Source organism: Lepidochelys kempii, chromosome 2 (assembly GCF_965140265.1).
Source record: "Lepidochelys kempii isolate rLepKem1 chromosome 2, rLepKem1.hap2, whole genome shotgun sequence".
Taxonomy (NCBI): Eukaryota; Metazoa; Chordata; order Testudines; family Cheloniidae; genus Lepidochelys; species Lepidochelys kempii.
In genome coordinates this window covers 1580931-1643667 of record NC_133257.1, presented here as the reverse complement: position 1 = coordinate 1643667, position 62737 = coordinate 1580931, and the positions used below count along the sequence as shown (strand labels likewise).

General features: G+C 59.7%; 2 protein-coding genes across 4 annotated transcripts in view; both read left to right on the top strand.

The window, feature by feature from the left end:
• The window catches only part of LOC140907954 (5-oxoprolinase-like), an 11460-nt gene extending 10752 nt beyond the window's left edge, over window positions 1-708 (top strand). Inside the window, exon 8 of the mRNA XM_073335042.1 lies at window positions 669-708. Within this exon, the coding sequence (XP_073191143.1) occupies window positions 669-708 (40 nt within the window). The remainder of the gene's footprint in view (window positions 1-668) is intronic.
• A 1324-nt stretch (window positions 709-2032) lies between these two features.
• Window positions 2033-54897, top strand: OPLAH (5-oxoprolinase, ATP-hydrolysing). Of its 3 annotated transcripts, XM_073329809.1 has the most exons (26): window positions 2033-5775; window positions 6716-6907; window positions 10192-10306; window positions 10587-10710; window positions 11040-11235; window positions 11644-11809; window positions 12076-12214; window positions 13826-13893; window positions 13974-14242; window positions 14839-14951; window positions 18692-18862; window positions 19546-19683; window positions 26700-26838; window positions 27379-27491; window positions 28575-28726; window positions 38496-38656; window positions 38796-38897; window positions 39997-40171; window positions 40580-40764; window positions 40928-41074; window positions 41490-41624; window positions 43332-43481; window positions 48792-48949; window positions 49343-49503; window positions 49916-50013; window positions 50655-54897. In XM_073329809.1, the coding sequence occupies exons 1-26, from the start codon at window positions 4660-4662 to the stop codon at window positions 50805-50807; spliced, it is 4836 nt and encodes a 1611-aa protein (XP_073185910.1). In that variant the 5' UTR covers window positions 2033-4659; the 3' UTR covers window positions 50808-54897. The 3 variants fall into 3 exon arrangements, with proteins under 3 accessions (XP_073185910.1, XP_073185912.1, XP_073185911.1); XM_073329811.1 differs by lacking the exons at window positions 40580-40764; window positions 48792-48949; window positions 49343-49503; window positions 49916-50013; window positions 50655-54897 and having other exon boundaries at window positions 41495-41624; window positions 43332-43420; XM_073329810.1 differs by lacking the exons at window positions 43332-43481; window positions 48792-48949; window positions 49343-49503; window positions 49916-50013; window positions 50655-54897 and having other exon boundaries at window positions 41495-41588.
• Window positions 54898-62737: the final 7840 nt, after the last annotated feature.

Sequence of the window (62737 nt, the reverse complement as noted above, 5' to 3'; positions counted from 1 at the left end):
ACACCCGTCTCTTTGTCTGCCTGGAGAGCGAACAGCCCTTTTCCCCCTCCACCTGGCCGTGCAGCACGTGGGGGAAACTGAGGCACACGCGGGGAAACTGAAGCGCACGCGGGCTTCATAAAAATATTGCAAAATACTCCCCCCTTCGACCGTCGCCCCTTTTCCTCCTGCAAGACCAGACTTAGCAGGGTCGCTATAACGCGTGACCTGGGGAAGTTCAGGGACCTCTGTGACAAGGCCTCAGCTATAACATTTGCACTCCCCTTAACATGGGCCACTTCCATATCATAATCTTGGAAGGCCACGCTCCATCTCAGTAGCTCGGCATTTGCCCCTTTCATTTGATGCAGCCACTTCAGAGGAGAGCGGACCATACACAGGAAAGTGCAGCCCAGCCAGATACGGCTGCAGCTTTAAGAGCCCACACAATGGGCAGGCATGCCGCCTCTAGTTTAGCATAGTTTCTGCTCTGTGGGGAGCAGTTTCTTGCTCAGGTACACAGTTGGGTGGCTCTCCCCCTTAGCATCGGCTTGCATCAGCACCATGCCCAGCCTGTGAACACCAGGAAGGGCTTGTTGAAGTCTGGATTTAGAACCTCCTTCAGTGCACAGAGCCCTCTGGCACTGCTCGGTCCAGACCATCCTGTCTAACTTACCCTTCTTGCACAGTTCGGTGATGGAAGTTGCCAAGGAGCTACAGTGGGTGTGACAAAGTGGGAATGTTCTTAATATTTTCTCTGAATACTGTGTGTGCGCCTTGGTTCCCCTGTCATGAACCCCCTCCTAAAATTAGTATTTCCAGGGATTTAAGTTTAAATTTTCTCAGTGTGATGGATGTGCTGGCTTTGCTCTGCATAGCTCTTGGAAGTCCGGAACCACTGGAGAAAGTTTAAAGTCTCAGGTCTGGTTCGGCATCAAGTCTGTTTCTGTATTTCATTTTCAAATGTGCATATGAGGAAAGCGCTTTTTTGCATAAGTATGTTGTTGAAAATTGTAACAAAACTGTAGTAGCTTTTTCTGCCAGAAGGGGGTATTTGTTTCTTAAACTCAGCCAAAAGTTCATCACTGACATATATCTGAAACTCCTTTTCAGTTCGCAAAAAGAAAAGGAGGACTTGTGGCACCTTAGAGACTAACCAATTTATTTGAGCATAAGCTTTCGTGAGCTACAGCTCACTTCATCGGATGCATACTGTGGAAACTGCAGAAGACATTATATACACAGAGACCATGAAACAATACCTCCTCCCACCCCACTCTCCTGCTGGTAATAGCTTATCTAAAGTGATCACTCTCCTTACAATGTGTATGATAATCAAGTTGGGCCATTTCCAGCACAAATCTAGGTTTTCTCACACCCCCCCCCCACTTTTCCAAAAACCACACACACAGACTCACTCTCCTACTGGTAATAGCTTATCCAAAGTGATCACTCTCCTTACAATGTGTATGATAATCAAGTTGGGCCATTTCTAGCACAAATCCAGGTTTTCTCACCCCCCCTTCCCCCCCAAAACACACACACACAAACTCACTCTCCTGCTGGTAACAGCTTATCCAAAGTGACCACTCTTCCTACAAACCCAACCCCCCCGCCACACACAAACTCACTCTCCTGCTGGTTGGGTGAGAAAACCTGGATTTGTGCTGGAAATGGCCCACCTTGATTATCATGCACATTGTAGGGAGAAAGAAAAGGAGTACTTGTGGCACCTTAGAGACTAACCAATTTATTTGAGCATGAGCTTTTGTGAGCTACAGCTCACTTCATCAGATGCATCAGATGCAGAAGGATGAAGTGAGCTGTAGCTCACGAAAGCTCATGCTCAAATAAATTGGTTAGTCTCTAAGGTGCCACAAGTACTCCTTTTCTTTTTGCAAAGACAGACTAACAGGGCTGTTACTCTGAAAACTGTAAGGAGAGCGATCACTTAAGATGAGCTATTCCCAGCAGGAGAGCGGGGGGGGGGGGGGGGGGAGAGGAGAAAACCTTTTGTAGTGATAAGGTGGGCCGTTTCCAGCAGTTAACAGGAACGTCCGAGGAGCCGGACGGGGGGGGGGAGGGAATAAACATGGGATAAATAAACAATAAAGATGTCAAGAATTATAACATTCATAAACCAGTCAGAGAACACTTCAATCTCTTTGGTCACTTGATTACAGACCTAAAAGTGACAATTCTTCAACAAAAAAACTTCAAAAACAGACTCCAACGAGAGACTGCTGAATTGGAATTAATTTGCAAACTGGATACAATTAATTTAGGCTTGAATAGAGACTGGGAGTGGATGGATCATTACACAAAGTAAAACTATCACTCCTAAAGTCAGCATGTCCCTGACCTCTCTCTCCAGGGTTACAGCAACGTTCAGCTGGGTCAGTCCAGAGCCCAGAGCTCTCCAACCCTTCTCTAGTCCCAGTCCAGAAGCCCAGCACTTAACCCCACCTGGCCCCTGCTCTGTCCTTTGTCCTTGTTCCCCAGGAAACCTGGTCACCTGGCCTCCTCCTCAGCCCTTTGTTCTCCAGCTCATCACAGCTGGCTGGCATCCTGCGGAGCATTGGTCATCCATTGTCGTCAGTTGCTAGGTACCAAATGTCCAGGCAATTGGAGTGGCCATTGTCTTTTCCTGGCTCTCCATAGGGCCAGGCCTCAGACAGCCTGGCGTCAGTCACACCTGGATCTCTGCAAAGAGTAAACAACCTTTCCCCCCCACCCAGTTAATCATGCAGCACATAGGGGAAACTGAGGCACACACAATACTCATCCAAAATATTATGAAAAATTCCCACTCTGTCACAAGAGGATTGAAGGTTAGAGCATAGTCCATTCTGCTTGGCCCAGAGACCAGCCAAGCTGCAGTGAACCCTTGGTTCAAGTTCTGACTGCCCCCCTGTCTGACCTCCGCTGGCAGACTCCTGATGAGAGCCCAGACTGTTTCCTGCAGGCATTGGCCATTATCTTTGAAAACTCATGTCGATCGGAGGAAGTCCTAGATGACTGGTAAAAGGCTAATGTAGTGCCCATCTTTAAAAAAGGGAAGGAGGAGGATCCGGGGAACTACAGGCCAGTCAGCCTCACCTCAGTCCCTGGAAAAATCATGGAGTAGGTCCTCTAGGAATCAATTCTGAAGCACTTACACGAGAGGAAAGTGATCAGGAACAGTCAGCATGGATTCACCAAGGGCAAATCATGCCTGACTAATCTAATTGCCTTCTATGATGAGATAACTGGCTCTGTGGATGAGGGGAAAGCGGTGGACGTGTTGTTCCTTGACTTTAGCAAAGCTTTTGACACGGTCTCCCACAGTATTCTTGCCAGCAAGTTAAAGAAGTATGGGCTGGATGAATGGACTATAAGGTGGATAGAAAGCTGGCTAGATTGTCGGGCTCAACGGGTAGTGATCAATGGCTCCATGTCTAGTTGGCAGCCGGTATCAAGTGGAGTGCCCTAAGGGTTGTTCCTGGGGCCGGTTTTGTTCAATATCTTCATAAATGATCTGGAGGATGGTGTGGATTGCACCCTCAGCAAGTTTGCAGATGACACTAAACTGGGAGGAGAGGTAAATACGCTGGAGGGTAGGGATAGGATACAGAGGGACCTAGACAAATTGGAGGATTGGGCCAAAAGAAATCTGATGAGGTTCAACAAGGACAAGTGCAGAGTCTTGCACTTAGGACGGAAGAATCCCATGCACCGCTACAGACTAGGGACCGTTCTGCAGAAAAGGACCTAGGGGTTACAGTGCATGAGAAGCTAGATAGGAGTCAACAGTGTGCCCTTGTTGCCAAGAAGGCCAATGGCATTTTGGGATGTATAAGTAGGGGCATTGCCAGCAGATTGAGGGACATGATCGTTCCCCTCTATTCGGCATTGGTGAGGCCTCATCTGGAGTACTGTGTCCAGTTTTGGGCCCCACACTACAAGAAGGATGTGGAAAAATTGGAAAGAGTCCACCAGAGGGCAACAAAAATGATTAGGGGTCTGGAACACATGAGTTATGAGGAGAGGCTGAGGGAACTGGGGATGTTTAGTCTGCGGAAGAGAAGAATGAGGGGGGATTTGATAGCTGCTTTCAACTACCTGAAAGGGGGTTCCAAAGAGGATGGCTCTAGACTGTTCTCAGTGGTAGCAGATGACAGAACGAGGAGTAATGGTCTCAAGTTCCAGTGGGGAAGATTTAGGTTGGATATTAGGAAAAACTTTTTCATATGAGGGTGGTGAAAGACTAGGGAGGTTACTTAGGGAGGTTGTAGAATCTCCTTCCTTAGAAGATTTTGAGGTCAGGCTTGACAAAGCCCTGGCTGGGATGATTTAATTGAGGATCGGTCCTGTTTTGAGCAGGGGGTTGGACTAGATGACCTCCTGAGGTCCCTTCCAACCCTGATATTCTATGATTCTATGACTTGCCCCCCACCTCCCCAGTCCTTAGATCTTGAGCTGGGAGATTATTGTTCAGCTTCCCAAAGGAGAGGCTGGGAAGTCCATGTTGCTCTGGGGCATTGGTGGCTGGTATCAATGTCCTGGCAGTTGGATTTGCCACTGGCTTTTCAGAAGGTCCAGTGATATAGGGAACAAGACCCAGACAGCTGGGTGCCACCCACATCTGTGACTCCTCGCCTGCCTGGAGAGCAAACAGCTGTTTCCCACCCCCAGGTAACAATGCAGCACACAGGGGAAACTGAGGCACACACAAGCCTCAAAATTATTACCAAAAAAACCCACTTCATCGCACATCCTCAGCCATCCCTCCCCCTCCAATGCACCCCCACCCCAATCACCAGTGCTCCATTTCCACCCACTGCCTCAATGTCCCTCCAAACCCCTCCGCTCCTGCCCCTTTCCCCCTCCCAAACACGGATCACCGCGGCCCCCATTGGCACACGGGCTGCACGGGCTCAGTTTCCTGCAGCGCATTGCACCGACCGGGCCGCTCCCGCAGCTGCCCTGGCTCCCGGTAACCCGCTCCGGGCGCCGGCTGGCCTCAGGCAGGGGACCCGGGCCGGGGCCAGGCGAGCCCCCTGCGCTCGGCGCTGCACTCGCGAATCGGTCGCGCAGCGGAGCCCAGCCCGTGCGGGCAGCGAGGGGCGAATTCTGGCCGGGACGCAGCGCCCCCTCGCGGCGTGGGCAGTCTCTCCAGGCCGGGCGGAGAAGCTCGCGTGGGCTGGAGCCGGCAGCGGGGCTCGGCAGCCGCAGCGGTCGAAGCGCAGACAAGCCCCAGGGAGAGCCCCGGGCGCTCCCGGGTCCGCCGGAGGGCGCAGCGCAGCCGCCCCCGCTGGTTCCCCCCATCCAGCCTCGCCCCCTTCCCATCCAGCCCCGCCGCCTGGGCTCCCCGGCCAGGCCACAGCCCAGCCCCCCGGGAGCCCAGCCCTCGGCCCCGCGCCGCGGCTCTCTGGTGCCAGGCGGCGCAGGGGCGGACCAGGGGGCGGGGAGCGGCGCTGGGCCGGGCTAAGCCGGGGACCGGGAGCCGGACCCGGCCGCTCACCCCAGGGCTCGTGCGGTGCCCCCGCGGCTCCTTCTCCTCTGCCCGGCCCTCTGGCTCCGGGGCTACCCCGGCACTTCCCCTGCGGCTGCCCCCGGGCCGTGCCCCGCAGGGACCCAGCCATGGCCGTGCCAAGCCCCAGCAAGTTCCAGTTCGCCATCGACCGCGGTGGCACCTTCACCGACATCTTTGCCCGCTGCCCCGGGGGGCGCGTCCGCGTGATGAAGCTGCTGTCCGAGGACCCGGCCAACTACCGCGATGCGCCCACGGAAGGCATCCGCCGCATCCTGCAGGAGGTGAGGGGCCGGGCACGGGGCGGCTGGCAGTGCCGGGGGGAGCCGTTCACAGCCCTAGGATGGTCTTGGCTAGGAGCGGGCACTGACCCCAGGGGCTCCGGAGGCAGAGATGCCCAGCCCCCTGGCTGGCAGCTGCATGCGCTGGCCCGGGCGCCGGGGGGCATGGTGGGGCGCAGACGCTGCGCTGGAGCACCCCAGTGGGCCCGTTCACTCCCCGCGGTCCGTTTGGCTCCTTTCCCCCCCGAGGCCCCGGTCAGCCCAGCGCACCGCCCAGGCCAGGAATGCACCTCAGCAGATCGGAGCGGGCGCCGTCTGACCAGCATCCTGCCCCCGGCGGCAGCCAAATTGGCCCCAATAGCCCGGAGCAGACTGGGCAGCCTCTCGCCCTGTCTGTCTCTTGCACGTCCCGCTGCCAGGATCGCAGCAGCATCCAGGCAGCCCGCATCCTGCCTGTGGCTCTGGCCCCGCAGAGTGAGCCTGGCCCATCTGGGAGGGGGTGGCCGTTTCTCCCTGGCCCAGCTGGGTTTGATGCAGGAAGGGGGCGCGGTGTGTGACACCCTGCGGGAGGCGCTCTCCTGACAGATCTGTCATGGTGGGGCCCCAGCACCCCCTGTTCTCCCTAAGGGGGTGCTGCCTGGCCTGGCTTTGCCTGAGGGAGGGGAGACCTTGGTTGTGCTGGGTCATGGCTCATGAAGGGCCCCCAAGGTTAGAGCCCTGGGCTGGGAAGCCAGGCTCCTGGGGTGTTTCCAGCTCTTCCACTGGCTCGCTGGATCACCTTGAACCAGTTCCTTCCCCTCTTAGCCTCAATTTCCCCATCAGCACTCTGGGGACAGTGACTCCCTTCTCCTGGGCTCATGGGCATGAGATGATCTGAGCTCCATGGAGGGGTGTTACTGGCTGTGGGAGGAGAGTGCCCCACAGTGACAGGAGCTTCCCCCAGGAATGCGGCATTCCCTTTCCCTGCGACCGCCCCCTGGACACATCGCAGATAGAGTGGATCCGCATGGGGACCACGGTGGCCACCAACGCCCTGCTGGAGCGCAAGGGGGAGCGGATTGCCCTGCTGATCACCAAGGGCTTCCGGGATCTCCTGCACATCGGCAACCAGGCTCGGCCCAGAATCTTTGATCTGGTGAGTCCCCAGCCCTGCCTCCTGTCTGTGTGCCTCTCCTGGGCCAGGCTGCTACTGCTGACATGACTTTGTATGGCCTTGGGTGCCAAGTGTGGCCAGGGCAAGGAGCTCCTGGGTCCAGGAGCATCTGGAATCTGGGCAGGATTCTCCTGCATGCTCTGTCTCTGAGTAAACCAGCCCCCCACTGCCCTCAGGGCCCCTTTCCCACATGCCAGGGGCAGCCGGGCAGGGCGGGGTATGTGCTGCACCTGAATCCAGCACGTGAGGCCCTGGGGGAGTCGCCCTTCGGGAGGGCCCTGTCCACTGACCCAGAGGATGTCCTTGGGAACCCAGTGCAAGGGGCCCATTGTTTGGAAGAAGCCTGGACTGGATTCCTTAGCTAATCTCTGGCTGCAGTACCCGCCCCCCTTTCTCTGCACTTGGCTGGCTGTGGGGCCACGTGGCAGCTGCGGCTGCTCCATCCCTCCCCACAGACCCTCCCAACTCTTGCTGGCAGTGGCTTTCCCCTGAGGCTCCCCTGCACTTTGTACATGGCCTGGATTGAGCCTTTAATCCCTGGAAAAAGAAGAGGAGGACTTGTGGCACCTTAGAGACTAACCAATTTATCTGAGCATCAGCTTTTATGAGCTACAGCTCACTGCATCCGATGCATCCCAGAGAGCCCCAGTCCAGGCGCCTCCCTCACTGAGCACCCAGGGGTGGGGGTGGGGGTGGGGGGGCAGGGCGGGTGTGTCCTGGCTGTCGGCTCTGGTGTCTGTTCTAGATGGGAGGGTCTAGACTAAGCCACTGACTTCCTCCTGATGTGCCTCCCTTTGGGTACGTCCACACAGCAAACACAGCCAACAGCAAACACAGCCGCGGCAGCAAGCCTTGGTGCTGGTCAGCTGACTCGGGCCCCCGGGCTCCCCACACAGTGTAGACGTTTGGCCTTGGGCTGAAGGCTAGGAATCGAGACCCCCCTGTCCCACCTCTGCTGGGTCTCAGGGCCTGGCTGCAGCCCGAGCAGGCATAGTGCGGCCCAAGGCAGCTGCCCCAGGTCCTGAGATGGTGCCGCGGGTGTTTTGCTGTGTAGATGTGCCTTTAGCCTCTCTGGGGCAAGAGGGGTTAAACCAGGGGTGGGCAAACTTTTTGGCCTGAGGGCCGCATCGGGTTTCAAGAAATTGTATGGAGGGCCAGATAGGGGAGACTGTGCCTCCCCAAACAGCCAGGCGTGGCCCGGCTCCTGCCACCTATCCAACCCCCCTTGCTTCTCGCCCCCTGATGGCCCCCCCCAGGACTCCTGCCCCATCCAACCCCCGCATTCTCTGTCCCCTGACGCCCACCCCTCCGGGACCCCTGCCCCATCCACCCCTCCCTGTCCCCTGACTGCCCCCAGAACCCCCGCCCCTGAATGCCCCCGCCGCCCGTTCAACCCCCCCTCTCCTTCCTGACTGCCTACCCCTGGGACCCCTGCCCCCATTCAACCCCTCTGTTCCCTGCCCTCTGACTGTTCTGACCCCTATCACACCCCTGCCCACCACCCCGACCTCCCCTGCCCTCTATTCAACCCCCCGCTCTCTGCCCCCTCACCGCGCCGCCCAGAGCACTAGGACAGGCAGCCACGCCGCCCGTCTGGAGCTAGCCACTGACCGTGCCGCACAGAGACCAGGTCAGGCAGCCAGGCCGCACAGCACACACCGGGTCAGGCCGGGCTCTGCAGCTGCACTGCCCCAGGAGCTCGCCACCCCCCTCCCAGAGCATCGCGACGGTGGCCTAGTGAGCTGAGGCTGAGGAAGGGGGAACAGCAGGGGAGGGGCCAGGGATAGCTTCCCAGGCCAGGAGCTCAGGGGCCGGGCAGGAGGGTGTCCCGGCGTCCCCGGGTGATGCTCTGGAACTGCTCCCTATGAAGCCAGCAGGACTCTGGGGAGGTCTCCTCTCTGGGAGCAGCCTGTCTTCAGGACACAGAGCTCAACCGGCTTCCCCCTTCCTGGGTCTGACCTCGGAGCATTCAGCCTCCTCTGCCCCTCCATGCGCATCCCACAGCGAGTCCGCTCAGGTGGGGTCCTGGGGAAGCCAGAGGGTCCTGACCCCCAACTCTGCAGTCAGACGTGACTCTCAGCCAGCCAGTAAAAAGGAGGTTTATTAGACGACAGGAACATGGTCTAACACAGAGCTTGTAGGTGCAGAGAACAGGACCCCTCAGCTGGGTCCATTTTGGGGGGCAGTGAGCCAGACAACCACGCCTGCACTTCACTCCATGTCCTGGCCAGCCCCAAACTGAAACTCCCTCCAGCCTCTCCTCCCCTGGGCTTTGTCCCTTTCCCGGGCCAGGAGGTCACCGGATTCCTTTGTTCTCCAACCCTTTAGCTCTCACCTTGCAGGGGGGAAGGGCCAGGCCATCAGTTGCCAGGAAACAGGGTGTCGGCCATTCTCTGTGTCCAGACCCCTGTGGACACCTGCCCTCTAGGGCTCTGCAGTGATCATACACCCTTATCCCACCCCCTAGATACTTAAGAACTGCGTAGGGGAAACTGAGGCACCCCCACACTATTCAGAGGAAACATTAAGAACAGTCCCGCTTCGTCACAGAGGGTCTTGTGGGCTGGGCTGTAGTTTGCTCACCCAGGTGTGACAGTGCCCTGGGACGCTGTGTTGGGAGAGAGCGATCAGAGTCCCGGAGCCCTGCACAGCCGTTCCTGGTGGGGCCCTGATTGACTGCAGCAAGGAGCCGGGTTTGGGGGGCGGGAGGCGCCTCCAGGACCACCTGGAAGAGGGGAGGAAATGAGGCTACTGAGGCTGAACCGGGGGCCTCACAGGCCAGGGGCTGGGCTGAGTCAGAGAGTCCTGGCGGGAGCAGGGCCTGGGGCTTGGCCCCTCTCCTGGGGCGGGCGGGTGGTGGGCAGGGAGCCCACCCCAGTGGGCGGGAGTTGTGGGGAGCTGGGGCAGCGCAGAGAGACCTGGGTCAGTGGGGTGCGGCAGGACGTGGCGGGTGGGGCTGCACAGACAGCAGCCTCACACCGGGAGCGGGGACCCCAATGCACCCCCCCAGCCCCCGAGGGTTAGAGGGGTGGGGGGTGGCAGCAGGGGATCAGAAGTGATGGAGTGAACTGCAGCAAGGCGGGGGAGGATCAGCCCCCCAGCCACTTCGCCCTGGCGGCCACCTGGGGGTGGGCGGGACAAGAGCCAATCCCTGGGTCTGCCCCAGACCATGCGGGGGCGCGTGCGACTGGCCCTGCCCTAGGGCTGATCTCCACACTCCAGCCCCCCAGCCTGGCAGTGACCAGGCCCCTCTGTCGGGTCCCCAGGAGGTGGCAATGCCCGAGGTGCTGTATGAGGAGGTGGTCGAGGTGGACGAGCGGCTGATCCTGCACCACGCCAGCTGCCAGCTCCCCGGGGCCGACCCCAGCCAGGTGCTCCCAGGTTGGTGTTTGGAGCCAGGCAGAGGGGGGAGGTCAGGGCCGGCTGGACCCGGCCCGCTGCGTACCCAGAGCAGCGCCATGGAGGGGGTTCAGCTCGTGTCCCTTTGGTGTCTCCCCAATTACCCCTCCCCTCCCCCCCGCTCTCTGTCCTCAGCCAGTCCCCTCCCCACATTGCCCTGCTCTCTGCCCCATGGCCTCTGCGGGGGGGTGGGGGGGAAGCAGGATTGGGGATGCGGTTTGCGGGCGTGGGCCCCTCTACCGTGGCTCCATCCCCTCCCCAGGCGTGGTGGGGGATTCGCTGGTGGTGCAGCGCCCCGTGGACCTGGCCGCGCTGCGGAGAGACCTGCAGCGGCTGTTGACGCAGGGGATCCGGAGCCTGGCCGTGGTGCTCCTGCACTCCTATGCGTGAGTTCCTCCGGGGGGGCGCTGGGCCCCACCCCACTCGCGGTGCTCAGAGCCAGTCGGGGCTGGAGCCTGCACCTCCAAAACCTGGGGAACAGGTCAGCCTGGTGCACCCCCACGCTGGGCACCGCACCCGGCTTGGTGCCCACCAGCGCCCCTGCTCAGCTGCTCGCATGGCCCTGCCCCAGGGGGCTGGGGACTCTCCTGTCTGGCTTTGGGTGCGGGTGCCTTGCTCTGGGGAAACTGGCGCCCCGCTGATTGCCGTATGGCTGGGGCAGCCCCGGCCCCACGGCTCTCCCCAGTCCCCTGACTCTTCTCTTTCTCCCTGGCAGCTGGCCAGCCCATGAGCAGCAAGTGGGGGCACTGGCCCAGGAGCTGGGCTTCCAGCACGTGTCTCTGTCATCCTCGGTGATGCCCATGGTGCGGGTGGTGCCACGCGGGTACACCGCCTGTGCCGATGCCTACCTGACCCCCTGCATTCGCCGCTACCTCGATGGCTTCTGCGCCAGCTTCACCCAGCAACTCCAGGTGAGCATGACGGCACATCGCCTCCAGGGCCTGCCATGCCCTGATTGCCCCAGCGGCTGGGCGGGCGTTGCCCTGAACAGCCCCCTGGCGCTGCCCCACTGACCCAGGCAGACGTGGCTCTTCTCGCCTCCCCACACGGCCACCCCCGCTCCGCCACATGGACTCCTCTGCTCCCCTCTTCTGTGCCTGGTCCGTGTCCCCATGCCAGGGCCCTCTCCCTGCCTGGGGCACGTCCCAGAGCCCCTCACCTGGCTCCAGCCTCTGTCCCAGGGCCCGTCCCGGTTCTGCTGGCCTTGTGAACCTGGCTGGGGACCCTGGTTCCCGTTCTGCCTCCTGCCCTCGGTCCATGCAGGGCCCCTCATCCCACCTGGCTCCAGGCTCACCTGCTCTCTCTGGCTCCCTCTGCAGGACACCCAGGTGCTCTTCATGCGCTCCGACGGGGGCCTGACCCCCATGGGGCAGTTCAGTGGCTCCCGGGCCATCCTGTCTGGCCCCGCTGGCGGCGTTGTGGGCTACGCGATCACCACCTACAACCAGGAGGACAGGCAGCCTGTGATCGGCTTTGACATGGGAGGTGGGTGCGGCATGCAGGGGGGTCTCTCCCTGTGACTGGGGAGGGTCTGAGCTCCTTTGCACATGGCAGGGGGATGCTGGCTCCCCCAGATGGACTCCCCCAGGGCAGGTGAGGCCCGGCGCTGGGAGGGCGGGCGGGGAAGCTGGGATGTTGCCCTGCCCCGGGCAGGCTGCAGGCCCTGGGGACGGAGCCGGCTGCATGGAGCCAGCTCGGAGCCAGGCCCTGGCTGGGGCCTGGGGCAAGCGGCTGAGCTGTGACTCCCGCAGGCACCTCGACGGATGTCAGCCGCTACGCTGGCGAGTACGAGCATGTCTTCGAGGCGACCACAGCTGGGATCAGCATCCAGGCCCCCCAGCTGGACATCAACACCGTGGCGGCCGGCGGCGGCTCCATGCTCTTCTTCCGGTGGGTGCCTGCCTGCGGCCGTGCCCCCGCACAGCCCCTTCCCTGGCCTGCCGCTCCTGGGGAGCCTTCCCCCAGCGGTGGGGTTCAGGGACCCTGGCTGGCTTGGGGGGGCTCGAACAGCCAGTCCTGCTGCTGTGGCCCCCTGACTCCCCTTACAAAGGGGGTGAGCCTCCCACAGCCCTCAGTGGCACCCACTCCAGGCCTAGCAGCCCCAGTCCTGCTTGTGGGCCGGGAGAGGGCCCCCGAGCGCGGGGTTGGGGCTGGGAGCCGAATGGCAAGGGCACTGTGGGCTGGCTCTGGGGGTGCTTTGCCTGCTGCTCAAGGGACTGTTTGGGCCTTGCGCTCTGACGTTCCTGGCCCGAGGGGCTGTGCTTGTCTGAGCTTCAGCATCCGGCCCCTGGACATCGGCCACTCGTGGCTCGCAGCAGAGCTGGCCTGGTTCTGGCCCCGTCCCGGCTCCTTCTCCCCTCCCCACAGCTAAGCAGTGTCAGGGCAGCTCTGAGACCTACACACGCTCGGCTACTGCTGGGAGCAGTGCTGCACCCCATTTCCCCCCAAAAGGGGGCACTCTCCCCTGCGTCAGCGCAGACCCCAATGCCCCTGCCTGGCGCTAGGGGCGTGTGCTGCCGGGGGGGGGGCCTCAGTAGGGGGCGCTCTCCCCCGGGTCTGACCCCAATGCCCCTGCCTGGCGCTAGGGGCGTGTGCTGCCGGGCGGGAGGGGCTCAGTAGGGGGCGCTCTCCCCTGGGTCTGACCCTGATGCCCCAGCCTGGCGCTAGGGGCGTGTGCTGCCGGGCGGGGGGGGCTCAGTAGGGGGTGCTCTCCCCCGGGTCTGACCCCAATGCCCCTGCCTGGCGCTAGGGGCGTGTGCTGCCGGGGGGGGGGGGCTCAGTAGGGGGCGCTCTCCCCCGGGTCTGACCCTGATGCCCCAGCCTGGCGCTAGGGGCGTGTGCTGCCGGGCGGGGGGGGGGCTCAGTAGGGGGCGCTCTCCTCTGGGTCTGACCCTGATGCCCCAGCCTGGCGCTAGGGGCGTGTGCTGCCGGGCGGGGGGGGCTCAGTAGGGGGCGCTCTCCCCTGGGTCTGACCCTGATGCCCCAGCCTGGCGCTAGGGGCGTGTGCTGCCGGGGGGGGGGCTCAGTAGGGGGCGCTCTCCCCCGGGTTTGTCTCCGATGCCCCAGCCTGGCGCTAGGGGCGTGTGCTGCCGAGCGGGGGGGGCTCAGTAGGGGGCGCTCTCCCCCGGGTTTGTCTCCGATGCCCCAGCCTGGCGCTAGGGGCATGTGCTGCCGGGCGGGAGGGCTCAGTAGGGGGCGCTCTCCCCCGGGTCTGACCCCGATGCCCCAGCCTGGCGCTAGGGGCATGTAACGGGGCTCCTGACCCTTTGTGTTCATTGGAGATCTCCTGGTACTTCCTGGGGCTGGCGCGTGACCCGCACTGTCCCTGCCTGGGTCTGATCTAGGTCACTCTTTTCCTTCCTCTTGCCCATGTGCCCTCAGCTGGGCACAGGGTTCTCCTTCACTCCCTGCCCCAAACTGCAGGGCGATGCCGCTGCATGGGCCTCCCGTGCCTGCCCGGGGCCGTGCTGCAGTAACGCCTCCTCCTTCTCTCCCCACCAGGTCCGGGCTGTTTGTGGTTGGTCCTGAGTCCGCGGGGGCCCATCCTGGCCCCGCCTCCTACAGGAAGGGTGAGGCCGGGGCTCTGCTGTGCCGGGGCGTGTCTGGGTGGGCTGGCGAGTGGCAGCGACTGACCCCCTTGTCTTTGCAGGGGGGCCCCTGACAGTGACTGATGCCAACCTTTGTCTGGGCCGCCTGCTGCCCCATTACTTCCCCCACATCTTTGGGCCGGGTGAGGACCAGCCGCTCTCGCGGGACGCCGCCCTGCAGGGCTTCCAGGAGCTCACTGCCCGCGTGAATGCCTTCCCGGCCAGCCAGGCGCCGGGCCCCCACCCCTCTCTCACTGTGGAGGAGGTGGCCATGGGCTTCATCCAGGTGGCCAACGAGGCCATGTGCCGGCCCATCCGCTCCCTGACCCAGGTAGGGGCAGGGCAGTGCTGCAGCCCATCAGCCCCAGGATGGTGACATCTGCCCCCTCGTCTCCGCGGAGCTGGCAGGGCATCTCCCCCCACCCCGGGAAAATGCCCAGGAGTCCCCCACCCCTGCTCCCATGCCGGCACTGGGAGCAGAGCCAGGGGCTGTTCATGGACAGCTCCTGGCTCTGCCGGGGCCCCGGCGCTCCCCGGTGTTACGCGCAGTGCTGAGCCCAGGGGAAGGCTCAGGCCAGGCTGGTGACTCTGGCCAAGTGCAGCCCCATCCTGCCTGCGGGTGAGAGAAGGGTCCCCAGGACTTGTTCCTGGGGGTGGGGAAGGTTTCCTGGGGCTCGCTCTCAGTTCCCTGGCTGGGGGTGGGGGTGGTTCCTGGCTCTTGCCAGGGGGGCTCAGTTCCTGGGGGTGGGGGCAGGTTCCCTGGGTCCGCTCCGGGGCGGGGAGCTCGGTTCCCCGGGGGGGTTGGTTCCCTGGGTCTCGCCTGGGCAGGGGGCCTCTGTTTGCCGGAAGAGGGGTTGGGTCCCTGAGCCGGGGCGGGGGGGCTCGGTTTGATGTCCCTGTGGGTGACGCTTCCTCTGGTTCTGGTAGGCGAGGGGCCACGATACCTCGCACCACGTGCTGGCCTGCTTCGGGGGTGCAGGAGGGCAGCACGCCTGCGCCATTGCCCGTGCGCTGGGCATGAAGAGGGTGTTCATTCACAAGTACGTACCGGGGAGCTGGGGCAGGCGCTGGGAGTGGGGGGCTGGGGGGAGCTGGGTGCTGGGAGTGGGGGGACGGGGGGAGAAGGGCCGGGCGCTGGGAGTGGGGGGATGGGGGAAGCAGGACCAGGTGCTGGGAGTGGGGGACAGGGGGAGCTGGGCCGGGTGCTGGGAGCGGGGGGACGGGGGGAGCTGGGCCGGGCACTGAGCGGGGGGACGGGGGGAGCTGGGCCGGGCACTGAGCGGGGGAACATGGGGGGAGCTGGGCCGGGCACTGGGAGTGGGGGGACGGGGGGAGCTGGGCCGGGCGCTGGGAGTGGGGGGACGGGGGGAGCTGGGCCGGGCGCTGGGAATGGGGGGACGGGGGGAGCTGGGCCAGGCGCTGGGAGTGGGGGGACGGGGGGAGCTGGGAAGGGCGCTGGGAGTGGGGTGATGGGGGGAGCTGGGCTGGGCACTGAGTGGGGGAACCTGGGGGGAACTGGGCTGGGCGCTGGGAGTGGGGTGACAGGGGGAGCTGGGACGGGTGCTGGGAGTGGGGGGACGGGGGGAGAAGGGCCGGGCGCTGGGAATGGGGGGATGGGGGGAGCTGGGCTGGGCACTGAGCGGGGGAACCTTGGGGGAACTGGGCCGGGTGCTGGGAGTGGGGGGAGCAGGGCTGGGCGCTGGGGGTAGGGGAAGCTGGGCAGGGCGCTGGGAGTGGGGGGAGCAGGGCTGGGCGCTGGGGGTAGGGGAAGCTGGGCCGGGCGTTGGGAATGGGGGGATGGGGGGAGCAGGGCCGGGCGCTGGGAGTGGGGGGACGGGGGGAGCTGGGACGGGCCCTGGGAGTGGGGGGACGGGGGGAGCTGGGACGGGTGCTGGGAATGGGGGGATGGGGGCAGCTGGGCTGGGCACTGAGCGGGGAACCTGGGGGGAGCTTGGCCGGGTGCTGGGAGTGGGGGGACGGGGGGAGAAGGGCCGGGCGCTGGGAATGGGGGGATGGGGGGAGCTGGGCTGGGCACTGAGCGGGGGAACCTGGGGGGAGCTGGGCCGGGTGCTGGGAGTGGGGGGAGCAGGGCTGGGCGCTGGGGGTAGGGGAAGCTGGGCCGGGCGCTGGGAGTGGGGGGACGGGGGGAGCAGGGCCGGGCGCTGGGAGTGGGGAGACGGGGGGAGCAGGGCCGGGCGCTGAGCGTGGGAACCTGGGGGGAGCTGGGCTGGGTGCTGGGAGTGGGGGGACGGGGGGAGAAGGGCCGGGCGCTGGGAGTGGGGGGACAGGGGGAGCTGGGCCGGGCGCTGGGAATGGGGGGATGGGGGGAGCTGGGCCGGGCACTGAGCGGGGGAATCTGGGGGGAACTGGGCCGGGTTTTGGGAGTGGGGGGAGCAGGGCTGGGCGCTGGGGGTAGGGGAAGCTGGGCCGGGCGCTGGGAGTGGGGGGACGGGGGGAGCAGGGCCGGGCGCTGGGAGTGGGGAGACGGGGGGAGCTGGGCTGGGCACTGAGCGTGGGAACCTGGGGGGAGCTGGGACGGGTGCTGGGAGTGGGGGGACGGGGGGAGAAGGGCCGGGCGCTGGGAATAGGGGGATGGGGGGAGCTGGGCTGGGCACTGAGCGGGGGAACCTGGGGGGAGCTGGGCTGGGCGCTGGGGGTAGGGGAAGCTGGGCCGGGCGCTGGGAGTGGGGAGACGGGGGGAGCTGGGCCGGGCGCTGGGAGTGGGGGGACGGGGGGAGCAGGGCCGGGCGCTGGGAGTGGGGGGAGCAGGGCTGGGCGCTGGGGGTAGGGGGAGCAGGGCCGGGCGCTGGGAGTGGGGAGACGGGGGGAGAAGGGCCGGGTGCTGGGAGTGGGGGGACGGGGGGAGAAGGGCCGGGCGCTGGGAATGGGGGGATGGGGGGAGCTGGGCTGGGCACTGAGCGGGGGAACCTTGGGGGAACTGGGCCGGGTGCTGGGAGTGGGGGGAGCAGGGCTGGGCGCTGGGGGTAGGGGAAGCTGGGCAGGGCGCTGGGAGTGGGGGGAGCAGGGCTGGGCGCTGGGAGTGGGGGGACGAGGGGAGCTGGGACGGGCCCTGGGAGTGGGGGGACGGGGGGAGCTGGGACGGGTGCTGGGAGTGGGGGGACGGGGGGAGAAGGGCCGGGCGCTGGGAGTGGGGGGAGCAGGGCTGGGCGCTGGGAGTGGGGTGACAGGGGGAGCTGGGCCGGGCGCTGGGAGTGGGGGGACAGGGGGAGCTGGGCCGGGCGCTGGGAGTGGGGGGACAGGGGGAGCTGGGCCGGGCGCTGGGAATGGGGGGATGGGGGGAGCTGGGCCGGGCACTGAGCGGGGGAATCTGGGGGGAACTGGGCCGGGTTTTGGGAGTGGGGGGAGCAGGGCTGGGCGCTGGGGGTAGGGGAAGCTGGGCCGGGCGCTGGGAGTGGGGGGACGGGGGGAGCAGGGCCGGGCGCTGGGAGTGGGGAGACGGGGGGAGCTGGGCCGGGCACTGAGCGTGGGAACCTGGGGGGAGCTGGGACGGGTGCTGGGAGTGGGGGGACGGGGGGAGAAGGGCCGGGCGCTGGGAATAGGGGGATGGGGGGAGCTGGGCTGGGCACTGAGCGGGGGAACCTGGGGGGAGCTGGGCTGGGCGCTGGGGGTAGGGGAAGCTGGGCCGGGCGCTGGGAGTGGGGAGACGGGGGGAGCAGGGCCGGGCGCTGGGAGTGGGGAGACGGGGGGAGCTGGGCCGGGCACTGAGCGTGGGAACCTGGGGGGAGCTGGGACGGGTGCTGGGAGTGGGGGGACGGGGGGAGAAGGGCCGGGCGCTGGGAATAGGGGGATGGGGGGAGCTGGGCTGGGCACTGAGCGGGGGAACCTGGGGGGAGCTGGGCTGGGCGCTGGGGGTAGGGGAAGCTGGGCCGGGCGCTGGGAGTGGGGAGACGGGGGGAGCTGGGCCGGGCGCTGGGAGTGGGGGGACGGGGGGAGCAGGGCCGGGCGCTGGGAGTGGGGGGAGCAGGGCTGGGCGCTGGGAGTGGGGAGACGGGGGGAGCAGGGCCGGGCGCTGGGAGTGGGGAGACGGGGGGAGCTGGGCCGGGCGCTGGGAGTGGGGAGACGGGGGGAGCAGGGCCGGGCGCTGGGAGTGGGGAGACGGGGGGAGCAGGGCCGGGCGCTGGGAGTGGGGAGACGGGGGGAGCAGGGCCGGGCGCTGGGAGTGGGGGGAGCAGGGCTGGGCGCTGGGAGTGGGGAGACGGGGGGAGCAGGGCCGGGCGCTGGGAGTGGGGAGACGGGGGGAGCTGGGCCGGGCGCTGGGAGTGGGGAGACGGGGGGAGCAGGGCCGGGCGCTGGGAGTGGGGAGACGGGGGGAGCAGGGCCGGGCGCTGGGAGTGGGGAGACGGGGGGAGCTGGGCCGGGCGCTGGGAGTGGGGGGACGGGGGGAGCAGGGCCGGGCGCTGGGAGTGGGGGGAGCAGGGCTGGGCGCTGGGAGTGGGGAGACGGGGGGAGCAGGGCCGGGCGCTGGGAGTGGGGAGACGGGGGGAGCTGGGCCGGGCGCTGGGAGTGGGGAGACGGGGGGAGCAGGGCCGGGCGCTGGGAGTGGGGAGACGGGGGGAGCTGGGCCGGGCACTGAGCGTGGGAACCTGGGGGGAGCTGGTATGGGTGCTGGGAGTGGGGGGACTGGGGGGAGCCTGTGGTTCCTGCGTAGCTGGACCCGCGCCCTGGGACCGGCCAGGGGCCGCTCTGCCCGGCTCAGGGTGCCCCCCGCCGCGTTGCCCTGAGGACCGAGCTGGAGCCCTCACGCCGGGTCTCCTTGCAGGCACAGCGGGATCCTGTCGGCCTACGGCCTGGCCCTGGCGGACGTGGTGCACGAGGCCCAGGAGCCCTGCTCCCTGCGCTACGGGCCCCAGGCCTATGCCCAGCTGGACGAGCGCCTGGCGGCGCTGGAGACCGAGTGTGTGCGGGCCCTGCAGGCCCAGGGCTTCCCCAGGTACCCGCCCCACTGGCCCAGGGCTGCCCACCGGGGTCTGGAGCTGGGGTGCTGCCGGCTGGACGCCCCGAGGAGAAAGCACTGGGTGCTGCAGGGATCAGGAGGGGCCCGTCACCCTCTGCCCCGGGGTTTGCATCAGCACCTCCCACTGCTTTCTCCGGGCGGGCAGGTGCGGGCTCTCAGGTGGGGGGCGGGCTCTTGGGGGGTGGGCAGATGGGCTCTCTAGCACTCAGCAGGCAGGCGGGCTTTCAGGGGGGCGGGCTCTCGGGGGGCGGGGGAGCTTTCAGGAGGGCGGGCGGGCTCTCTGGCGGGGGGACGGGCTCTCGGGGGGGCGGGGGAGCTTTCAGGGGGCGGGCGGGGCTCTCTGGCGGGGGGACGGGCTCTCGGGGGGGCGAGGGAGCTTTCAGGGGGGCGGGCGGGCTCTCTGGCGGGGGGACGGGCTCTCGGGGGGCGGGGGAGCTTTCAGGGGGGCGGGCGGGGCTCTCTGGCGGGGGGACGGGCTCTCGGGGGGGCGGGGGAGCTTTCAGGGGGGCGGGCGGGGCTCTCTGGCGGGGGGACGGGCTCTCGGGGGGCGGGGGAGCTTTCAGGGGGGCGGGTGGGCTCTCTAACATGCAGCAGGCGGGTGGGCTCTCTGTCTAGAACCCCCCCACCCCCCCGCAGCTAACCGCTCCCTCCCCACCCAGGTCTCAGATCCGCACGGAGCCCTTCCTGAACCTGCGCTATGAGCGCACAGACTGTGCCCTCATGTGCTCGGCCAAGGGGCACCCGGCCACGTCCGATTCCTGCCGGGCCGGGGACTTCCGCGCCGCCTTCTCCAGCAGGTGGGTGTCCCTTGCCCCACGCAGGGGCCTGGGCCTCTCCTTCCCCCGGCAGCATTGGGGCTGCGGCTGCCATCCCTTCGGGCAGGGGTCTGCCTAGGCCCTGGGGGGAGGAGTTGCTGCCCTGTGCTTCTCCCAGAACGACTGATGTGCACCGTGGCACGATCCTGAGGGCCCTGGGCTTAATCACAGAATCCTAGAAGATCAGGGTTGGAAGGGACCTCAGGAGGTCATCTAGTCCAACCCCCTGCTCAAAGCAGGACCAATCCCCAACGAAACCATCCCAACCAGGGCTTTGTCAAGCCTGACCTTAAAAACCTCTAAGGATGCAGATTCCACCACCTCCCTAGGGAACCCATTCCAGTGCTTCACCACCCTCCTAGTGAAATAGTTTTTCCTAATATCCAACCTTGACCTCCCCACTGCAACTTGAGACCATTACTCCTTGTCCTGTCCTCTTCTACCACTGAGAATAGTCTAGAGCCATCCTCTTTGGAACCCCCTTTCAGGTAATTGAAAGCAGCTATCAAATCCCCCCTCATTCTTCTCTTCCGCAGACTAAACAATCCCATTTCCCTCAGCCTCTCCTCATAAGTCATGTGTTCCAGTCCCCTAATCATTTTTGTTGCCCTTCGCTGGACTCTCCCCAATTTTTCCACATCCTTCTTGTAGTGTGGGGCCCAAAACTGGACACAGTACACCAGATGAGGCCTCACCAGTGTCAAATAGAAGGGAACGATCACGTCCCTCGATCTGCTGGCAATGCCCCTACTTATACATCCCAAAATGCCATTGGCCTTCTTGGCAACAAGGGCACACTGTTAACTCCTATCCAGCTTCTCGTCCACTGTCACCCCTAGGTCCTTTTCTGCAGAACTGCTGCCGAGCCATTCGGTCCCTAGTCTGTAGCGGTGCATGGGATTCTTCCGTCCTAAGTGCAGGTCTCTGCCCTTGTCCTTGTTGAACCTCATCAGATTTCTTTTGGCCCAATCCTCCAATTTGTCTAGGTCCCTCTGTATCCTATCCCTCCCCTCCAGCATATCTACCTCTCCTCCCAGTTTAGTGTCATCTGCAAACTTGCTGAGGGTGCAATCCACGCCATCCTCCAGATCATTAATGAAGATATTGAACAAAACCGGCCCCAGGACCGACCCTTGGGGCACTCCACTTGATACCGGCTGCCAACTAGACGTGGAGCCATTGATCACTACCCGTTGAGCCCGATGATCTAGCCAACTTTCTATCCACCTTATAGTCCATTCATCCAGCCCATACTTCTTTAACTTACTGGCAAGAATACTGTGGGAGACCGTGTCAAAAGCTTTGCTAAAGTCAAGGAACAACACGTCCACTGCTTTCCCCTCATCCACAGAGCCAGTTATCTCGTCATAGAAGGCAATTAGATTAGTCAGGCATGAATTGCCCTTGGTGAATCCATGCTGACTGTTCCTGATCACTTTCCTCTCCTCTAAGTGCTTCAGAATTGATTCCTAGAGGACCTGCTCCATGATTTTTCCAGGGACTGAGGTGAGGCTGACTGGCCTGTAGTTCCCAGGATCCTCCTCCTTCCCTTTTTTAAAGATTGGCACTACATTAGCCTTTTTCCAGTCATCCGGGACTTCCCCGGTTCGCCACGAGTTTTCAAAGATAATGGCCAATGGCTCTGCAATCACAGCCGCCAACTCCTTTAGCATTCTTGGATGCAACTCATCCGGCCCCATGGACTTGTGCACGTCCAGCTTTTCTAAATAGTCCCTAACCACCTCTTTCTCCACAGAGGGCTGGCCACCTACTCCCAATGCTGTGCTGCCCAGTGCAGCAGTCTGGGAGCTGACCTTGTTCGTGAAGACAGAGGCAAAAAAAGCATTCGCAAAAAGAAAAGGAGGACTTGTGGCACCTTAGAGACTAACCAATTTATTTGAGCATGAGCTTTCGTGAGCTACAGCTCACTTCATCAGATGCATACCGTGGAAACTGCAGCAGACTTTATATACACACAGAGATCATGAAACAATACCTCCTCCCACCCCACTGTCCTGCTGGTAATAGCTTATCTAAAGTGATCATCAGGGTGGGCCATTTCCAGCACAAATCCAGGTTTTCTCACCCTCCACCCCCCTACACAAATTCACTGTCCTGCTGGTGATAGCCCATCCAAAGTGACAACTCTTTACACAATGTGCATGATAATCAAGTTGGGCTATTTCCTGCACAAATCCAGGTTTTCTCACATCCGCCCCACCCCCATACACACACAAACTCACTCTCCTGCTGGTAATAGCTCATCCAAACTGACCACTCTCCAAGTTTAAATCCAAGTTAAACCAGAACATCGGGGCGGGGGGGTAGGAAAAAACAAGAGGAAATAGGCTACCTTGCATAATGACTTAGCCACTCCCAGTCTCTATTTAAGCCTAAATTAATAGTATCCAATTTGCAAATGAATTCCAATTCAGCAGTTTCTCGCTGGAGTCTGGATTTGAAGTTTTTTTGTTTTAAGATAGCGACCTTCATGTCTGTGATTGCGTGACCAGAGAGATTGAAGTGTTCTCCGACTGGTTTATGAATGTTATAATTCTTGACATCTGATTTGTGTCCATTTATTCTTTTACGTAGAGACTGTCCAGTATGACCAATGTACATGGCAGAGGGGCATTGCTGGCACATGATGGCATATATCACATTGGTGGATGTGCAGGTGAACGAGCCTCTGATAGTGTGGCTGATGTTATTAGGCCCTGTGATGGTGTCCCCTGAATAGATATGTGGGCACAATTGGCAACGGGCTTTGTTGCAAGGATAAGTTCCTGGGTTAGTGGTTCTGTTGTGTGGTATGTGGTTGTTGTTGAGTATTTGCTTCAGGTTGCGGGGCTGTCTGTAGGCAAGGACTGGCCTGTCTCCCAAGATTTGTGAGAGTGTTGGGTCATCCTTTAGGATAGGTTGTAGATCCTTAATAATGCGTTGGAGGGGTTTTAGTTGGGGGCTGAAGGTGACGGCTAGTGGCGTTCTGTTATTTTCTTTGTTAGGCCTGTCCTGTAGTAGGTAACTTCTGGGAACTCTTCTGGCTCTATCAATCTGTTTCTTTACTTCTGCAGGTGGGTATTGTAGTTGTAAGAAAGCTTGACAGAGATCTTGTAGGTGTTTGTCTCTGTCTGAGGGGTTGGAGCAAATGCGGTTGTATCGCAGAGCTTGGCTGTAGACGATGGATCGTGTGGTGTGGTCAGGGTGAAAGCTGGAGGCATGCAGGTAGGAATAGCGGTCAGTAGGTTTCCGGTATAGGGTGGTGTTTATGTGACCATTGTTTATTAGCACTGTAGTATCCAGGAAGTGGATCTCTTGTGTGGACTGGACCAGGCTGAGGTTGGTGGTGGGATGGAAATTGTTGAAATCATGGTGGAATTCCTCAAGGGCTTCTTTTCCATGGGTCCAGATGATGAAGATGTCAGCAATATAGCGCAAGTAGAGTAGGGGCTTTAGGGGACGAGAGCTGAGGAAGCGTTGTTCTAAATCAGCCATAAAAATGTTGGCATACTGTGGGGCCCTGCGGGTACCCATAGCAGTGCCACTGATCTGAAGGTATACATTGTCCCCAAATGTGAAATAGTTATGGGTAAGGACAAAGTCACAAAGTTCAGCCACCAGGTTAGTCGTGACATTATCGGGGATAGTGTTCTTGACGGCTTGTAGTCCATCTTTGTGTGGAATGTTGGTGTAGAGGGCTTCTACATCCATAGTGGCCAGGATGGTGTTATCAGGAAGATCACCGATGGATTGTAGTTTCCTCAGGAAGTCAGTGGTGTCTCGAAGGTAGCTGGGAGTGCTGGTAGCATAGGGCCTGAGGAGGGAGTCTCCATAGCCAGACAATGCTGCTGTCAGGGTGCCAATGCCTGAGATGATGGGACGTCCAGGATATCCAGGTTTATGGATCTTGGGTAGCAGATAGAATATCCCAGGTCGGAGTTCCAGGGGTGTGTCTGTGCGGATTTGATCTTGTGCTTTTTCAGGAAGTTTCTTGAGCAAATGCTGTAGTTGCTTTTGGTAACTCTCAGTGGGATCATAGGGTAATGGCTTGTAGAAACTTGTGTTGGAGAGCTGCCGAGCAGCCTCTTGTTCATATTCCGACCTATTCATGATGACAACAGCACCTCCTTTGTCAGCCTTTTTGATTATGATGTCAGAGTTGTTTCTGAGGCTGTGGATGGCATTGCGTTCTGCATGGCTGAGGTTATGGGGCAAGTGATGCTGCTTTTCCACAATTTCAGCCCGTGCACGTCGGCGGAAGCAGTCTATGTAGAAGTCCAGTCTGCTGTTTCGACCTTCAGGAGGAGTCCACCTAGAATCCCTCTTTCTGTAGTGTTGGTAGGGAGACCTCTGTGGATTAGTATGCTGTTCAGAGGTATTTTGGAAATATTCCTTGAGTCGGAGACGTCGAAAATAGGGATTCTAGGTCACCACCGAACTGTATCATGTTCGTGGGGGTGGAGGGGCAGAAGGAGAGGCCCCGAGATAGAATAGCTGCTTCTGCTGGGCTGAGAGTATAGTTGGATAGGTTAACAATATTGCTAGGTGGGTTGAGGGAACCATTGCTGTGGCCCCTTGTAGCATGTAGTAGTTTAGAAAGTTTAGTGTCCTTTTTCTTTTGTAGAGAAGCAAAGTGTGCGTTGTAAATGGCTTGTCTAGTTTTAGTAAAGTCCAACCACGAGGAAGTTTGTGTGGAAGGTTGGTTTTTATGAGAGTATCCAGTTTTGAGAGCTCATTCTTAATCTTTCCCTGTTTGCAGTAGAGGATGTTGATCAGGTGATTCCGCAGTTTCTTTGAGAGCGTGCGGCACAAGCTGTCAGCATAGTCTGTGTGGTATGTCGATTGTAATGGATTTTTTACCTTCAGTCCTTTTGGTATGATGTCCATCTGTTTGCATTTGGAAAGGAAGATGATGTCTGTCTGTATCTGTACAAGTTTTTTCATGCAGTTGATAGATTTCCACTCCATACGGCTAAATGCAGTGCCTTGCAACATTCGCTTTTTCCACATCCTCTGTCACTAGGTTGCCTCCGCCATTCAGTGAGGGGCCCACACTTTCCTTGACTTTCTTCTTGTACCTGAAGAAACCCTTCTTGTTACTCTCAACATCTCTTGCTAGCTGCAACTCCAGGTGTGATTTGGCCCTCCTGATTTCACTCCTGCAAGCCTGAGCAATATTTTTATACTCTTCCCTGGTCATTTGCCCAATCTTCCACTTCTTGTAAGCTTCTTTTTTGTGTTCAAGATCAGCAAGGATTTCACTGTTAAGCCAAGCTGGTCGCCTGCCATATTTACTATTCTTTCTCCACATAGGAATGGTTTGTTTCTGCAACCTCAATAAGGATTCTTTAAAATATAGCCAGCTCTCCTGGGATGATTTCGCTGGGGATTGAATCATAGAATCATAGAATATCAGGGTTGGAAGGGACCTCAGGAGGTCATCTAGTCCAACCCCCTGCTCAAAAGCAGGACCCATCCCCAATTAAATCATCCCAGCCAGGGCTTTGTCAAGCCTGATCTTAAAAACTTCTAAGGAAGGAGATTCCACCACCTCCCTAGGCAACGGATTCCAGTGTTTCACCACCCTCCTAGTGAAAAAGTTTTTCCTAATATCCAACCTAAACCTCCCCCACTGCAACTTGAGACCATTACTCCTTGTTCTGTCCTCTTCCACCACTGAGAATAGTCTAGAACCATCTTCTCTGGAACCACCTTTCAGGTAGTTGAAAGCAGCTATCAAATCCCCCCTCATTCTTCTTTTCCGCAGACTAAACAATCCCAGTTCCCTCAGCCTCTCCTCATAAGTCATGTGTTCCAGACCCCTAATAATTTTTGTTGCCCTTCGCTGGACTCTTTCCAATTTATCCACATCCTTCTTGTAGTGTGGGGCCCAAAACTGGACACCTCACCAATGTTGAATAGAGGGGGACGATCACGTCCCTCGATCTGCTCGCTATGCCTCTACTTATACATCCCAAAATGCCATTGGCCTTCTTGGCAACAAGGGCACACTGCTGACTCATATCCAGCTTCTTGCCACTGTCACCCCTAGGTCCTTTTCCGCAGAACTGCTGCTGAGCCATTCGGTCCCTAGTCTGTAGCTGTGCATTGGGTTCTTCTGTCCTAAGTGCAGGACCCTGCACTTATCCTTATTGAACCTCATCAGATTTCTTTTGGCCCAATCCTCCAATTTGTCTAGGTCCCTCTGTATCCTATCCCTGCCCTCCAGTATATCTACCACTCCTCCCAGTTTAATATCATCCGCAAATTTGCTGAGAGTGCAATCCACACCATCCTCCAGATAATTTATGAAGATATTGAACAAAACCAGCCCCAGGACTGACCCCTGGGGCACTCCACTTGACACCGGCTGCCAACTAGACATGGAGCCATTGATCACTACCCGTTGAGCCCGACAATCTAGGCAACTTTCTACCCACCTTATAGTGCATTCATCCAGCCCATACTTCTTTAACTTGCTGACAAGAATACTGTGGGAGACCGTGTCAAAAGCTTTGCTAAAGTCAAGATACAATACATCCATTGGTCCTGCTTTGAGCAGGGGGTTGGACTAGATGACCTCCTGAGGTCCCTTCCAACCCTGATATTCTATGATTCTATGTATGACTCCTTTCCCACTCATGTTATTCTCCCAAGGGATCCTGCACATCAGTTCCCTGAGGGAGTCAAAGTCTGCTTTTCTGAAGTCCAGGGTCTGTATTCTGCTGCTCTCCTTTCTTCCCTGTGTCAGGATCCTGAACTCGACCATCTCATGGTCACTGGGCACCTGAGGGTTAGTGGGCAGCAACTACCCAGGGCTCGCTGGAGACTTGCCTTGTGTCTGCCAGGCCACTGCCCCTGCCCCACCTGTGGCCCAGAGGAGCCCTGCCTTGCAAGGGGTGCAGCGGGGCTTGTTCTCAGCCACGTGCCGGGCTGGTGGGCATCTCTGCAGCCCCGGTGCAGCGTGTGTCTGGGGTAACGGCTGCCTGGCCCTGCAGGTACCTGAAAGAGTTTGGCTTCACCATCCCCGGGCGCCCTGTGGTGGTGGATGATGTGCGGGTGCGAGGCACTGGGAGCACCGGGATTGGTCAGGACGAGCCAGTCGCGGCCAGCGGCAGACCTGCCCGTGTGGAGACGGTGAGACTGAGGGAGCAGCGCTCTCCCGCCCCGCCGTGAGCGCCCCCCACCCTGGGGCAGTGGAGAGGGGGTCGCTCCCTCCCTGCCTAGGGGCAGGTGGGCTCTGGGATGCGGCAGCACCTCTCCCAGGGCAAACCCACAAGCCCCTGCCTGTCAGTGATCTGCTGGTCCTCCCGCATGCCCTGCCTCGGAGCAGATCCTGGGGGCTCAGCTCTTCCCAGAGAGGGGGCGGCACAATGGGCACCTCTCCTGCGCACCACAGGCCCGCGGGGCGCTGAGTGCAGGGAGGGCAGGCTGCCTGGGGCCCAGGCGTGCTCTGAATGCGCTGAGCCATGGCCTGTGGGTCCAGATGGCTCCTCTGGGGCAGGGCAGGATCAGTGCCTGGCCCATGGCCCCACAATCTGAACTGCTGAGACAATGGCTCCAGCTATGCCAGGGGGCGGGGGAGGGGGTTCCCTGTTAAGTGATGCACAGCAGGGCGGGGTTGGGGGAACCTGGGCCCAGGCACTCTCAGGGCATCCCCTTTTTCTCCCTGGCCAGGTGACCCGCTGCTATTTCACCGATGGCTACCTGGACACCTGCGTGTACCTGCTGGAGGATCTGTCCTGGGACCACTCCATCCCCGGCCCCAGCATCATCATTGATAAGAACAGGTAGGAGGAGGGGTAGATGGAGCCCGGACATATGAGTTCTATTCCCATCACTGCGGGGAGAGCCTGGGCCAATGGTGAAAGGAGGACGCTGGGCATCAGGATGCCTGGGTGCTGTGCCCAGTGTCGACAGGGGAGAGCTGGGCCGGGCTGAGAGGGGTGGTCAGCGCTCCTGGGTGCTGTGCCCGGTGTTGAGAGGGTAGAGCTGGGCCGGGCTGAGATGGGTGGTCAGCGCTCCTGGGTGCTGTGCCCAGAGTTGACAGGGTAGAGCCGGGCCAGGCTGAGATGGGTGGTCAGTGCTCCTGGGTGCTGTGCCCGGTATCGACAGGGTAGAGCTGGGCCGAGCTGAGATGGGTGGTCAGCGCTCCTGGGTGCTGTGCACAGAGTTGACAGGGTAGAGCCGGGCCGGGCTGAGATGGGTGGTCAGTGCTCCTGGGTGCTGTGCCCGGTATCGACAGGGTAGAGCTGGGCCGAGCTGAGATGGGTGGTCAGCGCTCCTGGGTGCTGTGCCCGGTGTTGAGAGGGTAGAGCTGGGCCGGGCTGAGATGGGTGGTCAGCGCTCCTGGGTGCTGTGCCCAGAGTTGACAGGGTAGAGCCGGGCCGGGCTGAGATGGGTGGTCAGTGCTCCTGGGTGCTGTGCCCGGTATCGACAGGGTAGAGCTGGGCCGAGCTGAAATGGGTGGTCAGTGCTCCTGGGTGCTGTGCCCGGTGTCGAGAGGGTAGAGCTGGGCCGGGCTGAGATGGGTGGTCAGTGCTCCTGGGTGCTGTGCCCGGTGTCGAGAGGGGAGAGCTGGGCTGGGCTGAGATCGATGGTCAGCGCTCCTGGGTGCTGTGCCCGGTGTCGAGAGGGTAGAGCCGGTCCGGGCTGAGATCGATGGTCAGCGCTTCTGGGTGCTGTGCCCGGCCCAGCCTCTGACTTGCTCTGTGGCTGGGGAAGTCTCTGTCCCTCCTGCATGAGAGGCTCTGCAGTGCGGTTCAGGGAGTTCTGGACAGTGGGTGGTGATGGACGTCCTGGGGGGCGATGGGAAGTGCTGCCCTGGGGAACCCTCCCCAGGGCATGTGCAGTAACACAGCCTCATTCCTCAGCACCATCCTCATTGAGCCGGGCTGCACGGCCTCCATCACCCGCCATGGGGACATCAGCATTGCCGTGGGCTCCGAGAAGCAGGGCCCCATCAGCACCCAGCTCGACACCATCCAGCTCTCCATCTTCTCCCACCGCTTCCTGGGCATTGCAGGTGAGGCTGCGGCACCAGGCCAGCTCCCAGGCCCTGTCTCCACGTGTGTCGTCCAGGAACTTCTCTCATTCTTTTCTGAACCACGTTATAGTCTTGGCCTTCACAACATCCTCTGGCAAGGAGTGCCACAGGTTGACTGTGTGTTGTGTGAAGAAATCTTTCCTTTGGTTTGTGTTAAACCTGCTGCCTGTTAATGGTTGGTTTAGAAACAACAAATCCTGCATCTCGGCAGAGGGTTAGACTAGGTGGCCCTTGCAGTCCCTTCTAACCCTGTGGGTCTATGATTCTAGTTTCATTGGGTGACCCCTGGTTCTTGTGTTATGTGAAGGGGTAAATGACACTTCTCTATTCACGTTCTCCACACCAGTCATGATTTTTAGGCCTCTATCTTATCCTCCCTTAGTCGTCTCTTTTCTCAGATGAAAAGTCCCAGTCTTATTAATCTCTCCTCATATGTATGTTTTCCAGTTGTAATGTTTCTTTTTTGAGATAGGGCGACCAGATCTGGAAATGGTATTCAAAGTGTGGGAGTACCATGGCTTTATAGAGAGGCATTAGGATATTTTCTGTCTTCGTATTTATCCCTTTCCCAGTGATTCCCAACAATGTTCGCTTTTTTGACGGCTGCTGCACATTGAGTGAATCTTTTCAGGGAACTCTCCACAGTGACTCCAAGCTCTCTTTCCTGAATGGTAACAGCTAATTTAGACCCCATCAATTTGTATGTAGAGTTGGGATGATGTTTTCCAATGTGCATTACTTTGCATTTATCACCATTGAATTTCACCTGCCATTCTGTTGCCCATGTTAGGGCTTCCTCTCGTCCTCCCTTGGTTCTTGTCACCCAGACAGAAAGCAGAAGGCCAGAGTCCGACGTGCAGGCAATGTGATGGTTATTGGGGTTACCAAGCAAGCATAATCCGCACTCTGTACACCAGCAGAGCTGTTCCCTGTCCCCCTCCTCTTTATTAACAGGGCAGTTATACCTGTAGAGCACGCCTGGCACCACCCTTTACAGTTTATGGTCCTGTTCCATTTTGGAGGGTTGTGAGTCTGGGGGCTTCCGTGCCACCTCTTTTGTACCTCTTTTGAGGGAAGGGTAGGGAGTGAGGCCAGGCTTTTCTTTGGCTTTTAGTGTTTCTTATGCCTCCCCCTCATCTCCCTTTGCCCCTCCTCACTGGTTCCTTGGCCTTGGCTTGCGGGAGGAGCTGTACACCGTACGCAGCCACAGATAAAAAACCCGGAATTCTGTCTCAGCCTAAATACTGCATTGCATCACTAGCAGCCACTCGCCCCCGTTTGGGAGATCCCTTTGCACCTGTGACGAGGCGGGTCCCAGCGGGACCCGCCTGAGAGTGTCCGTTCAGGACAAACTGCTTCAAGCAGGGCAGTCACGGCCTCAGGCTGGGGTTCCCGTGCACACCAAGGCAAACCAAACCAGCCAGCCAGAGAGGACTTTGGTCTCACCCCACTGGCTAACCACAAGTCACACAAGCAATTCCCTTAGAGGAGGGGTCGGCAGCCTTTCAGAAGCGGTGAGCCGAGTCTTCATCGATTCACTTTCATTTAAGGTTTCGCCTGCCAGTCATACATTTTAACGTTTTTAGAGGGTCTCTCTCTATAGGTCTATATATTATAGAACTAAACTATTGTCGTATGTAAAGTAAACAAGGGTTTCAAAATGTTTAAGAAGCTTCATTTAAAATTAAATTAAAATGCTGATCTTACACCGCTGGCCCGCTCAGCACACTGCCAGCCTGGGCTTCCGTTCACCTAGGCCGGCAGCAGGCTGAGCGGGGCCTGGGCTGGGACCCCGGCTGGCAAGGGGCCGGCAGCCAGGACCCCAGACCGGCAGCGGGCTGAGCGGGGCCTGGGCTGGGACCCCGGCTGGCAAGGGGCCGGCAGCCAGGACCCCAGACCGGCAGCGGGCTGAGCGGGGCCTGGGCTGGGACCCCGGCTGGCAAGGGGCCGGCAGCCAGGACCCCAGACCGGCAGCGGGCTGAGCGGGGCCTGGGCTGGGACCCCGGCTGGCAAGGGGCCGGCAGCCAGGACCCCAGACCGGCAGCGGGCTGAGCGGGGCCTGGGCTGGGACCCCGGCTGGCAAGGGGCCGGCAGCCAGGACCCCAGACCGGCAGCGGGCTGAGCGGGGCCTGGGCTGGGACCCCGGCTGGCAAGGGGCCGGCAGCCAGGACCCCAGACCGGCAGCGGGCTGAGCGGGGCCTGGGCTGGGACCCCGGCTGGCAAGGGGCCGGCAGCCAGGACCCCAGACCGGCAGCGGGCTGAGCGGGGCCTGGGCTGGGACCCCGGCTGGCAAGGGGCCGGCAGCCAGGACCCCAGACCGGCAGCGGGCTGAGCGGGGCCTGGGCTGGGACCCCGGCTGGCAAGGGGCCGGCAGCCAGGACCCCAGACCGGCAGCGGGCTGAGCGGGGCCTGGGCTGGGACCCCGGCTGGCAAGGGGCCGGCAGCCAGGACCCCAGACCGGCAGCGGGCTGAGCGGGGCCTGGGCTGGGACCCCGGCTGGCAAGGGGCCGGCAGCCAGGACCCCAGACCGGCAGCGGGCTGAGCGGGGCCAGTGGCTGGGACCCCAGACCAGCAGTGCGCTGAGCGGCTCAGCCCGCTGCCACTCAGCCCGCTGCCGGTCTGGGGTTCTGTCCGCCGGCTCCTGTCAGCCAGGGTCCCAGCTGCAGGCCCCGCTCAGCCCGTTGCTGGTCTGGGATCCTGGCCCTGCCCATATAGAGTGGGTACCTACCTTCTCCCTGGTTCTAGCCCATTCTCTTCCTCTCTCTCTGCACAGGGCTGGGGGTGAAGGAGCAGGCTGGGGGTTGAGGTGTAGGGTCTGGCTAGAATGAGGAGGGGGCTCAGGGTTGGGGCAGGAGGTTTGGGTGTGGAGTGCTTACCTGGGCAGCTCCCATTTGGTGCGAGGGGTGCAGGTGGGGAGGTGGGGTGGTGATGCAGGAGCTCCCATTTAGTGCGAGGAGTGGGGGTGGGATGTGCGGGGTGCAAGAGTCAGGACATGGGGTGTGTGGGGGGCTGGGGGTGTGTGAGGAGGGTGCAGGAGTCAGGGCAAGGGGTGTGGGGGAGCTGGGTATGTATGGGGGGTGCTGGAGTCAGGGCTGGGGTTGTGGGGGGGTGCAGGGGTCAGGGCAGAGGGCTGGGTGTTTGTGGGAGAGGTGCAGGGGTCAGGGCAGAGGGCTTGGGGTGTGGGCCGGGGTCGTGGGGGTGCGCCCAGCCCCTTGCCCTGAGCGGCTCACGGCAGGAGGCTGGAAGGGATATGCGGATTCCAACCCCTTCCCCAAGGCCCCGTCCCCACCTCTTCTCCACCTCCTCCCCAGAGCAGTGAGCACAGCTGCAGCTCGGCTTCCCCCCTCCCTCGCAAGGGCCAAGGGCAGTCAGCTGATCGGCCGCAGGGAGGGAACAGAGGAGGGGCGGGGGAGAAGAGCGGGCCGGGGCAGGCAGGATTTTTAATGGCTCACTGCTGCCTGCCGGGATCCCGGCCTGGGTTCGGCAGCAGGCTGAGCAGGGCCAGCGGCTGGGACCTGGCAGGCAGGAGCGTGCCATTAAAAATCAGCTCGCATGCCGTCTTTGGCACGCGTGCCATAGGTTGCCGACCCCTGCCTTAGACACTCCAGTTTCCCAGTATCACCACCAGGGCCACTCGTTATGGGGACAGATGGTTATGAAAACCAATACCCCAGTAAGAGAAAAGAGGTTATTTCGATCCCAAAGGACCAAGCCCCAGACCCAGGTCAATATACAAATCAGCTCTTACCCACAAATCACATTGCTGCCGATCCTTTCGAATCTAAAATCTAAAGGTTTATCCAGAAAAGGAAAAGGATAGAGATGAGAGCTAGAATGGGTGAAATGGAATCAATGACAGACAGGAACGGCCAAGTTCTTGGTTCAGGCTTGCAGCAGTGAGGGAATAAACTGCAGGTTCAAATCCAATCTCTGGAGAACATCCCCAGCTGGGATGGGTCCTTCAGTCCTTTGCTTAGAGCTTCAGTCTGTAGGAAAGTCCCTCCAGAGGTAAGAAGCAGGACTGAAGACCAGATGGAGATGAGGCATCAGCCTTTTATAGTCTCCTCCAGGTGTAAGAACCCCTCTTTGTTCTTACCGTGGAAAATTACAGCAAAAATGGAGTTTGGAGTCACATGTCCATGCATGACTCAGTTTTTACAGGTGGCAGCCATTGCCCACATGCTATCCTGAACGTCTCCAGGAAGACTTCTTATGTGGATTGGAGTCTCCCATGGTCTATTGTCAGTTAAGTGTTTCTTGATAGGGCACTTAACTTGCAAATTCCTTTCAAGAAGCTGACCAAATGCTTTACGAAGGCTTCTTGGAAACAAAACACATCAAGATACCAGTACAGAGCTAATATTCATAACTTTAACTGCAAAAATGATGCCTGCATGCAGACAGCATAATCATGATCAGCAAGCCATAACCTTTCCATAGACACCTTATACGGCAACCTTTGTACAATATTGCTGAAAATAGATAACGGTGGTTGCAACAATGATTTATACGGTCCCAGGTTATATCAGTAACGTCACAGTAACTCTTCGCAGACTGCCTGGGACTTAACTATCTTGATTAATTTAGTGTTATCTGCAAACTTTGCCACCTCACTGTTTACCGTTTTTCCAGATCAGTTATGAATATGTTGAACAGCACAGGTCCCGGTATAGATCCTTGGGGGACCCTGATATTTACCTCTCTCTGTGAAAACTGACCTTTTATTTCTACCCTTTGTTTCCTATCTTTTAACAGTTACTGATCCCTGAGAGGACCTTCCTCTTATCCCATGGCAGCTTTCTTTGCTTAAGAGCCTTTGGTGAGGGACCTTGTCAAAGGCTTTCTCAAAGTCCAAGTATGCTATTGTCACGGAGTCCCTGGGTGATGCTCTGGAACTGCTCCCCATGAAGCCAGTCAGGACTCTGGGGAAGTCTCCTTTCTGTGAGCAGCCTGTTTTCAGGACACACAGCTCACCCAGCTTCCCCCTTCCTGGGTCTGACCTCGGAGCATTCAGCCTCCTCTGCCCCCCCGGGCGCTTCCCACAGCAAGTCCGCTCATGCGGGGCTCCTGGGGATGCCAGAGGGTCCTGCCCCCCAACTCCGCAGTCAGACGTGACTCTCAGCCAACCAGTAAAACAGAAGGTTTATTAGACGACAGGAACATGGTCTAAAACAGAGCTTGCAGGTGCAGAGAACAGGACCCCTCAGCTGGGTCCATTTTGGGGGGGCAGTGAGCCAGACAAGCACGCCTGCACTTCACTCCATGTCACACCCTTATCCCACCACCTAGATACTTAAGAACTGCATAGGGGAAACTGAGGCACGCCCACACTATTCGGAGGAAACATTAAGAACAGTCCCACTTCGTCACAGCTATGTCCACTGGATCCCACTTGTCCACGTGCACAAGTCCATGGGGCCGGACGAGTTGCATCCGAGAGTGCTGAAGGAATTGGCGGCTGTGATTGCAGAGCCACTGGCCATTATCTTTGAAAACTCGTGGCGAACCGGGGAAGTCCCGGATGACTGGAAAAAGGCTAATGTAGTGCCAATCTTTAAAAAAGGGAAGAAGGAAGATCCTGGGAACTACAGGCCAGTCAGCCTCACCTCAGTCCCTGGAAAAATCATGGAGCAGGTCCTCAAAGAATCAATCCTGAAGCACTTGCATGAGAGGAAAGTGATCAGGAACAGCCAGCATGGATTCACCAAGGGAAGGTCATGCCTGACTAATCTAATCGCCTTTTATGATGAGATTACTGGTTCTGTGGATGAAGGGAAAGCAGTGGATGTATTGTTTCTTGACTTTAGCAAAGCTTTTGACACGGTCTCCCATAGTATTCTTGTCAGCAAGTTAAGGAAGTATGGGCTGGATGAATGCACTATAAGGTGGGTAGAAAGCTGGCTAGATTGTCGGGCTCAACGGGTAGTGATCAATGGCTCCATGTCTAGTTGGCAGCCGGTATCAAGTGGAGTGCCCCAAGGGTCGGTCCTGGGGCCGGTTTTATTCAATATCTCCATAAATGATCTGGAGGATGGTGTGGATTGCACTCTCAGCAAATTTGCGGATGATACTAAACTGGGAGGAGTGGTAGATACGCTGGAGGGGAGGGATAGGATACAGAAGGACCTAGACCAATTGGAAGATTGGGCCAAAAGGAATCTGATGAGGTTCAATAAGGATAAGTGCAGGGTCCTGCACTTAGGACGGAAGAACCCAATGCACAGCTACAGACTAGGGACCGAATGGCTAGGCAGCAGTTCTGCGGAAAAGGACCTAGGGGTGACAGTGGACGAGAAGCTGGATATGAGTCAGCAGTGTGCCCTTGTTGCCAAGAAGGCCAATGGCATTTTGGGATGTATAAGTAGGGGCATAGCGAGCAGATCGAGGGACGTGATCGTTCCCCTCTATTCGACATTGGTGAGGCCTCATCTGGAGTACTGTGTCCAGTTTTGGGCCCCACACTTCAAGAAGGATGTGGATAAATTGGAGAGAGTCCAGCGAAGGGCAACAAAAATGATTAGGGGACTGGAACACATGAGTTATGAGGAGAGGCTGAGGGAGCTGGGATTGTTTAGCCTGCAGAAGAGAAGACTGAGGGGGGATTTGATAGCTGCTTTCAACTACCTGAAAGGGGGTTCCAAAGAGGATGGCTCTAGACTGTTCTCAATGGTAGCAGATGACAGAACGAGGAGTAATGGTCTCAAGTTGCAGTGGGGGAGGTTTAGATTGGATATTAGGAAAAACTTTTTCACTAGGAGGGTGGTGAAACACTGGAATGCGTTACCTAGGGAGGTGGTAGAATCTCCTTCCTTAGAGGTTTTTAAGGTCAGGCTTGACAAAGCCCTGGCTGGGATGATTTAACTGGGAATTGGTCCTGCTTTGAGCAGGGGGTTGGACTAGATGACCTTCTGGGGTCCCTTCCAACCCTGATATTCTATGATTCTATGATTCTATGTTTGTTGACCCCTCAAAGAACTCTAGTAGATTGGGGAGGCATGACTTCCCTTTACAAATGCCAGGTTGACTCTTCCCCAGCAAATCGTGTTCATCTGTGTGTCTGATAATTCTGTTCTTTACTATAGTTTCAATCAATTTGACTGGTACTGAAGTCAGGCTCACCGGCCTGTAATTGCTGGGATCACCCCTGGAGCCTTTTTAAAAATTGCGTGTCATATTAGCTACCTTCCAGTCATCTGGTACAGAAGCAGGTTGAAATGAGAGGTTACAGACCACAGTTAGCAGTCCTGCAATTTCACATTTGCATTCCTTCAGAACTCTTGGGTGAATCCCATTTGGTCCTGGTAATTTATTCCTGTTTAGTTTATCAGTTTGTTCCAAAACCTCCTCTTATGACACCTTAATCTGGGACAGTTCCTCAGATTTGTCACCTAAAAAGACTGGCTCAGGTTTGGGAATCTCCCTCACATCCTCAGCTGTGAAGACCGATGCAAAGAATTCATGTAGCTTCTCTGCAATGGCCTTATCCCCCTTGGGTGCTCCTTTGGCACCTCGATCGTCCAGTGGCCCCACTGGTTGTTTGGCAGGTTTCCTGCCTCTCGATATACTTGCTGTTAGTTTTTGTGTCTTCAAATTGTTTTTTGGCCTGCCTAATCATACTTCTGCACATGACTTACCACAGTTTATGTTCCTCTCTATTTTCCTCAGCAGGATTTGACTTCCAATTTTAAAAGCTGTCTTTTTGTCTCTACCCACCTCTTTTGCTCTCTGGTTTAGCCATGGTGGCATTTCTTTGGTCCTCTTACTTCTTTTTGTTTTCTCCTGTGGGGTATACATGTAGTTTGAGCCTCTATTATGGTTTTTGTAAAAAATGTCCATGATGCTTGCAGGCATTTCACTCGTGTGACTGGTTAAAGCACAGTCCGAGTCCCTGCCGGTTAGCCCAGAGCCAGGCTGAGCTGCCGTCAGTTCCATGCTCAGGCTGTCTCTCGCTCAGGCCTGGTCGACACCAGAAAATCAGGTTGGTTTAAAAACGTTAGTGAGGTGTGTGAAAAATCCCTCCCCCCGCATGGCATAATTAAGACAACCCGTGGAGACAGAGCTAGATCGATGGAAGAATTCTTCTGTCGACCCAGCTGCCGTCTCTCGGGGAGGTGGATTAGCTATGCCAAGCGAAGAACCCCTTCCGGGGGTAGGTGGTGTCTACACTGACGTGCTACAGCAGCATGGCTCGTGCTTTAAGTGTAGACAAGCTCTCAGTCTGATCTCCTTGGGCAGTTCCCAGATGAGAGCCCTGACTCCCTTCAGCAGCCTACTCCCCCCCCCAGGCCTGTGTCCTCCAGCTGGGGGGTCTTTGCTCAGCCTCCCTGCAGAGTGGTGGGGAAACCCCTCTCCCCCTAGGCCATGGGTGCCAGGTATCAATGTCCTGCTGCAGGCTTTTCCATTGTTCACTGCTTTGGGGTCGGCTGGGCTAGTCCTTTCCAGTGACCCCTCCCGGCTCAGGCAGCTGGGCACCATTCCTACCCAGGCCTCAGCCTGCCCTGAGAGCACATGGGAGGTGAGGAGTCACTCCTGGTCCAGGTACCAGCCCACAAGCCAGGAGCTGGGCTGTGACTCCCAGGGCAGGAACATAAGCCCCACGGGAGGAGCAGCAGCTCAGTCTGCTCAGTGTGACTCCAGGGCTTGGAACTCTCTCCTGCCCGGCAGTGACAACAGAGCCCCCCAGACTTCGCCTGCTCCAGCCCTGCTCTTGGGCCCAGGCCCACCCTGTTCCTAGTCCTGCTCCAGCCCTGCTCTCACACCAAGCCCAGTCCGATGCCTGAGTCTGGCTCCGGCCACTAGGCCTCCCCAGCCCAATCACCATTTCAGACAAAACAGCCCTTTTCTCCCCTCCCCCATGACGGTTGCCATATAGAGGAAACTGAGCCACATTTAGGCTTCATAAAAATACTACAGAAAATCCCCACTTCCAGTGCTCTCAGCTGGGCCCATCCCACAAGCCAGGGGGACTGGGCAGGGCAGTGCTTGGATGGGAGACTTCCCAGGATGCCAGAAGCTGCTGGGAGCAGCATGTGGGCCCAGTAGGGGACACGGTCCCCTTGCAGTTGGGGCTGACCCCAGTGCAGCGCTAGAGGGTGCTCCGCGGCTGGAAGTGTTGCTAGGGTCTCTGGCCCACGTACCCCAGAGTCGGCGTGTTAACCCCACTGTCCTGGCCCCATTCTAATCAGGTGGAGCTCCTTCTGCCTCTCCAAATTCCCCCTGGGGCTTCAGCTGGAGCACAGACTCTCCTTCACTACCTGTCCCAAGCTGCTGACCAGCCCTGCTGTGTGGCTGTTACCCAGCCGTTCCGTGCCCCACCCCAGAGGCAGCTGCCTTTCACATAGCATCTTTTAAACAAACTGTCGCCCAAGGGCTGCCCCAGTTCAGTCAGGGGGTGTGGGGCACCGAGAGGCATGTTGGACAGGGAGGTGATGTGTTTGTGGCTGAGATTTGGGAGGAGCTGCCGGGTCCATGATACAGAGGCCTAGAGGCACTGGAGCTGTGGTGAAGAAGGCTCTTGCACAGAGAGTGTGTAACGTGCAGACAGGTTGGTGCTGGGGAAGTGGGGGAGAGACGGACCCGTGATGCCAGCTGGAGCCAAGGATGTGGGGGGACTCTGCCTGGTCTGCTGAGCTGCCTAGGTTCTGGGAAGGGGAGTTGCATGGCTGTGGGGGTGCCCTTGGGGCTGGGGGTTCCTATGGAATGGCTCCCTCCTCGGGGTTGGTAGCAGTCGCTTCATCTCGCCCTGCAGAGCAGATGGGCCGGATCCTGCAGAGAACGGCCATCTCCACCAACATCAAGGAGCGGCTTGACTTCTCGTGTGCCCTCTTTGGGCCGGATGGGGGGCTGGTGTCCAACGCTCCCCACATCCCGGTGCACCTGGGGGCCATGCAGGAGACTGTCCAGTTCCAGGTAGGTGCAACCCCGGCACACATCTCTTTGGCATCCCCCTGCGCCCTGGCTCTGCGCTTTGAGGGCTGGGCCTGCGGCTCCCCCAGGGCTGGCCAGCCCCCTGGACGGCCCCTGAGCACCGCTCTCGGTGCCGTTTCAGATCCGGAACCTCGGGGCTGACCTGAACGAGGGCGACGTGATCCTCAGCAACCACCCATGTGCGGGGGGCAGCCACCTCCCAGACCTGACTGTCATCACACCTGTGAGTACCACCGGCAGGGCCCGGGCAAGGGGCAGCTGGTGCCTCTGGGCTGCAGCTCCCCATGTCAGATTGTCACAGAGTCCCCGGGCGATGCTCTGGAACTGCTCCCCATGAAGCCAGGCAGGACTCTGGGGAAGTCTCCTTTCTGGGAGCAGCCTGTCTTCAGGACACACAGCTCACCCGGCTTCCACCTTCCTGGGTCTGACCTTGGAGCATTCAGCATCTTCTGCCCCTCCGTGCGCTTCCCCCAGCAAGTCCACCCAGGTGGGGTCTTGGGGAAGCCAGAGGGTCCTGCCCCCCAACTCTGCAGACATACTTGACTCTCAGCCAGCCAGGAAAACAGAAGGTTTATTAGACGACAGGAACATGGTCTAACACAGAGCTTGCAGGTGCAGAGAACGGGACCCCTCAGCTGGGTCCATTTTGGGGGGCCGTGAGCCAGACAACCGCATCTGCACTTCGCTCCATGTCCCAGCCAGCCCCAAACTGAAACTCCCTCCAGCCCCTCCTCCCCTGGTCTTTGTCCCTTTCCCGGGCCAGGAGATCAACGGATTCCTTTGTTCTCCAACCCTTTAGCTCTCACCTTGCAGGGGGGAAGGGCCCAGGCCATCAGTTGCCAGGAAACAGGGTGTCGGCCATTCTCTGTGTCCAGACCCCTGCACACACCTGCCCTCTAGGGCTCTGCAGTGATCATACACCCCTATCCCACCACCTAGATACTTAAGAACTGCATAGGGGAAACTAAGGCACCCCACATTATTCAGAGGAAACATTAAGAACAGTCCTGCTTCGTCACACAGATCCAGCCAGAAGCCATTCTTTGGGGGGCAGCCCTGGGGCCCCTGTGTGACATGAGTTTATGGGTCTCAGCCCATTCCTGAGCAGGCAGTTGTCCCCACCCCAGAGGTGCCAGCCCCCAGGGCACTGTGGCCTCAGCAGAGAGGGCAGGGGCCAAGCAGGGCTGGCAGGCTGGTGACTCAGGGCAGTGGGTAGGCCAAAGGCAGGGGCAGCGTGTGGGGGTTGCCCCACACCTTGCAATGCCCTGTCCTGAGCCCCTGCAGGGTCCCTGGCTCCGATTCCAGCTGCTCTCCCCTCCCAGGTGTTCTGGCCAGGGATGCCAAGGCCCGTGTTCTTCGTAGCCAGCCGCGGGCATCATGCGGACATTGGGGGCATCACGCCCGGCTCCATGCCCCCTCACTCCAAGGCGCTGCAGGAGGAAGGCGCCGTCTTCGTCTCCTTTAAGCTGGTGAAGGACGGAATCTTCCAGGAGGAGGGTGAGTCTGCGGGGACAGGATGGGGGCTGCATGTATGAGCTGGGGGGAGCAGCTAAGCAGCCTTGGGCTAGATCCGCATGTGGATGGGAGACCCCCAAAGGGATCCCTACTCTCTGGCCCCAGGGGAGCCATCCTCCTGACCCTGGCACGAGCTCCCCTTCCGCGCCAGCCGGGCGAGCGGGCTCCGTCTCCGAGCCCTGCGGGGGGGAGGCAGGATTTGTTCACTGGGTGTTTGCCTCCCCCAATGCCCCAGGCTGGGGAGTGGGTAGATCTCGCCCCCCGGATAGCACCGTCCTGCCCCGTCAGTGCGCCCCGGGGGGCGTGAATATCCCAGCATGCAGTGCAGCCCGTGGTGCCTGCCGGCCCCGTCTCCAGGGGCCCGCTCGCACCTGCCCCTCCGCTCAGCAGCTGTGACCGAGGCCCTGCTGGCTCCCGGCCGCATCCCAGGCGGCAATGGCACCCGCCAGCTGCAGGACAACCTGTCGGACCTGCGGGCGCAGGTGGCGGCCAATCAGAAGGGGATCCAGCTGGTGAGCGAGCTGATTGGCCAGTACGGGCTGGAGGTGGTGCAGGCCTACATGGCACACATCCAGGTAAGCGGGGAGGGGCCTGGTCTGGGGTCCTGGGGCTGCTGTGCCCCGATCTCTGTGCAAAGGAGCAGGAGCCCAGGCTCCCCTGCCCTCCACGTCCCGTTCCCAGCTGTGCCCCAGCCCTGGGGCAGCCCCCCCCACCTCACTGCCCTGCCCTGCCCCACAGGCCAATGCAGAGGTGGCGGTGCGGGACATGCTGAAGGGCTTCGCTGCTCGCTGGGGGGGGGCGACGCGCCCCATGGTGGTGCAGGCTCAGGATCACATGGACGACGGCTCCCCCATCCGGCTGACGGTGGAGGTGGACCCACAGGAGGTGAGCCAGGCCCCTCTGCTGGGGGTCGGGGCTGATGTCGGGGGATCTGCAGGGGGAGGAACTGGGGGGGGGTAGCAGGAGGTTGAGAGAGTTGGGGGGGATCCAGCTGGCGGGAGGAGAGTTAACCCAAAGGTGGGGGACCCAGTGGCAGAGGTAAACTCCCATCTGATGGGTGAGCAGGAATGGGGCTGGGGGTGACTCCAGGGGGGGTGAATCTGTGGGGGAGGAGCTAGGAGGTTGGGGCAACTCTGATGGGGGAGGTGGGTGCTGGGGTGACCCAGGATGGGGGGAGAGGGGCTGGAATGAAGGAGGGCCAGGCTTCTGGGCTGACCCCAGAGTGGGGGGGTGGATGCTGGGCTGACCCTGCCTAGGGGGCAGGGCGCGCGGAGCCCGTTCTGAGCCCGGCTCTCCGCAGGGCAGTGCTGTGTTTGATTTCTCCGGCTCGGGCCCCGAGGTGCATGGAAACTGCAACGCGCCCCGCGCCATCACCCTCTCGGCACTGATCTACTGTTTGCGCTGCATGGTGGGCCAGGACATCCCGCTCAACCAGGTGGGCCCAGGAGCGGTCTGCAGGGCAGAAGGGAGCGTGGGGCCGGGGCCGGGGCTGGGACAGGGCGCGCTGGGAGCTGCGGTCTCTGGGTGTCCCCGGGGCTGGGACAGGGCGCGCTGGGAGCTGCGGTCTCTGGGTGGGGCCGGGGCTGGGACAGGGCGCGCTGGGAGCTGCGGTCTCTGGGTGTCCCCAGGGCTGGGACAGGGCGCGCTGGGAGCTGCGGTCTCTGGGTGTCCCCAGGGCTGGGACAGGGCGCGCTGGGAGCTGCGGTCTCTGGGTGTCCCCGGGGCTGGGACAGGGCGCGCTGGGAGCTGCGGTCTCTGGGTGGGGCCGGGGCTGGGACAGGGCGCGCTGGGAGCTGCGGTCTCTGGGTGTCCCCGGGGCTGGGACAGGGCGCGCTGGGAGCTGCGGTCTCTGGGTGGGGCCGGGGCTGGGACAGGGCGCGCTGGGAGCTGCGGTCTCTGGGTGTCCCCGGGGCTGGGACAGGGCGCGCTGGGAGCTGCGGTCTCTGGGTGTCCCCAGGGCTGGGACAGGGCGCGCTGGGAGCTGCGGTCTCTGGGTGTCCCCGGGGCTGGGACAGGGCGTGCTGGGAGCTGCGGTCTCTGGGTGTCCCCGGGGCTGGGACAGGGCGCGCTGGGAGCTGCGGTCTCTGTGTGGGGCCGGGGCTGGGACAGGGCGCGCTGGGAGCTGCGGTCTCTGGGTAGGGCCGGGGCTGGGACAGGGCGCGCTGGGAGCTGCGGTCTCTGGGTGGGGCCAGGGCTGGGACAGGGCGCGCTGGGAGCTGCGGTCTCTGGGTGGGGCCATGGCTGGGACAGGGCGCGCTGGGAGCTGCGGTCTCTGGGTGGGGCCGGGGCTGGGACAGGGCGCGCTGGGAGCTGCGGTCTCTGGGTGGGGCCGGGGCTGGGACAGGGCGCGCTGGGAGCTGCGGTCTCTGGGTGGGGCCGGGGCTGGGACAGGGCGCGCTGGGAGCTGCGGTCTCTGGGTGTCCCCGGGGCTGGGACAGGGCGCGCTGGGAGCTGCGGTCTCTGTGTGGGGCCGGGGCTGGGACAGGGCGCGCTGGGAGCTGCGGTCTCTGGGTGGGGCCGGGGCTGGGACAGGGCGCGCTGGGAGCTGCGGTCTCTGGGTGTCCCCGGGGCTGGGACAGGGCGCGCTGGGAGCTGCGGTCTCTGGGTAGGGCCGGGTCTGGGACAGGGCGCGCTGGGAGCTGCGGTCTCTGGGTGTCCCCGGGGCTGGGACAGGGCGCGCTGGGAGCTGCGGTCTCTGGGTGGGGCCGGGGCTGGGACAGGGCACGCTGGGAGCTGCGGTCTCTGGGTGGGGCCGGGGCTGGGACAGGGCGCGCTGGGAGCTGCGGTCTCTGGGTGGGGCCAGGGCTGGGACAGGGCGCGCTGGGAGCTGCGGTCTCTGGGTGGGGCCGGGGTGGCACAGGGCGCGCTGGGAGCTGCGGTCTCTGGGTGGGGCCGGGGCTGGGACAGGGCGCGCTGGGAGCTGTAGGCTCTCTGGGTGTCCCCGGGGCTGGGACAGGGCGCGCTGGGAGCTGCGGTCTCTGGGTGTCCCCGGGGCTGGCACAGGGCGCGCTGGGAGCTGTAGGCTCTCTCTGTGCCCCCTGTGTCTGTGCACTTGCCTGGAGCAGTGGGTTCAGCCCCAGTTCGGTGGAGGGCAGAGGGTGGGGGTGCTCAGGGCAGCCTGACGCCCTCTCCCCCATGGCAGGGCTGCCTGGCCCCGGTGCAAGTTCTCATTCCCAAGGGCTCCATCCTGGACCCATCCCCGGAGGCTGCCGTGGTCGGGGGCAACGTGCTGACCTCACAGAGGGTGGTGGACGTGATCTTCAGGGCCTTTGGGACCTGCGCCGCCTCCCAGGTGAGAGCGTGGGGGGGCAGCATGCCCTGTGTGGGGCTGGGGAGGGGCAGCTGTGGATCTGGGCCCTCGGGCTCTCCCTGGCTGGGGCTTGGACAGGGGCACAGAAGCAGTGGGGTCTGGCGATTCCTCCAGCCTGCGGGCATAGGGCACGGGCAGTATGGCGGCTGTGCCCAGCCGAGGCGAGTTGCCTGTTGAATGGGCCCTGGCGGCTGGAGGCATCCCACAGGATGGGGCTGGGCGTCCCTTGGGCTCTGGCTCGCCCTCCTCCAACTGCCTTGGCTGGGGCTGGGCCAGGGCCGAGTACGCAGCTGGGCTGGCCTGCCTCTCCTCAGGACCAGGACCCCAAGGCAGGGGGCTGGCTGGCACAAGATGTGACAGAGCAGGGAGTGGGGAGGATTCACCTGGGGATGTCGCAGGGGAGTTTTACTGGGACTGTCTTGTTACGGCGTCCCCGGGCGATGCTCTGGAACTGCTCCATACAAAGCCAGGCAGGACTCTGGGGGAGCCTCCTCTCTGGGAGCTGCCTGTCCCAAAGGCAAGATGCTTACACAGCTTCGACCTTCCTGGGTCTGACCTCGGAGTATTCAGCCTCCTCTGCCCCTCCGTGCGCTTCCCACAGCGAGTCTGCTCAGGTGGGGTTCTAGGGAAGCCAGAGGGTCCTGCCCTCCAACTCCGCAGACAGACTTGACTCTCAGCGAGCCAGGAAAACAGAAGGTTTATTAGACGACAGGAACATGGTCTAACACAGAGCTTGCAGGTGCAGAGAACAGGACCCCTCAGTCAGGTCCATCCTGGGGGACAGGGAGGCCAGAGCCCCATCTGGGCCTCCCTCCATTTCCCCAGCCGGCTCCAAACTGAAACTCTCCAGCCCCTCCTCTCCTTTGTCTCTCTCCCGGGCCAGGAGGTCACCTGATCTCTCTGTTCTCCAGCCCCTTCAGTCGGCACCTTTGCAGAGGAGGGGCCCAGGCCATCAGTCGCCAGGAGACAGGGTGTCGGCCATTCTCTGTGCAGACACCATCACACCTGCCCTCTAGGGCTCTGCAACAATCCCACCCCCTTATTCCCCCCACCTAGATACTTAAGAAAGGCATAGGGGAAACTGAGGCACCCACACAGTATTCAGAGAAAACATTAAGAACAGTCCCACTTTGTCACACCTCTCCCCCCTTCGAGATCGAAATGAGTGGGGTCACTTTAGCCAGTGACCCGGGGAAGTTCGAAGCCACCAACGTTCCCATGGATGCCCCAGCATCTCTCCCGTTCCTTGGTGGGCGTTACACCAGGCCCTTCCAGTTTCACGCCCTCCCTTAGGTCGGGGGTGGTCAATAGCACTCACAGGCCGCATGTGGGAAGGTTTATGCGGCCCGTGCCCTTTGGCCACCCCAGTACCCCTGGGGTTCAAACTGGGATCGGGTCTTCTCCCAGCGCTCCAATCTGGAGGGCTGCGATTGGGCTCTTTTGCTTAAAAGCCCCCATCTTGACCATGGCCGGCTCTGGGCTTGGATAGCCGCTCCCCACCTTGTGGCCCAGGTACGACACCTCTGCCATCCCCACTTTACACCTTCCTGCTTTTACCGACAGTCCTGCCTGCTTCGGGTGACCCAGCCCCCTGTTCACTGGGGACACGTGTTCCTCCCAGGCCTGGCTAGAGACACAGGTATCATCAACGTACGCCAGGGCCAAGTTCTCCCTCCCCCTCAGTAGCCAATCCACCCGGTGCTGGGGGGTGGCCGACGCCCCCCCGAGGTCGAAAGGCAGGACCAGGAACTCAGAGAGCCCCAAAGGGGTGGTGAAGGCAGATTTCAACCTGGCATCTGGGTCCAAAGGCTCCTGCCAGTTGCCCTTGGTGAGATCCTTAGTAGGGAGGTAGTGAGCCCCCCCAGCTTGTCTAGAATCTCACCAGGCCTAGGCCTGGGGTAGGCATCGGACGCGGTGATATCCTTAAGCTTCCGATACTCCCCACAGAACCAGATCGACCCGTCTTCCTTGGGGACCCACCCCAGTGGCACGGCAGGTCCTCTGACCCCGCGGCACGGCAGGTCCTGCGACCCCGGACAGAGGGTGGGGAAGGCTGGGACAAGGTTGAAGCTCCCTTGAGACCCCTGCCCATCATAGAGGAACCTCTCCAGAAGGGGGCTCTGGACATAGTGGGGCCCCTCAGCAAGGCGACCTGGTCGGGGAACAAATACGTCCTGGGGGTGGTGGATCTCGCCACCTGCTACCCAGAGGCGGGGACTCTGTTCTCCACCGAGGCAGACACCAGGGCAGACGCGCTGCTGACCATCTTCAGCAGAGCGGGGTCCTTACAGACCAGGGGTCCAATGTCCTATCAGCCCGGCTCCAGGGCTGGTGGGAGAAAGGTGAGGTCTGGCCCACCTGGGCCTCTGCAGGTGACCCTCCATCCCACGGGCTGGTGGAGAGAGTCTATGGGGCCCTAGGGATGGTGCTGAGGACTTTTATGAATCAGCATCCGCAGGACGGGGACAGGCACCTGCCCCACTTGTGGTATGGGGATGTGCCCCAGGAATCCACCGGGTTCTTCCCTTTGAGCTGCTGTGTGGGAGGAGAGTGAGGGGACCCCTGGACCTGGTAAGGGACGGTTGGGAGGTGAAGGGGGGAGACCCCCAGGTGGAACTCTTCCCTGAGGTGGGAGCCAGTCCTCCCATCAGGTGTCCCCCATTCAGAGTCACTGGGAAAACAGCCCAGAGCCTGGAGAGGGAGGTCAAGGACATGCTGACTTTAGAGGTGATCCAGCCATTCAACAGCCCATGGGCCTCATCCGTGGGGCTGGTCCCCAAGGAAGACGGGTCGATCTGGTTCTGTGAGGAGTATCGAAAGCTTAAGGATATCACCGTGTCCAATGCCTATCCCAGGCCTAGGCCTGGTGAGATTCTAGACAAGCTGGGGGTCTCATTACCTCCCTACTATGGATCTCACCAAGGGCGACTGGCAGGAGCCTTTGGACCCAGATGCCAGGTTGAAATCTGCCTTCACCACCCCTTTGGGGCTCTCTGAGTTCCTGGTCCTGCCTTTCGACCTCGGGGGGGCGTCAGCCACCCCCCAGCACCGGGTGGATCAGCTACTGAGGGGGAAGGAGAACTTGGCCCTGGCGTCCATTGATGATACCTGTGTCTCTAGCCCGGCCTGGGAGGAACATGTGTCCCCAGTGAAGAGGGGGCTGGGTCACCCGAAGCAGGCAGGACTGTCGGTAAAAGCAGGAAGGTGTAAGGTGGGGATGGCAGAGGTGTCATACTTGGGCCACAAGGGGGGAGCGGCTGCCCAAGCCCAGAGCCGGCCAAGGTGGAGATGATCAGAGATTGGCCCGTTCCGCAGACCAAGAAACAGGTCCACGCCTTTATCGGGGTGGCGGGGTACTACCGGGGGTTTGTACCCCACTTGAGCTCCCCAGCTGCCCCCACCACTGAGCTGTGTAGGAGGGGGAAGCCGGACGAGGTGGTCGGGTCCGAGCAGTGCCAGAGGGCTCTCTGTGCACTGAAGGAGGCTCTAATCCAGGGCCCGGTAAATCTGGTAAACCCAGACTGCGCCAAGGCCTTTTCAGTGCCACCGACGCCTCAGACGCAGGGCTGGGTGCGGGGCTGATGCAGGCCGATGCTATGTGGGAGAGACACCCCATCGGGTACCGGAGCAAGAAGCTGCTGCTCCGGGAGCGGAACTATGTGGCCATCGAGAAGAAATGCCCGGCCATGGGGCAGACCCTTGAAAAGCTGCAGCCAGATCTATGGGGCGGCGCTTTGCTGTGTACACGGACCCCTCTGCCCCGACGCAGCTGCATCCAATGAAAGGGGCTGATGCCGAGCGGCGGGGGACAGAGACACCTGGTCAGAGGGTGGCCCAGGTCAAGATGGGGGCTCTTAACCAAGAGAGCCCGAATCACAGCCCTCCAGACTGGAGCGCTGGGAGAAGAACCAATCCCAGTTTGAGCCCCAGGGGTTTTGGGGTGGCAAAAGGCACAGGCCGCATAAACCTTGCCACATGCGGCCTGCGAGTGCTGTCGACCACCCCCGACCTAAGGGAGGGCGTGAAACTGGAAGGGCCTGGTGTAACGCCCACCAAGGAACGGGAGAGATGCTGGGGCATCCATGGGAACGTTGGTGGCTTCGAACTTCCCCAGGTCACTGGCTAAAGTGACCCCACTCAGTTTGATCTCGAAGGGGGGAGAGGTGTGACAAAGTGGGACTGTTTTTAATGTTTTCTCTGAATACTGTGTGGGTGCCTCAGTTTCCCATATGCAGTTCTTCAGTATCTAGGTGGGGGAAATAAGGGGGTGGGATTGTTGCAGAGCCCGAGAGGGCAGGTGTGATGGTGTCTGCACAGAGAATGGCCGACACCCTGTCTCCTGGCCACTGATGGCCTGGGCCCCTCCCCTGCAAAGGTGCTGACTGAAGGGGCTGGAGAACAGAGAGATCAGGTGGCCTCCTGGCCCGGGAAAGAGACAAAGGCCAGAGGAGGAGGGGCTGGAGGGAGTTTCAGTTTGGAGCTGGCTGAGGAAATGGAGGGAGGCCCAGATGGGGCTCTGGCCTCCCTGTCCCCCAAGATGGACCTGACTGAGGGGTCCTGTTCTCTGCACCTGCAAGCTCTGTGTTAGACCATGTTCCTGTCGTCTAATAAACCTTCTGTTTTACTGGCTGGCTGAGAGTCCCGTCTGACTGCGGAGTTGGGGGGCAGGACCCTCTGGCTTCCCCAGGACCCCACTTGGATGGACTCGCTGTGGGAAGCGCACGGAGGGGCAGAGGAGGCTGAATGCTCCGAGGTCAGACCCAGGAAGGTGGAAGCCGGGTGAGCTGTGTGTCCTGCAGACAGGCTGCTCACAGAGAGGAGACCTCCCCAGAGTCCTGCCTGGCTTCGTAGGGAGCAGTTCCAGAGCATCGCCCGGGGACGCCGTGACAACGTGGACTGGGGAAACGGAGGGAACCCCAGGTTGGGGTCTAATCTCCCTGCTCCCCCAGATGGACCTGCCTGAGGGGGTCCTGTTGTCTGTACCTACAAACTCAGATTTGGACTGTGTTCCTGTCGTCTAATAAACCTTCCGTTTTGGTGGCTGGCTGAGAGTCACGGGGAATCGCAGGAAGTGGGGGGTGCTGGGCTCTGACTCCCTCACACTCCATGGCACAAGGCCGGTCATGCTCTCCCGTCGGGGTCCCCAGGGCCGGCTCTCCCGTCGGGGTCCCCGGGGCCGGCTCTCCCGTCGGGGTCCCCGGGGCCCGCTCTCCCGTCGGGGTCCCCGGGGCCGGCTCCCCGTCGGGGTCCCCGGGGCCGGCTCTCCCTCCATCTCTCATCCCCTCGCTCCAGGGCTGCATGAACAACGTGACGTTTGGGAACGAGTATGTGGGGTACTACGAGACAGTGGCGGGCGGCGTGGGGGCCGGGCCCCACTGGCATGGGCGCAGCGGGGTGCACACCCACATGACCAACACCCGCATCACTGACCCCGAGATCCTGGAGAAACGGTGGGTCTGGGACCCCATGGGGAGCTCCCCGTCTTTGCAGGGCTCTCGGCTAGGGCCCTCCTTGGGGGACACGGGCAGGGAGTCTAGGAGAAGGGCCTTGTGAGGGGGGGAGCTGGATGGAGTGGGAGGTCCCTTGGTGGGGGAGTGGCAGCAGCCAGGACACCCAAGAGCTGTGGGGTAACCCCAGCTTTTTAGGGGCCTCCACCGAGCCGATGGGCCCTCAGGATGTAGTGTCCTCGGCCCCTGTAACCGCTGCCGGGGGGGCTGAGCCGGCTCCGGGTCCCAGGGTCTCCCCGCCCTGTGCTCGGGCAGTGGCAGAGTGTGCAGGGGACCGGGTGGAGGGTGCCCTGCCGGGGGGCGCTCATCTCCCCAGTGACGCTGCCTCCCCCCCAGGTACCCAGTGATCCTGCGCTGCTTTGAGCTGTGCCAGGGCAGCGGGGGCAGCGGGCGGTTCCGGGGCGGGGACGGGGTGATCCGCGAGCTGCTCTTCCGCCAGGAGATGGTGCTGTCGGTGCTGAGCGAGCGCCGGGCCTTCCGCCCCTACGGCCTGCAGGGTGAGCACCCACCGGGGTCCGGCCCCCCACCGGGCACCCCCTCCCCTCCACTGCGGTCCCCACTGAACTGCCCAGCTCCTCGCGGTATCCCCATTTGATCCTCCCTCCGGCCCCCCCGCCAAACCCCCACACCCGCTCGTGGTGTCCCCCGTCTGTCACCCCGTCTGCCCTCCCTCTGACCCCTCACCCTGCCCCCTCGTGGTGTCACCCGTCTGTCACCCCCTCTGCCCTCCCTCTGAACCCCCACCCCATCTGCCCTCCCTCTGACCCCTCACCCCACCCCCTCGTGGTGTCCCCCGTCTGTCACCCCATCTGCCCTCCCTCTGACCCCCCACTCTGCCCCCTTGTGGTGTACCCCGTCTGTCACCCCGAATTTGACCCTCCCTCTGACTCCCTTTTCTCTTCTGGGCAGGGGGGGACTCTGGCTCCGCCGGGCTGAACTTGCTGATCCGCAGAGATGGACGAACCATCAGCCTGGGGGGGAAGACGTCAGTGCGAGTGCTTCCCGGGGTAAGGGAGCCGGTTGGCATGGCTGTCCTGGTGGGGGTGGGGCTGTCCCAGGATGGGGTGGGGCTGGTTGGCATGGCTCTCCCAGTGGGGGGCAGGGCTGGCATGGCTGACCTAGGGGTGGGGGGCATCTGGTTGACCCGACTCTCCTGGTGGGGGGGTGGGGTTGGCACGTCTGTCCCGGGGATGGGTAGGAGGGGCTGGTTGACCCAGCTCTCCCGGTGCGGGGTGGGGTTGGCACGTCTGTCCCGGGGGAGGAAGGAGAGGCTGGTTGACCCAGCTCTCCCGGTGGGGGGTGGGGTTGGCACGTCTGTCCCGGGGGAGGAAGGAGGGGCTGGTTGACCCAGCTCTCCTGGTGGGGCGTGAGGTTGGCACGGCTGTCCCGAGGGAGCGGGGGAAGGAGGGGCTGGTTAACCCAGCTCTCCCGGTGCGGGGTGGGGTTGGCACGGCTGTCCCGGGGGGGAAGGAGAGGCTGGTTGACCCAGCTCTCCCGGTGGGGGGTGGGGTTGGCACGGCTGTGCTGTGATGTGGCTGGTACTTTCCTTGGGTTGACCTGGTCTGATTCCCCTCTCTGGGGCTCCAGTCTGGGCAGGGTCTGGGGACAGCCCCCTTCTCCCCTCACCGTCTCCCTCCCCTCCCCGCAGGACGTCTTCCGCTTGCAGACCCCTGGCGGGGGTGGCTTTGGGCCGGCTGCTGACACTGGGGACTCCCTGGAGCGGCACCAGCCGCCCAACCCCAGGAGCTTCCTGGAACGTGGCAGCCTGTACGACTATCGCCTGGCACAGGAGACGGCGTGAGGACCGGGGCTGGGGCGTGGGATGAGCCACCCCAGGGCTCTGCCCCCACGCCATGCGGGCTCCAAACAAGCAGCCGTGGCATGGCCCCCTCCCCCCTCCTGTCCTCCTAATGCGGGGAGCATCCTCTGTTGGGCCAGGATTCCTAGGTCCCAGTCAGCTGTTCCCTGCCTCATTGTGTGACATTGCCTGAGTCCCTGCCCCTCTCTGCCCACTATGGGGTGAGCACTTGCAGGGGTCATTCCTGGCCTTTGCAGAGGGTTTGGGACTCATGGGGCTGGAGGTGCAGTTGGGGATCCGTCTCCACCTCCGAACCCAGGCAAGGGGAGCAGCTCCGGCCCGGCCTTTTGGATGTGGAGAAGAATTGACACTGGGCATCGGACCTATGTCCATACCGTGGGGAACCAGGACACTGCGTCAAGCTGCCCCGCCAAGGACTGATCTGCACCTGCTTCAGAGAAAGCAAAGCCCCAGACTCGATAGGGGGGAGCGGGCTGGGCTGGTGCCCTTCCCTTTTCTCCAGCAGCCCGCACCCGTACTTGTTGACCTTGTGGTGCCCGACACCAGCCTAGAGGTGCTGGTGGATGCCTCAGGCAGTTTCATGGATCCGGAGTCTGCCCTTTCATCGGGACCAGTCACCCACCAGATGGCTCCCTTCAAGGCAACTGTCCTTTGAGGCCACCGAGAAGTTCTGTTTGGGCTCATTCATGAACTGCATTCACCAGTTGTCCTTGGCATCCCCTGGCTCATCGCCTACGACTTGCACATCTGCTGGTGGTCAGGCACAATATGCTCTTGTTCCCTGTCTCGCCAGCAGTCCTGTTTCCTGAGAGCCAAACCAGGCCCAGCAGCCCGCTGCTGCTTACTCAGTCCTCCAAAGAATTCAGAGATGTTAAGAGAGGATCCAAAGGTGACCCTGGCAACCCCCACGGCATCCTCCACAGCTCCAGGGATTCCTGTTAAATTTCAGCTCTATGCCGACATGGTTAGTGAAAAGAGAGCCAGCGCCCTACTGCCTCATTGCAGCATGACGGCCTCATTGACCTCCCGCCAGGAGCCGAGGCTCCTTTTGGGCACATTTACTCCCTCTCATAATCTGAACTGCAGGCATTTCTGGGGGACCTGTTCTCAGGAAAACCTTCAGAAGGGGTTAATTTGCCCCTCTACATCCCCAGCAGGGGCCCCAGTCTTCTTTGCGGCAAAGAATGGTGGTTCCTCCGGCCTGGTGTGGACTACCAAGTATTGAACAAGAGTACAATCTGAAACCGGTACCATGTACTGCTTATTAATGAGCTGTTTGAAAGACTCTGCCCTGCCAAGGTCTTCACAAAGTTGGGCCACCGTGGAACTTCTGCCCTGGTGAGGATCCAGGAAGGAGACGAATGGAAGACCACCTTCCATACCAGGCATGGCCATGGTCATGCCATTTGGGTTGTGCAATGCCCTGGCAACATCTTAAGGACATACTGGACCAATTTGTTGTCCTTTACCTGGATGAGATCCTCATTTTCTCTGAAAGTCAGGACCTCCACAGTCATCACGTCTGCGCTGTCTTGGAGTGATGACGCCAAAACCACCTCTGCTCAAAACTTGAGAAATGTGAGTTCAATAAGGGCACCGTGGAATTCTTGGGATCCCCTGGCCTGAGGAACTCACATGGACCTTCGTAAGGTTGGGGCAATATTTGACTAGGCTACACCCAAGGATGTAGGTGGAGGGCAGTGATTTCTCGGATTTGCCAAGTTTTACACGTGATTTATTAAAGGATTCTCTAGCCTGGTTGCACCCATAACAGTGCTCCTGCGAAAGGGGGCCAGTTTGCCTGACCCAGGGGGTTCAGTTAGCCTTTGATTGACTGAAGAGGGCATTCACCTTGGCACCTATCCAAATTCACCCAGAATTCACTGAACCATTTATGATCAAGGTCAATGACTGAAACTTTGCCATAGGTGCAGAATTATTTCTACATGTGGGTCCCTGCAACCAATTCTACCCATGTGATTTTTATTCTTGGAAGCAGTCCTCAGTGGAAAAATTACCATATTTGGGACAAGGAACTACTGGATACCAAGGCGGCTCTGAGAAGTAGGGCTCCTTCTAGGAGGTGGCACCATTCCCAGTCCAAGTCCTGTGGGCCATAAGAACTTGGAATACCTATAGACTGCCAGACTCCTTAACCAACCCCAGATCTGCTGGTCCCTCTTCTTTGCTCACTTCAGGTTTGTTGCAACCTATCATCCCAGGGCAGCTGCCCTATCCCGCAAAGGCTAACATCTCAGACCTGGTGAAGAGCCCTCTGCCACCATGGTCAAGGGGCCCAACTTTGTCAACAGGACAATTGACAGCAGTCTGATTTCCTCCATCTGCTCCCCGACGACGCATTTGTGACCTAGATCTTCCAGACCCTGAACGATGTGGTTACCCAATCACCCCAGATCCGACTACAGAATGGCCTCTTCTATTGCAAGGCTTTTCTGTATGTTTCGGAGGGACAACCTAGGTTTCAGGTATTGAAACTATGCCACAATTCGCCAGCAGTGGCCGTTTTGGCCAATTCAAGCCAATCTGGTCTTGAGGAATCTCTGGTGGCCAGGCCTATGAGATTACATCAAGGATTATATAAGGTCCTGCAACCTCTGTGCCTGTATCAAGAACCTACATTCTAAACCCCTAGATCTCCTCCAGCCTCGGCCCACACCGCCAGTCTTGGTCTGCTGTGCCATTGGACTTCATTGTAGAACTCCCACGCTCGCAGGGACACTGGGCAATCCTGCTTGCCCTTGAGCTCCTAACAAAGATGGTGCACTTCAGTCCATGCCGTACAGTTCCCACCCATGGGAGGTGCCTTGGCTTTCCCCCCTTGCTTATTTGGCCATTTGTATGTGAAATTACCCTGTGTGTGCCCGCTCTGCGGGGCAGGAAGCAACCTGCCAGCCAGGCCCGCGGCGAGTCGGTGGAGCTGTGGTTGTACGCCAGGGCAGGTGTGGCTGTGCCCTGCGCCAGGCTGTGCCTCGGGAGCTAATTTTGGCAATTGAAGTGAGCTTCCCGGTTTGTGGTTTGCCTGGGAAAGCTGCACGGCCCTGTAGAAACCTGGTGCATCCTCGGGCTAATTAACGCTGTCGTCAGCGAGGGCCGGAGGAGCTGGGCGGGGCTGGCTGGGCTGGGCAGGGGGCCAGCAGCATATTCATTCAGTGGGTGATTCTCCTTCAGGTAACAGCTGCTGTGATCATGGGGGCCCCCTGACCAGCTTGCAGTGTCCGCCGAACGCTGAGATGCAGAGAAAGGGTTATAAGATATTCCAGGGGTGGGAAAAGGTGCATAAGGGAGACAAACAGAGAGCCTAGGCTAGTCCAGACAACGCCCCGCCCCGCAGGAGAGTCCCAGCACGGTGCTAACCCCACGTCTGCTAACCAAGAGAAGTGGGGCCAGAAATCAATGGGCCAAAATGAGGCCTAACTGGTAAGCAAACTAATGAGGGGGGATGGGCTGTTCCGCCCGTGGCTACCTTTGGGGGCCAGACAAAAAGCCTTCGGGGAGCTGGTGGGGAGGCAGGGGGGCCGGCAGGAACGGGCTTTTCCATCATGGTTACCACCGCCACCTTCTCCTGGGATCGGCCCTTGGGCCGCTGCCCTGACCAGGCCAGAGAGAGGGACCCAAATGTTGTCGCCAGCTGCCCTGGCTCCCACTAACTCCCAGCCCTGCTGCCCCCCACCCCTGCTGTTTTCTTTTTCTTCCCTTAGCTCTCCTCTGTTCTCTCCCTCTCCTCTGCCTTCTGCCTAATAAGACCCTGGCTGAGCCAGCCAAGACTGCGCCTTAGCAGCCCCGCTGTGAGCCGGTGGCCATGGAGGCGGCTAACGGTCATGCCCAAACAGCCCCGAGCTGGTATACGTTTGCTGGGTCCTGGCATGGCCGATCGGCCCCTGTGATGAGCTGTTCTCTTCTGCCCAGGGTGTTACCGGCCACGGGGCGACTGTGTGAGCACATGGGTGTCACCAGTGGTGAGCTGGAGCCAGTTCGCACCAGTTCGCTAGAACCGGTTGTTAAATTTAGAAGCCCTTTTAGAACCCGTTCCGCGAGGGAGAACCAGTTCTAAAAGGGCTTCTAAATTTAACCGGCCAAAAGTGGCGCCTTAGGGGCTGACTCCATGGGTGCTCCAGCCCTAGAGCACCCAGGGGGAAAATTTGGTGGGTGCAGAGCACCCACTGGCAGCTCCCCGCCCCCCCCCCAGCCCCAGCTCACCTCCGCTCCACCTCCTCCCCTGAACGCGCCGCCCCGCTCTGCTTCTCCGCCCCCCCCCCGGCTTCCCGGGAATCAGATGTTCGCTGAGGGGAGCTCGGCGGGGGGGGGGGGGGGCGCGAGGAGGGCTGCCCGCACCGCAGCAGGTAACCCGGGCTGGGGGGGCACAGGGGCACCGCTCCCCGCCCCAGCTCCCCTCTGCCTCCCTCGGCCTGAGCGGGAAGCCTCCACCTGCGTCTCAGCCCCCCCAGACTTCCAGTGCGAACAGCTGATTCGCGGGAAGCCGGGGGGGGGGGCGGAGAAGCAGGGCCGGCGGCTCGTTCAGGGCAGGAGGCGGAGCGGAGGTGAGCTGGGGCTGGGCGCAGGGCGGGGAGCTGCCGGTGGGGGCTCTGCACCCACCAAATTTTCCCCCTGGGGGCTCCAGCCCCGGAGCACCCCCAGAGTCGGTGCCTAAGGTGCCACTTTTGATGTGATCGGTGGGGGGAGTGGCTGCTCCCCCCCTAGCTACGTTACCCCACCCCACCCCAGGAGCCAGAGGGACCTGCCGGCTGCTTCCTGGGAGCTGCCCCAGGTAAGCAGCTCCGGGACTCCCCACCTCGCCCCCGGCAGGTCCCTCTGGCTCTTAGGGGTGGGGTGGGCACCCACTACTGTGGCCCACGAGACCCTCCTGCCCGGGTCTGGGGGCAGTCAGGGGACAGGGGAGTGGGGTGGATGGGGGCATCAAGGAATGCGGGCGGTTGGATGGGGCAGGAGTCCCGGGGGCGGGGGGGGGGGCACGACCCCCTCCTGGGGTGAGGAGGGAACCGGTTGTTAAGATTTTGGGAGCTCATCGCTGGGTGTCACACGGTTCGTTCCCTGAGCCTGTCCCTAGAGGGCGCGGCGGGTGCAGCGTGGTCTCTTGTTTTGGGAGGGGGAGAGGTTGGGGGGTTAATATCGATACCCCAGCTGCTCTGTTTCTTAGACCCGCGCCTGGCCCTTGGAGTGGAAGATGGGGCGGTTTGGGATGGTCCTTCGCTCCGTGTGTGTGTGATTCCAGTCTCCGCCTGGCCCCTGCGATGGTTGCTTGATCTCCATCCAGGAGCCTAGGCTCTGTTTGGGTGTCCTGGGCCCTGGTCATGGAGCACTGGGAAGGGAAGGCCCAGCCCTTGAACGTGCTGTGGGAAGCCGGGGTAGGGAGCAGAGGACAGGGTGAGGAGCTCGCCGGAGCCTGTGTTGCTTAGGAGTGGCTGCATTTTTCTGAACGAGCTGGAGCTTCCTTCGTGCTGAAGGTGTCTTGCCCAGGTACATGGCCAGGAGGTGACGAGGGCGCGACGAACGGAGGCCAGGCCTCTCTCTCCCCCAGGAGGGGATGGAGATGGCAGAGAGCGTTGGGCCGGCTGCTGCTGGGTGAGCGATCGGAGTCAGGAGTCCGGCTGGCCTGCGAGTGAGCTGAGCCCGCGGGGACTGTGATTCTCCAGCAGGCAGCACCAGAGATGGAAGCTGCGTTGTCTCTGCGGTTCGGTTCTCCCCCCCTTGTGTGTGTTTGTCTTGTTCTGTCCTCTCGGAAGCAGGATGGGACTTTAACAACAACAGGGACAGCTCCAGCCCAGCTCACCTGACTTACGCTCTTTCCCCCTAACTGGATGGTTATTACCAGGACCCCAGTTTTCTGTGATAAAACCCCAACATTCACTAATAAGAAATGTAAAAATGTGCGTTTTTCCGTGACAAAGGGATTTCTAGGATCCTGGGTTATACCATCGTTAACGCCAGCTGAAAGGCTGTCAAATGGGGGTCAGGTTCCTGGTAAAATGTCTCTCCCATGAAAGGGAACAAGCGTCACTGTGACAATGACAGCCTCGCTGGGAACCTGACAGGTCCAACGCTTTCACTGTTTTTCTTCCTCTTGCTGTATCTTTAATAAAATGCTAAAGGACTGTTCGTGGTGTGTTTGCCAGGGGCCCGAGCAGCCTCACCCAAACGTCATTTAACACTGTTCAGGGCCAGGGTCACATTAACATCTTTCAGGGTAACAGCCGTGTTAGTCTGTATTCGCAAAAAGAAAAGGAGTCCTTGTGGCACCTTAGAGACTAACCAATTCATTTGAGCATGAGCTTTCGTGAGCTACAGCTGAATGCATCCGATGAAGTGAGCTGTAGCTCACGAAAGCTCATGCTCAAATAAATTGGTTAGTCTCTAAGGTGCCACAAGTCCTCCTTTTCTTTTTATTAACACCTTTGTTGCCCTAGCGGATTGCACCCACAGAAATCAGTCGCGGCCAGCTCAGGTTTGGCCCAGCTGGCCTCCCTTGGGACGGGGGTGGGGCTCGGACAGCGATTTAAAGGGCCTGGGGCTCCTGCCGCAGCTACCGCCCCGGCCCTTTAAATCGCCGCCGGAGCCCCACTGCAGCCTCCCCAGGGCTCCGGCAGCAGGGCTCCGGGGATGATTTAAGGGACCCGGGACGGTAGCGGCAACCGGAGCCCTGGATCCTTTAAATCACCGCCCGAGCCCTGCTGCCGGAGCCCCGGGGGTCGTGGTGGCAATTTAAAGGGCCCGGGGCTCCCAGTTGCTGTTACTACAGTCCCGGGCCCTTTAAATCTTGATTAAAGGGCCTGGGGATGTAAAGACCCCGCCTCTTCCAATTCAGGCCCTGCCCCCGCCTAAGTACCGGTAAGTCCTTGAAGTTACTTTCACCCCTGGACCTGAGTAACACTGTGACCACATGCACCAGGTTGCAATGCTGAGAGTGGGGAGCCAGACGCAGCCCCTGGGACAGGAGCCACCTCTGCAGGGTGACTATAAGAACGGCCAGACTGGGTCAGACCAAAGCTCCATCTAGCCCAGTATCCTGTCCTCTGACAGTGGCCAATGCCAGGTGCCCCAGAGGGAATGAACAGAACAGGGAATCATCCAGTGATCCATCTCCTGTCACCCATTCCCAGCTTCTGGCAAACCGAGGCTAGAGACACCATCCCTGCCCATCCTGGCTAATAGCCACTGATGGATCTGTCCTCCAGGAACTTAATCTAGTTCTTTTTGAACCCTGCTATAGTCTTGGCCTCCTCTGGCAAGGAGTTCCACAGGCTTATTGTGCGTTGTGTGAAGAAATGCGTCCTTTTGTTTGTTTTAAACCTTCTGCCTATTAATTTCATTGGGTGACCCCTGGTTTTTGTGTTATGAGAAGGAGTAAATAACACTTCCTTATTCACTTTCTCCACACCCATCATGATTTTATAGACCTCTATCTTATCCCCCCTTAGTTGTCTCTCTAATATACTTTTTTTTGAGATGGGGCGACCACATCCGCACGCAGTATTCAAACTGTGGGAGTACCATGGATTTATATTGAGGCAATAGGATATTTTCTGTCTTATTCTCTATCCCTTTCTTGCTGATTCCCGACATTCTGTTCGCTTTTTTCGCTGCCGCTGCCCATTGAGCGGGTGTTTTCAGGGAACTCTCCACACTGACTCCAAGATCTTTCTTGAGTGGTAACAGCTAATTTAGACCCCATCATTGTATACGTATAGTTGGGATGATGCTTTCCAATGTGCATTACTTTGCATTTATCAACATTGAATTTCATCTGCCATTTGGTTGCCCAGACACCCAGTTTTGTGAGATCCCTTTGTAGCTCTTCACAGGCTGCCCGGGACTTAACTATCTTGAGTAGTTTTGTATCATCTTCAAATTTTGCCACCTCACTGTTTACCCCTTTTCCCAGATAATTTATGAATATGTTAAATAGAACTGGGCCCAGTACAGCCCCCTGGGGGACACCACAATTTACCTTTCTCCAGTCTGAAAACAGACCGTTTATTTCTACCCTTTGTTTCCTGTCTTTTAACCAGGGTGAGTGCAGGGTGGGCTCATTCTCCAGTCCCCCCTCTTGGGGCCTCCCCTCCTCACCAGCCACGATTAGGGTTGTGGTGCCGGGGTGGAGGGTGCTGCTGTGGGTGGTCAGTGCCCCCTCAGCAGCTTAGGGTAGCGCACCCGTTGAACCGGGGGCTCCCTTGCTCCTGCTGTCTGGGCTCGTGAACACACAACACCCCGCTGAGATCACAGAGGCACTGGGGAACAGGGGCTCTTGGTGCTCTCAACCTCTGCTCATTGTGCTGATCAGCATTCACTGTTACTGGTGGGAGCATGCGGGGAGAGGGGGTCTTTCACCTCTACTCCGTCCCCGGCTTGGTTGCTGTGTCTGTCTGCTAATGTTCTCCTGCCCCCTGCCCCCAGAACCCCCTCCAGCCAGGTGCCCGAATCAGGTGATTGGCTTAAAACTCTTGAGTTAGCAAATGAGTAAGTCTTGATTCATCGCTTCCAAGGCCAGAAGGGATCATTGTGACCGTCTTGTCTGACCCCTGTACAGCACAGGCCAGACACCAGCCCCTAGGGCAGAGCGTTTCGACAAACAGCTAGTCTTGACTGAAAAATCGCCAGGGCTGGAGAATCCGCCACAACCCTGGGTACATTGTTCCAAGTGTTAGTTGCAAACCTAGGCCTTATTTCCAGTCTGAATGTGTCGACCTTCAACTTCCAGCCACTGGATCCTGTCAGACCTTCCTCTGCTAGAGTGAACAGCCCATTGTTAAATCTCTGATCCCCAGGTAGGTACTTCCAGACTGGGATCAACTCACCCCTTAACCCGCTCTTTGTTCAGCTAAATAGATTGCGCTCCTCTGTACGGCAGGTTTCTAACCCTTTAATTCTGACCACTCCCCAATTTATCAACGTCCTTCTTGAACTGGAGCCAGGATCCCAGCAGCGCTCGCACAGTGCCACGTACAGAGGGAAAATAAACTCTGCTCCTACTCGAGATTCCCCTCTTTATATATCCCAGGATGGCATTAGCCCTTTTGGCCGCAGCCTCCCACTGGGAGCTCATGTTCGCGTGGTTATCCACCGTGACTCCCAAATCTTGTTCAGGGTCCCCATCCTCGCTGTATACATTTACATTTGCCTATATTAAAACGCAGTTTGCCTGTGCCCAGGTTACCAAGTGATCCAGATTGCTCTGAATCGGTGGCCTGGCCTCTTTGTTATTTATCACTGCCCCAGTTTTTGTATCATCTGCACAATTTGTCAGTGATGATTTTATGTTTTCTTCCAGGTCATAGATAAAAATGTTAAGTAGGGTCAAGAACCAACCTCTGTGGGGGCTCACTGGAAACACACCCACTCAGTGGTGATTCCCCAGTTACAATTACATTTTGAGATCTATCAGTTAGCCAGGTTTTAATCCATTGAATGTGTGCCATGGTCATTTTATACCATTCTAGTTTTTGAATCAAAATGTTGTGCAGTACCAACTCAAATGCTTTACATCAACCCTGTTACCTTTGTCAACCAAACTTGTAATCTCATCAAAAAGAGATTTCACATTAGTTTGATGGGATCTATTTTCCATAAACCCTGGTTAATTGGCATTAATTGAGTCCTGTATTCAGCTGCTTCATTCTCTTGGCTATAATTACCAGCTCATCCTGTTTACCCTTTCTAAAAATTGGCACAACTTCTATTCTTCTAGAAGTGCTCCAAGATTTATTGAAAAATCAACCTTAATGGTCCAGTGAGCTCCTCAGCCAGCACGTTTAAAACTCTTGAATGAAAGTTATCACGATCTGCTGTTTGAAAAATGTCTAATTTTAGTTGCTTCTGCTTAACATCCTCCTGAGATCCTAGTGGAATGGAAAGAGTGTTATCATCACCAAATGATGACACTATATAATCTGTAGTTTCCCCAAATAGAGAACAGAAATATTTATTGAACACTTCTGCCTTTTCTGCATTATTATTGAGATTTCTACCATTTCCATCTAGTAATGGCACAATACCATTGTCAGGATTCTTTTTGTTCTTAATATATTTTAAATTTTATTGTACTTAATGCTGCTGGCCATAGTCGTCTCCTTGTGTCCCTTGGCTTTCCTTATCAATGTTCTACAATCCCTAACTTCTTATTTATATTAATTACTATCAACTTTCCCTTTCTTCCCTGGGTTGTGGCTCATGCTAGTGCTTGGATGGGTAGGTGTCTGGGTGCCAAAAAAAGGGCGGGGTTATGGTGCAAGGGGGGGGGACTGGACATTTGGCAGTTCTGACCCCGCCTCCTATCTGACCCTATCCTACCTGACCCCCGTACCCTGTCTGTCCCACTCTCAGTCCCCTGCCTGCCCCCCCATGTCTCACTGCAGCACCCCGATATGCCCTGTACCCATGATCCCCTGCATGCTCCCCCATTTCCTACCCTGACATCCCCTGCCCCCACAACCCCCTGCCTGCTGCTCTATCCCCTGCCCTCCACATTCCTCCTCCCCAGGTTCCCTCCACTGTCGGGGTGGGGCAAGGTAAGGGGACTCAGTACTCCCCCTTGGGCCATCCCCGCAGGGGCTGAGTCTGGAGACATGCATGACCCCATGCAGGCCAGTGCACCAGGGCCTGGGGAGCGGGTGGCTGTGCGTGCACAGAGTGAGATGGGGGTGTGACATTCTGAGTGTGATTTAAAGTCTCATGGAAAGGTGACAGGGCCAGAAAGAGTTAATTAACTCCCAGACTGACCTGACCCATGGCCGAACTTTAGAGACTGGTTAGGAAGAGATATAAATGAACAGAGCTTTGAAATGCAGCCGGCATTGTTAGAGAGAGAAGGGGAGATGTTTGCTCAGGTCTCGTGATATCCGCAAACAAGCCTTGTCTATGGCTACCGCTTTGATTCAAAGATCAAAAAGGGAATATTAACATTTAGGAAGACACTTGAGTGGCAGAGTATAATTGTCTATGTCTCTTTGAAGGCTGTGGGAACCTGTGTCTGAACGGTTTAATGGATAAATGACTCTGTGCTAATTGCCAGGATGTTTGGGAGAAGGAAAGCCAAGCCGATTGGGGGTTGGACTAGATGACCTTCTGGGGTCCCTTCCAACCCTGATATTCTATGATTGTTTTCTCAGGCCAAAAGGCTGCAGAAAACATATAAAGACCCTGGGACACGATCCTTCTTCATCTCAGTTCTGCTTTGGGTTTTAAGAGGGGGAAACCTTAAGCCATCAGGATTGAGATCCCCAGTCACTGACAGGAGTCACCCTGAATATGGCATTGGACTATAACCTCTGGACTATTTCTAAAAGGACTTTTGGCAACTACAAGCTCATCTCTGCTCTGTATCTGGACCTCAAGAATTGAACCCAAGTCTCTCTGTATATTGATCTTTTAACCAACGCTCTCTTGTCTTTTTAAATAAATTTTAGCTTAGATAACAAGGATTGACTGTAAGCGTGTATTTGGGGTAAGATCTGAGTTATCATTTGACCTGGGTCTGGGGCTTGGTCCTTTGGGGTCAGAAGAACCTTTTCTTTTCAAGGATGAAATAAGATTTTCAGAATTTGTCACCCTATGGTTGACAGGTGTGTCTGGAGGGAGGCCTGAGGCCTGACGCTGGCTACTTTAAGGAAACCCAGGGAGGGGCTGTAGAAGCTGCTTTGGGCTGGCTGGGTAAATCTAACTATTGCAATATCCATCAGCGTTTGGGGTTTGTCTGCCCCGGTCTGTTTGCAGTTCACCCCGATTGAGTGACCTCAGCTGGCTCCCACGGGCAGCATCGTTACAGGGGTGTTCCAGGTGGGGGCGTTCCTGGGCAGAGGCGGCAGCAGCTGACTGAGTCCTTGGGGCAGGGGGCCCAGTGGGGCACCAGATGCCTGGGGGGTCCCTGGGAGGGGCTGGGG

What these genes read in the sequence shown, in the direction of transcription:
- OPLAH (XM_073329809.1), top strand. Translation starts at nt 4,660, where the DNA reads ATGCAGCACACAGGGGAAACTGAGGCACACACAAGCCTCAAAATTATT. An exon ending in CGCGCCGCCTTCTCCAGCAG is followed by an intron (nt 19,684 to 26,699) that starts GTGGGTGTCCCT and finishes CTGGCCCTGCAG; the next exon opens with GTACCTGAAAGAGTTTGGCT. An exon ending in CCGCTTCCTGGGCATTGCAG is followed by an intron (nt 28,727 to 38,495) that starts GTGAGGCTGCGG and finishes CTCGCCCTGCAG; the next exon opens with AGCAGATGGGCCGGATCCTG.